This window comes from Bos indicus, chromosome 7 (assembly GCF_029378745.1).
Source record: "Bos indicus isolate NIAB-ARS_2022 breed Sahiwal x Tharparkar chromosome 7, NIAB-ARS_B.indTharparkar_mat_pri_1.0, whole genome shotgun sequence".
Classification (NCBI taxonomy): Eukaryota; Metazoa; Chordata; class Mammalia; order Artiodactyla; family Bovidae; genus Bos; species Bos indicus.
Window position 1 is genome coordinate 26,908,811 of NC_091766.1, and position 72,089 is coordinate 26,980,899.

The following is a 72,089-nucleotide window of genomic DNA, read 5'->3' on the forward strand; positions in this document are numbered from 1 at the left end:
TTTCACAACACAGAATAAGAAGTAGGCAAAAGGCACTCAGGGAACGTTTCAGCTCATTTTTCCAATGCTCAAACTTCCTAACATTGTTTTGTTAGCAAGACAAATACTGAAGAGTAATGGGCACCTGGGGAAATGATTCAGAGGAAAATTCTGGCCCTTGAAAGAGCTTGGGTTTAGTCCTCTTAACACTGGAAGGCAGCATACCAAAGAAGTGGGGAACTGGCCGTGGAGAAGAAGGCTGGGTCACCACCCCAGTTTTGGAAGAGAATAGACCAGCTGACAGGGCCTAGGTCAAAAAGCAGCGCTTGCTAAAGCAGGGGGTGAGCTGGGAGACTGCCTGCCTCACATAGAGAGAAAGGAGGGGAAAAGAGAAGGATGAAGGGAACGAGTACCTGGGTCATGGGATTTGGAAAACAAGACAATGATCTAAGACTGCCACTAAGATCACTCTTGGCCACTAAGCTAGGAAGCCCATTTCTGCCACCCTGAGACCTGCTATCTTGAGACATGTCCCTCTGGTGTGGTCACACAATGGACACTTAGCTTACACTCATGGCTAATTTGTCATAGGACATAGGATTATATGGAGGGGGCTATGGAAATACCCAAGCTTATTTAACAGACCAAATCAGACTGTCTGAAAATAGTTACCCAGATGGAGTCACAAAGCACGGAAGAAAGACAAAGACTAGGGAAGGCACCAGACACTGTTACAGTTGTATGGGGAACCGCCCCAGGCCGGATGTGTGGACAAAGTCAGAAGGCTGGCAGATGCTAGTGGCAAAGAGGATTAGGGCACACGAGTTGCGGGTCAAGTGGGTCATGAAAGAAGGCTTAAAGGCAGGTGAGGATTCTATTTTAAACCAAAGAAGTCAACAGCACTATTTAAGAAAATGGCATACAAAATGCAGAGAATTATTAAGGCACATGGGCTGGGGTACTCATGTAACTAATCCACCTGAATATGTGTTTTATTGCTATAAGTAATCAAGCTACTGAACAGGCTGTCTCCTTAAACTGAGAGGTGCGTTTTGCCTCTTGAGAAACATTAGCAGAAGACAGGATTTACTGCGCTGTTAAAGAGAAGGAAAAATTCGTATGGTGGAAGTGAGGATAGGAGGTAGGGAGTGAGGTGACTCCCTGCTGTCGATGCACGTCTCCAGGGTAAACTGGCTCCCAGGGGATCTCAGTGATTGTCCTCTGCCTACACTCTGACCCTTCAAAACAGCAAAGCAGCACTGGCTCCCAGTCCTGCTCCATCAGTTTACTATTCTTCCCATTCAACACATTAAAGTCAAGCTCCCTCTTGACACTGGAGGGAGCTCCCTCCCTCCAACTTCAAATATGACCTCTGTGAGCTTTACATGTATTTTGCCTATTTTCCTCATTCCCATCAACCTGGTTCTGAAAGCCCTTTTAGTAAGAAGACAAATGGCAAAAACATCGAATGCTAAACATTACCTCTTTCGGTGCCTTTTTTTGGTAGGGAGGAATGGAGTCAGTCTCAATTTCAGAATTCTGGGTTTTGCCAGGTAAGTATCATGGAAATTCCAGAACTCTGCTTCAGGGGTTTGAAAGTTTGATCTTCATCATTCTTCTCTGGTGGTACCCCATAAAATCATATCCATGCTGCTACTTCATGCAATGGAACTAAGAAGATCTGTGCTTTGTTGAGAAGCCAATGACCCAGAAGCAAAGATTAAAGAATCTTTTCAATTTCTCACTTTGTTTTAAACATGTGATTTGGCCAGGAAAAGAAGAGGCATTCAAATAAATTTCTCGGCAATTTACGATTCGGTAAAAGGGATGATGGGTAAGAAACTAAAACTCAAAGGAGCATGATTTAGCATAACTGTATCTCTTCAAAATATACACACATACAAATAAAGTACATTTATTTGTATGGAGAAGGAAATGGGAACCCACTCCGTACTCTTGCCTGGAAAATCCCATGGATGGAGGAGCCTGGTGGGCGGCAGTCCATGGGGTCGCTAAGAGTCGGAGACGACTGAGTGACTTCACTTTCACTTTTCACTTTCATGCATTGGAGAAGGAAATGGCAACCCACTCCAGTGTTCTTGCCTGGAGAATCCCAGGGATGGGGGAGCCTGGTGGGCTGCCGTCTATGGGGTCGCGCAGAGTCGGACACAACTGAACAACTTCACTTACTCACTTGATGGTGGAATGAAGGGATCAAGATGATCCCTTCTTTCCACTATAAAACTGATAATATAGAACTAATTTTTGTTTTAATACAGGGCCAAGCCTAGAAAAACAAGACATGTCCAAGTATAAGGGAGCAAAGAACTCGATCTGAAGAAGCCTCAGGGACTAGAGACTCAAGACGAAACATGTCTTTAAGTCCATTTAAGGAAGAGGGCCTGCTGCACAAAGCACATAACCCTGCCGTGCAGCCCTCAACGCAGGCGACCAGAACACCCACCAGCCCAGAGCAAGAACCACCTCCTGCTGAGGCTGGGGGACCGCATGTGGAAGTCACCTGTGAGAACCAGAGAACACCCTGAAGCAGTGGCCTGGTGGATCTTCACTACCACAAGGGGAGAAAGCAGCAGTGAAGGTCCAAACCACTGTACCTTCTCATCACCAAGGAGACACACGGGAAACTTCCAACCAAATTATTCTGTAGCAAAACGCTGGGACAGGGACCCACTCGCAAAATAAAGAACCCTTGCTGAAGACAAGTTTGTAATCCTAAAAACCCCACGAGGAGACAAATCACCATTCATTTTTCGGTAGCTGAGGAAAAAAAACATGAGCACTGCCAAGAACTCAAGAATATAGAGACTATAAAATAAGTATGATTAAAATGACCTTTTCAAAGGAAGAAAACTATAGTTTTTTTAAAAATTGAATAAGGAACAGCCAAATATGAAAAAATATCAAACACAATTTCAGAAATGAAAAGTACAGTTAAGCAAACTAGAAACTGCAAGTGGGATAAACAGATTAGACAAGGCTGTGGACATAATTAGTGAGGCAAATACTAAGTTACTGAGACTACAGCACAAAGAAACCTAAGACCTGGAAAAGGATAGGTTCAGTCTAAGCCTGAGAGAAATCCCAAAAGGGAAGAACAGCAAAAGGGGATGAACTAATACTCAATGAAATATGAGCATCCAGAATTTTCTTGGTCAAAAACTCTAAGGTGAGAAGAAAATAAATCTGTATCTAAACACAGTAGTGAAACCAGACCACTGAAGACAAGATAAAAGGGGGAAATTCCACCTCGTTATGAAACAGTTCAATAATGCAGCCCTAACCGCCACTGAGGCTAAGTCGCATCTACTGCACAGAGAGGCAGCCCCTGAGTCTCTGTCCCCATGACGCTCTGTGGGAACAGCCGTAGGTGCGGCTCACGTTCAGGAAACTTCTCTTTGGTATAAAGTCTGTCATTTTAAATAGACCCCAAAGTCTCCTGCCACATATTCAGTGGCACCCAACTACGTATTAACTGAGTCCTGGATTTTCAGTCTAAATTTCACGAGCATATATAATACTCCTCTGTATTAAAACTACCCTTCTTAATGCCTATTAAAGTGATTTCTATAACCTAATTTATCCAGCAGTAAAGTACCTAGGTTGGATCCTGATGACGAGAACCCCATCTTGTGGCAACTTTTCACAACCAAGTTGGGCCACACACAGCACTGCCATTCCCGTTCTGAAGACAAATCTGGGTGGAAAAGTTACCATTTTATCTGCTTCACCAGACAGGATTTCTAACCCAGCATTTATCTTGTGTCTGAGACAGCACCAGAGTGTGCAGTAAATCTGCAGAGCACAGAAATTCTGAGACTTCGTGAGTTATTTTCAAGTGTAAGCTGCTAATCTTTGCACAGCTTACTGCAGGAATATTTTAAGAGAAAGGCAAACACTGACTCTGGATTAGCTTCTGAATTGTTATCATCAGCTCAGTCTAGGGAGAATTTGGATATTCTACTTTCTACAAGATGAACTCACTGAGCTAAAGCAATCCCAAGATAAAAATCCCCCAAATGCATAACAAATGACACCCTAGTTATCACCATATAGAACTACCTCACACAGCACACACCTCCCTGCATTCATACCATATTTTAATCAGTGTTGTTCAGTCACTCAGGCGCGCCCAACTCTTTTCGACCTCTTTGTAGCACTCCAGGCTTCCATGTCCTTCACCATCTCCTGGAGCTTGCTCAACTCATGTCCATTGAGTTGGTGATGCCATCCAACCGTCTCATTCTCTGTCGACCACTTCTCCTCCTGCCTTAAATCTTTCTTAGCATCAGGGTCTTTCCCAATGAGTCAGCTCTTCACATCAGGTGGCCAAAGTACTGGAGCTTCAGTTCAGCATCAGTCCTTCCAACGAATATTCAGGGTTGATTTCCTTAAGGATTGACTTATTTGATCTCCATGCAGTCCAAGGTACTCTCAAGAGCCTTCCCCAACACCACAGTTCAAAAGCATCAATTCTTCGGCACTCAGCCTTCTTTATGGTCCAACTCTCATATATATAAATGACTACTGGAAAAATCATAGCTTTGCCTAGATGGACCTTTGTCAGCAAAGTAATGTCTCTGCTTTTTAATATGCTATCTAGGTTTGTCATAGCTCTTCTTCTAAGGAGCAAGCATCTTTTAATTTCATGGCTGAGTCACCATCCACAGTGATTTTGGAGTGCAAGAAAATAAAGTCTTTCACTGTTTCCATTGTTTCCCCATCTATTTGTCATGAATTGATGGGACCAGATGCCATGATTCATTTTTTGAATGTTGAATTTTAAGCCACCCTTTTCACTCTCCTCTTTGCCTTTCATCGAGAGGTTCTTTAGTTCCTGTTTGCTTTCTGCAACAAGGGTGGTGTGTCATCTGTGTATCTGAGGTTATTGATATTTTTCCCAGCTATCTTGATTCCAGCTTGTGATTCCTCCAGCCTGGCATTTTGCATGATGTACTCTGCATATATGTTTAATAAATAGGGTGACAATATACGGCCTTGATGTACTCCTTTCCCAATTTTGAACCGGTCTGTTGTTCCACATTCAGTTCTAATTGTTGCTTCTTGACTTGCATATGGGTTTCTCAGGAGGCAGGTAAGGTGGTCTGTTATTTCCATCTCTTTCAGAATTTTCCAGTTTATTGTGATCCACACAGTCAAAGGCTTTAGCATAGTCAACGAAGCAGATCTTTTTCTAGACTTCTCTAGCTTTTTCTATGATCCAATGGATGTTGGCAATTTGATCTCTGATTCCTGTTTTTTCTAAATCCAGCTTATACATCTGGAAGTTCTTGGTTCATGTACTGTTGAAGCCTAGCTTGGAGGATTTTGAGTATTACCTTGCTAGCATGTGAAATGAGTGCAACTGTGTGATATTTTGAACATTCTTTGGCATTGCCCTTCTTTGGGACTGGAATGAAAACTGACATTTTCCAGTCCTGTGGCCACTGCTGAATATTTCTTCCATATTTTAAGACAGTAAAACTAGATTCTAGAAATATTATCTCCATCTTTTTCCTTTAAAAGGAATATCTTCCCCAATTTCTCCCATAGTCCCTACGTTCCCACATGGCTTTCTTAAAGAGATTTTAAAAGGTCTTACTGTTAATAAGCTAAAAAATATAAATGATAACTGGGCTCCAAAAAAATTAGCTATTATTATTGCTTTTATTTTAAGTGCTATTATTAATGACAGCAGGGTACTGAAAACAGGGGAGACCCCAAAAGAGTCTGTGTGTTTATCTTCCCATTGTCAGAGCCTTAAAGAAAAACCTAGTTCAAACAAGAAGCCAAATTATTTTTATCCCCTCAAAATGTCTTTAAAGTTAAAACAGACAGCAGGTTAATATTAAAACAGCCTTTTATTGTTAATGTCATGTAAGAAATTTAAGCAAGTTACACTACCTTAAAAAACACAACTAATGCGTTTTAGGAGAAACCCTTCCCTTCCCTCTCCTCCCCCTCCCCCCATTCCCCTTGCGAATTAAGAATCTAAGAGAAGAAGTAACCATAAAACAAAGTTTTGTGGAATCCTTCATCCAGAGTGCTTACATGATGATTAGGTTATATTGCCTTCTTACAAAATTTCTCTTTTCTAGTTAAAAAAAATTTTTGTAGCCTTGATTGTTTATTACAAAAAAATTCAGTACAAAAGTTCAATATATTGAAAAATGCCTTTCCCCTCCCTCACAGCACCGTTATATATAGCAGAGGATAATCAAGAGCAGATTGCTAATCTAGATGGAGCAATCTTCAAATTAAACCCAGACACACAGTGGTTTATTTACCCTCCCCCTCCGCCTCCTAAGAACTTAAAAAAAAAACACACACATACAAAAAAATGTCAAAAAATTTGAGGGAACCTTTCCAAACAGTACAGTTAATTCAGTGTCAATAATTCACATCTTGCAACAAAGTGTATGGATATGATTTCTTTTACAAAACTTTCAGTGTCAAAAAAGGAAATTAAGGCCATCAGATTCGCAGCTTAAAAATTCACATAAAGGAATATAAAAATATTCTGTGCTTCTGAGAAGGCTCTGCACTGCATGTAGGTAAGGATTACCATACTTCTTTATTCTGAGGAAGACAGTTGACTTGAGTTTACATAATTGCACAGCTTCTGTTGGAACCTCTTGGGGCTCCCTGGTGAGGAAAACAGAAAGAAAACTCTTAGCGCTAAGACAATGGATCACAGTATTTTAAAATAAGGAAGAGATACTACAAATTCATTATCACTTACCTCCAAATGGACCTTTATTACTTCTCACCCTTTCTAACCTTCTCTTATGGACTGCCCCCTAGGATACTGAAACAAACTCCAAAACACTGATTCTCAACTTTAGCTGCATGTACAAATCCTGAGGAGCTTTTAAAGAAAAAGCTGATCTAGGCCTCTAGATTAAATGAGAATTTCTCACTTACCTGGGGAATAGTATCTATTTATAAGTCATTTTAAAGTTCCTAAAGTAGTTCTAATATGCAGCTGAAGCTGAAAACCACTGTTCAATAACATCCTTTTGTAACTTGGTAAACAAGAAATCAGTGGACAGGATTTCTGAACACAGAGAATACGGCTGGCTGGACCCTCAGCTTTCAGATCCTGAAGCATCTGCACTGTATTGATCTTCAAATGAGAAGTCAAAATGGCTCCATCTACCCATTTCTTTCTCACTCACTAATTCCTTAAAATCTCACAACATGACTGTGACTCACCACTTGACTAAACAGAAACTGGTTTCTTAAAGGTCAAACAAAAAGACTTCAAATCAACTCAAAAGGCCACTGGACTTTCTCTAACGTGAAGTGAAAATAGCTGATCCGTCCTTACATCTTCCTTCTTTTGAACCTCGGTATCATTATTTCTTCTGATCACAGAAGCTAAAAAACCTTGCACATCTTTCTTTTTCCTTCTTGCCCTCAAGTTAGTCACTATGCCTTAATGACATATCCCCTGTGATGAATTAAAAATCCTCATAAATTCACTGCCATTCCTCCCATTATGAGATACCCAGGGTTTACCGCTCCCCCGCCCCTGCCCCGGAACTGGAGATGGCCTATGACTTACTCTGACTGAGAGAATATGGGCTTTTAAGAAATCTAGTGCTCTCTGTTTTTACCTTCTTGGAAACCAGCTGCCATGTTGTAAAGAAGGCTGGGTTAAACCACCAAATGATAAGAAACTGCATGGAAAGAGACATGAAGAGCATTTCAGCCCCAGCCAAGCTTCCAGCTGAATGCAACTGCAAGACTCACTTCATTCTCCATTGTGTTAATCAAAAAAATGCCCAGTTAAGCCCAGTCATAGGAATTAAGAAATCACTGTTTTAACCCACTGAGTTTTAAGGTGGTTTCTTAATGTAGCAACAACAGATAATCTAAACCCCCATAGAACAGCACTGGGTGTGTGTTAGTCACTCAGTTGTGTCTGACTCTTTCTGACCCCATCGACTGTAACTCGTCAGGTTCCTCCGTCCATGGAATTCTCCAGGCAATACTGGAATGGGTTGCCATTCCCTTCTCCAGAAGAGCTTCCCGAGCCAGGGATCAAACCCAGGTCTCCTACATTTCGGGGTAGAGTCTTTACTGTCTGAGCCACCAGGGAAGCCCACAACTCCACTGTCTGACTTTTCATACTCAAATAACTGCCTATCCTTCAAAATACTGGACAGAACCTATTTTCCAGAGATCTTCTCAATTGTTCTGGTGGCTTAAAGAGCCTTCTCCAGCATTTGACCTGCTGTAACTCAAGCTCTGAACCCCTAGTCTCTTATATTATTCTACTACCAGTCATTATAATGCTTCCCATAAGGGCAGGAAATGGATCTCGTGTCTGTTTCTTGTTAAATCTGAGTATAAAATACCTGTTCTTAACACATTACTCACCAGAGATGTATTAATACTATACACCTTAATTTCCACAACCTCCAGACCCCCAGGGCAATAATGTGCTAAATATTCTCCCAAAATGTATGAGGAAGTATCCAGGCCAAAAACCCATCCTACCGTAGCCTAGCTCAAGTGGTTCTCACTCTAGAGAGCAAGCTCCTAACTCCTGACTCTGGAGGCTGAATACATAACAGGATGTTTATTTGGAGCAGGACTGGGGCTAATTAAGGCCAATGAACAGATTTATAAATCTAGAGACATGGTGATAAAGTCTTATAAGGATAAGAGTAGGAATTTTGATTAATGATCAGACTTGAACAGCTTGAGAATATAAACTGAAGGCTTATTACTTATTAATAATTCCAATTTAATTAATTAAAATCAAATTTGGAGTTCCTTTATTTCAAGGGCTCTCAAAAGTCCAAGCATCAGCTAAAATCTAGCTTGCAATTAAATGATTAAAACTTAAGACAGCAAGAATTTTGCTTCACATTGAAATTGAATATTACTCTTTTTTTAAAGTTTATATGTAGATACCTACTCTAACTTAGCCGTCTAAACTCAAAGAACCCTTCAATAAATAATTCTGAGCATGCATTCCAATCCATATATACTTATGCGGCACACATGTCCTGCTATAACATATGACATACATTATAAAACAAAAGACAAAACTGAAATTCAATATAAGAAATAATTTTTTAAAAAGAAGGGCTAACATTTTCTTCCAGTACTCAAACGTACTATATCTTGAACATCCCCTCAGGAAAAACAAACCCCACTTGGTAGATCACTGATTTGGTTCATCAAGTAATAGGGGAAAAGGAAAAAAAAAAAAAACAACAAGCCCCACTATTGGTTTTTGGTCTTCATGTAACTATGTTAATAAAATTTAAAAAGAACTATATTGAAGTAATACCTGCTGGTGGAAAAGTTCCTCCTCGACAGCCACTTCGGCTGCTTCTTCCTCCTCCTCTTCCTCTTCGGGTATGGTTGTTTTGAAGACTGTACTTCTCTGAGCAACCTCCTAAACAAGAGTTTGATTTTAAGTTAAAACACTATACTTAAAACCACCAAGTCTGTGGGAGGACATCCTTTCTTTGCATAAATTTAAGAAACTGTATTCCTACATCAGGGACTTTTTTTTAAGTGGTTCATCAGTACTTCAACTACTAAACAGGAATTTTTGCATAATTAGTAGCAGTTCTTAGATCTTCAATATTCCTTGCAGGGAAGCTACTGGGATCCAATTTGAAATACCCACTGAGAAGTTTCCACGACTTTTTATCCCATTCTGTTACTAAGAATTCTGTAAATGATTTGGCACACTAAATTCTTTATAATACTCAACATGAATTCAGCTTAAAGAGCGTGGCTCCTAGAAAAGAGAGGGTACTAAATAAATGCTGAATAAAATGAAGTCAGAGGCCAACTGCTGTGCTCTCAGGGATCCTGGTAGCAAGAAGACCTCCTGAGACTGAAAAGGACACGCTTTCATCCCTTCAGCAACTAGTTCCTCTTAAAAGAAATGGAATCAAAACACAGGAACAGTATTTATTCATAACATGCTAGTGAAGTCCCAATGAACTCTGCACAAAAAAACTGACTTGTCATTCACTGGTGTAACAGAAAGTAGGCGCAAATACAGATGACTTTCCTATAGAGAATGCTGACTTGCACAAATGCAGCAGCGTTTTTGTTTAAGCACAAGGCTAACCTGATGATCTAGCAGCAAGTAATGGGTCCTAGAGTGCTACAGAGCTTCTAATTTTACTCTGTATTGTGTCTTAAGGTCACTCAAGAAAGGTAAGTCCAGATGAAGATGCAAAAATCATGTGAGTAAAAGCTTATCTGAAACTTAAAACATGGACCAACTAGTTTAAACTGGCAAAGGAAGAAAATCAGAGAACAATGTCAGAAACATGAGACTTCAATTTAAAGTATATCCATGGATATAGTTTATAAATGAAGCTGAGGTAGCACAGTAATGTTTTGTATAGACTTTTGATTTTTGCTGCATGGCCAAGGAAGATAGACCATTTTGAGTCTCAATTAGCCAGAAACTTCTATTCTGTGAGATCAGTCTGTGTCAGATTGCTTAAACCAAATGAGTACTAATAAAAAAGCATGTGAATCCTTAGATCAGTTACAGCTCTTTGAACTAAGATATACACTGAGGTATGGTGGCACACAAAACAGAAAAAGGACTCTCTAAAAGTTTTCAGAGTATCTAGCTTCCCTCAAGTCATCTTAAAATAAGAAAAGTCACACAAAATCAGTTACAGAATTCTCAGACTTCCTGGTTGTCCATCAGTTGAGAATCTGCCTGCCAGTGCAGGGGACACAAGTTCAATCCCTTGTCTGGGAAGATTCCACAGGCCTTGGGGCAACTAAGCCCATGCACCACAGCCACTGAGTCTGTGCGCCCTAGAACCCGTGCTCTGCAACAAAAGGAGCCACTGCCATGAGAAGCCCATGCACAACTAGAGTAGCCCCAGCAAGCTGCAACTAGAGAAAACCCACGCACAGCAACAAAGACCCAACACAGCTGGAAGGAAAGAAGGAAGGTTTTTAAAAAAAAAGATGGTTAAAAAAAAAAGTGTTACAGAATTCTCACATTTCAGCTTCTAGCAGCTCATGACAATGTACACATCCCATATGGAAACACTGGCTCTTAGAGCTTGTGATAAAACACCAGACTATGAGCCTCAAATGAGAAGCTTAGAAAATAGCAATTTGCCAAACTTCATTAATTATGAATTACTTCAGCACAACTGCCTTTAATTTAAGCCTGCTGTTAAGCACTTTTCATTTGACAACATTTAAAAACCAATTAATCTAATGCAGAAAGCCTGTATGGAATATAAGTGAGCTAAATGTCTACAGATTTAAATAAAAAAATAATAAAATTCAGAATCAAAACTTGTTGGGAGGTTTAGGCCCCAAAAGGTACTAAAGATAAATGTCTTTACCAAAAAAATTCCTCTTAGAAGGACACTGAACCGTATCAGTGATCTGAAAGGCACACACAGATGGTTTGCTTCTCTATCAACACGTCACGGGTCTGTCCAGATAAAGCCTGGGTACGTACAGGTACACCATCTACCCAGCAGTGCAGCAGGGCTAGCTCCCATGCTGTCTCTCCAACTCCGCACTCAGTCATGCCATGTGGGTAGCCTGGAATCACCAGTGTGAGTATTCACACCACAGAAACCAGCAATTACCACAAATCAAGGTGGTTTTTATTGATAAAGAGGCTGGCTGTTAAACTATGGGGTCTCAGGACACACAAGTAGTATCTACATGTACAAAAGTTTCAGGGACGCCTGTATTTTAGAGGTACAGAGAGACCGCTTTATTATTTTCCTCATTAAAAAAAAAATAATAATAATCCATGTTTTCTGTGGTGACACTTACTGCTTTTAACCCACCAGCATTCCACCCCACTCATTTCTCATTAAGAATGCAGTTTTACCTGGGTACCCTCTCTCACATGGAGATGTGACGTGTGTGTCACAAGGAGCGGAGTGTGATCTAGCCGTGGAGGTGGAGGAGGGCTCAAGCTCAAATTCTGTCCTCCCAACTCCAGGAACTAGCTAAGAGATGGGCATATGATCCAGGCTGGTAAAACAAGAGTGAAGCCCAGGCGAGGACCTGACCGGGACCATGCTCCTGCCCACAAGAAGTCAATCTGGAATGACGGCACCTCCAGCCAGCAGCTGTCTTGCATCCATGAGGGAGACACTCAGGAAACAGACTGCAGACAGATCCCAGGAAACAGACCGCGGAAAGATCCCAGGAAACAGACCGCGGACAGATCCCAGGAAACAGACCGCGGACAGATCCCAGGAAACAGACCGCGGACAGATCCCAGGAAACAGACCGCGGAAAGATCCCAGGAAACAGACCGCGGACAGATCCCAGGAAACAGACCGCAGAAAGATCCCTGGGGACGCTGGGTGAGCCAGTGGATCAAGTCCACTCTCCCTGGATTGTTGCATTGTGAGCTCACATATCCCCATTACTTTAAAGCCAGTTTAATTGGGTTTCCTGATATCTCCAATGCCTCAGCAAGAAAACATGCATTGAAAAATTAAGTTGACTTAGTAAGTCAGTTACCTACAATGTTATAGAAAAAATGGTCTTTACAGGTGGTAATTATGAATTATGATAAATACAGTCTGGAACCTACTAATGAACATGGCCTTACAGAATGAAATATATAAATGCCAAAAGTACTTGTCTGACAATCACAGAAATAAGAATCGTATTCATACTACTTTGCTCATTTCTGACAGAAGTCACTTTACAGAGTCTAGCAAGCAGAAGACAGAAGTTTGTTAAAAGAACAGGCAAACAAACTCAACAATCTAATATTCAGTGGTTTGGATTATGAAGGGAAACCTAAGCTTCAGTCAGCTATATTGCTACGTCATCAGTAACACTACCTCTAGACATACCCCATGTCATGGTATCTACTTTGTTCACTTGTCCTTGAACCTATTTTGTGGGCTTTTAAACCTCCTGCATCCTGAATTATCTTCCTATAAGATCGTTTCTAAGTTGGAACATGTTTTCACACACAAAAAAGATGGGACTAGATTCCATGGCTCATAAAAACCTATTTCATCTACCATGGCCCCTTATTAACAGCACTTTTCAATCTGTGTGAATCGTCACTCATAACATTTTGAAAAACACATGCGCTCCTCCAGTTTCAGACCTTGCAGAAACTACCAATTTAGAAGCTGCAGTAATTTCAGCACTCGGGCAGCACCAGCTACAGCTGGGAAGAGTTCCAAAGTGCTAAAGGCAATAAGTAAGCAGGGCTCCATGCTGAGAAGAGGAGGAAGATTCGGTTCCTTGAAGTTTGTCAATTACTGAAGGCATTTTTAAACACCCTCCAACCCTGAGAACCTAGGAGGTATTTGGAGGTGAACTGTACTGAGGTCTACAGTGAAAAAAAATCAGATGCCCTTTCATTTTCAGCCTCAGTCTGAGATCAAGGGCATTCTTCTTTCAGCAGACAGTGAGTTCAGTTCCATACGAAGAGAGGTCTAAACACCAGCAGATGTTCACAGTGAAGGACGGGTGGGAAGATGGCTGGGAATAAGGTGCCTCATACGCAAACACCTCAGAACCCATCGTGAATGCAGTTAATAACTTTATTTCTCTGTACTTAAGTGAAGGTCTATGTTTGATTTTTCTAAAATTTTATCTATTAATTCTTACTGAATATGTGCCAGGAAAACTCAGAACAGCTCCTTATCCCTGTGTGCTTATTACTCTAGTGAGACACGACAACCTGACAAGCAAGGCAAGGGCTGTAACCTGGCACTATGGGAGCAGAGAAGAACTCCTGACCTGTAACCATGCCTTCCTTTGCAGACACTCTGATCTCTTAGTATGTGTGTGTGGCTGGGGGAACTTAGAGGCGTCTTTATGTGACAACAGGGGTAGGTTAGGTTCTTTGACAAGAATTCTATGACTGATATGTTAAACATACTCATCAAGCAAAGGTACACTCCTCAATCTTTAAACTCAGTTTCACAGGCATGTGGAAAGCTAGTAACAAGGTTAATAATATAAGCATTTACCAGAGGCCAGATACCATTCTGAGCACTTCCCAAGGACTGTTGCATTTATATTACTCTTATTATATTATCATCTCATTTATCGTACTTTGTTATTACCATCTTCACTTTAAAATGATAAAACTAAGAGAGCTGAAGGAACTCACCTAAAGTCACAAGGTCACTGGGCAGTGGAGACAGAAACTGAAAACAGACTGAATTCTGGAATCTGTGCTAACAATCAAAACTACGACAAACTCGTATTTCATTCCTAAAATCTAAAACCTAAAATCTAAAACTACGACAAACTCATATTTCATTCCTAAAATCTAAAACCTGCACTTAGCTTTACTTTGACTGACTCAGCAGCCTTGGTCTGATTTAAGCAATCAGTTACTTCACATTTGATTTCATCCTTGAAAAGAAATCACATTTGCACGATGAACTCTCAAATGAAATTGACACCGTGGTGGGGACATAGATAACAGACTTTTGGTTGCCAAGGGGGAGGGGTTTGGGGGAGGGATGGAATGGGAGGTTGGGGTTAGCAGAAGTACGCTTTTACAGATTGAATGGATAAATAAGGCCCTACTTTATAATAGCACAGAGAAACAATACATTCAATATCCTATGATAAACCATAACGGAAAATAATATTTTTTTACAAATACACATATGTGTATAACTGAATCACTTTGTTGTACAGCAGTAATTAACACAACACTATAAATCAACTATACTTCAATTAAAAAAAAAATGACACTTTGGTAAAACCGATACATACTTCTCCCTGAGAATTTTTCAATATAACCTTCACATCTTCGCCAGTGCCCCAAGAGTTCTGGTTCTTCCAGATGAGGTCGGTGGGAGGACTGGCTGTGACACCGGCATTCGCAGCCCAGATCTGGGAAAGAGAAAGGAAATCAAATCAGTCTATGCACAGCCCTGCTCTCCCACGTGCCAATAACATAATGATGAGACTTTTTAACATCTTGTAAGAGGAGTGATTCTAGAATTTCCAGGACTATGGCCTAGCTTCAGCCTTGCTATATTAACCAGTTATGCTTCCAAGAGCCACAGAGCTCATCCAGACCTCAGCTTCCCCATCTAATAAGTAAAAATGCTGCTACAAGGACTAGATTCATATCCTAGCTCTCCTAACGTGTCAGCTCACCTTGATCAAGCTACCTTACTTTTACCCTCCAATGGGACAGAAATGGTCCTGTTAATACATGGGACTACTGTGAAGGAAAATGATGACCCAGAAAGAGGAGCTGAAGCTGAAACCCCAATACTTGGGCCACCTGATGCAAAGAGCTGACTCATTTGAAAAGACCCTGATGCTGGGAAAGATTGAGGGCAGGAGGAGAAGGGGACGACAGATGATGAGATGGTTGGATGGCATCACCGACTCAATGGATATGGGTTTGGGTAGACTCCGGGAGTTGGTGATGGACAGGGAGGCCTGGTCTGCTGCGGTTCATGGGGTCGCAAAGAATCACACACGACTGAGCAACTGAACTGATAAAGAGGAGGTGGCTGACTCAATGAATATAAGCTCTCACTGCCAGCACTCTATTATTCTACGGGTCTTATGAGCCATCCTTCCATGTAGAGCCTTCTGCCCTGCTCCAGTGGGATTCTCTAGCTGCCTACAGCAGGAACTGAGGAGATGACTAACTTCTCTAGCAATCTCTGCAGCAGACAGCCTATCTAGAATACGGTAATGGAAAGTGGTACATACCCAACTAGGGACACTGTCATAATATCCCAGAATGTCTGAGACTGAATTCCAAAAAGAAGTCAGGAAACAGAAAATCACTCATTATTCAATGGAAAACATGACTGCTATCGAAACAGACAAAACAAACAAAAGAAATATTTCCCTTTTCCTAAACAAGGAAATTCTGCAATATTTTAATGTATTTACTGGCAGAAGAGTACTGGTAGAATAGAGAAAACTTGAAAGTTAGAAAACCTGGGTTTGAATTATGGACATATATGTGTGATATGTGATGTGATAGTCCCTCAATCATGTCTGACTCTTTGCGACCCCATGGATTGTAGCCTGCCAGGCTCCTCTGTCCATGGAATTCTCCAGGCAAGAATACTGGAGTAGGTAGCCATTGCCTTCTCCATGGGATCTTTTGACCCAGGGATCAAACCCAGGTCTCCTATGTCTCCTGCATTGCAGGCAGATTCTTTACCAGTGAGCATAACACTACACCTCTACAAACCTCTGTAGGGACACTATGACCAGTCCTGATCTTTCCAAAAGACCATATGAAAACAGATAGCAAAGTTTTGTACTCCATACATTGTTTAGGAACATAAAGGGCCATACAATGGCAAAATGAAGACTGGAGATGGTATAAGCTGGTATCTTTTTAAATGGGGAGAAAACTTTATCAACTACTAATTAGGAGAAACCCCTTTCCTCTTTAGCTCCTTTGAAGCTTCCAAATCTTCCATCAGCTTTATAAATGGAAAAGGGCAGAGAGCATTTACTAGGATAAAACTGAAAAAAAGAACTGGATCCAGGCTGACCTTCGGGTTTTGTGGAATATTAATCTAACCTCAAGCTATACTTTTCACTATTCCATATGGAATCATACACTTGATCTAGTGTTAATAATAATAATAACACATCAGTAACCTTACTGGGTAATTTAACCTAAAACTAATATGTCCTAGAGCTGTACTGTTCAACATGGTAGTCATATGAAGCTTTTGAGCACTTGAAACATGGCTAGTAAGTATAAAGATTTAGTAAAAAAAAAAAGTAAAATATCTAGTAATTTTTTCTATTGATTATGATATAATAATGAATTGGTGAAATGATAATATTTTAGACACTGAGTTAAATAAAAGATAGTTCTAAAATTAATTTCACCTTTCTTTTTCACTTGTTTTAAATGTGGCTACATGAAAATTTCAAATTACGTATGTAGTTCCCTTACTTCGGGTCTAGAGTTTTAAACTGATCTTTGCTATTGCCTTGTCTTGTACAATTTTACAGGAAGATTACTTATCACTACCATGTTCCACAGAGCTTAGTAACACATTTAATGCCAGTTAACAAATGAAAAAAAAAGAAGTATTACTTTTTTATGTGAAAACTGATTTCTCCCCTAGATCCACAGAATATATATATATATATATATTTAGTCACTGAGGAACTACATTCAGTGGAAAAAGCAGATGACTGGCCTAACGGTTTTATACTACTTTAAAGAGATAAAGAGCACACTCAAAATCTGAAAATTCTGAATTAAAATGTCAGATTCTTTCCAACACATTATGCAGCTTCCACATGACACACAATAGGACTGAGCAATTTTGTCTCACTATAGTAATCACAGAAGAGAAGAAAAGACAGTGTGGTTAGGGTATGTTCCCATTTTCACCAATTATTACAAAATTAGCATCTGATATTTTCATAATGTGGTGGCAAGTTCTATGAATACATTTTTTAAAAGAGAAGTTCTAACCTATTTGAAGCTTTGATATTCAACACTAAGTAAGGTTTGCATCAATCATAAAATATTAAACATTTAATATTTTTTAAAAAGAACTGATAAAAGGACAGCCACTTCAACATTCTTTACAGATGAAAACAGTGACTTCTTTAAAATCTGTATCAAACTTAACATATTTTGTTTGCTAAGTCTCCTTACTGAGTAAAAACAAAGGAATTGTGTGTTTGCTCAAGGGAAAATATTTCTCTAAAAAGTGAGTCAGTAATACTTAGTAATGATTACATACGTGCAACTGCAGAACACAACCACAAAGCACCATTTAGAATTCAAAGCAGAGTCAGAAGGACACGAAGCCCGTCGCCCTCTAAATCTTGACAGCTTAGATAATCTGAAAGACCACGCTGATCTTGCTAAAATATTATGTCTAGAGAATGATACTTAACAGTACCTATCACCTAGCTGTGTTCAGTCGCTAAGTGGTGTCCAACTCTTTGTGACCCTGTGAACCGCAGCATGCCAAGCTTCCTGTCCTTCACTATCTCCTGGAGTTTGCTCAAACTCATATCCACTGAGTCAGTGATGTTATCCAACCATCTCATCCTCTGTTGCCCCCTTCTCTTGCCCTCAATCTTTCCCAACATCAGAGTCTTTTCCAATGAGTCCACTCTTCTTTGGCGCTGAAGTGCCAAAGTATTGGAGCTTCAGCACCAGACCTTCCAATGAATATTCAGGGTTGATTTCCTTTGGGATTGACTGGTTTGATCTCCTTGGAGTCTCCAAGGGACTCTCAAGAATCTTCTCCAACACCACAGTTTGAAAGCATCAATTCCTTGGCGTTCAGCCTTCTTTATGATCCAACTCTCACATTCATACATGACAATGGAAAAACCATAGCTTTGACTAAACAGACCTTTGTGGGCAAAGTGAAGTCTCTGCTTTTTAATACACTGCCTAGGTTTGACATAGCTATTCTTCCAAGGAGCAGGCACCTTTTAATTTCATGGCTACAGTCACCATCCACACTGATCTTGGAGCCCTAGTAACTTTTGTTAAAACAAGTCCGTACACCAACCTCAGAGATGGTAACTAAGAGTGAGGTAGACACCACCAGTCTAGACACCAAAACACTATCCAGATGATACTGATCCTCACCTAAGGCTAAAGACTGCTGATTTAAGGCATACCTCAGCATTAATAGATCACCTCCTAACAGTTCTTTATGCCAAGTAGTATCTCCTGCATTACACTGGGCTACCAGGTAACACTCAAGAAGCAACAGTTTTTTTTGTTTTGTTTTTCTTTCGTGGGGAGACAAGCAGGGAGGGGTGGGGGGAATCAGCTGGTAATATCTGCTAGAGTAGATAAAACTATTTCAGAGGCCAATTCTTTCACTTTTAACAGTCAATTACCATCTCAAAAACACAGAATTTTTTAAATCTTTGGTAGCACTTGTAATTTCCTAATAATGTCAAAAACGTTTTAATGCCCATATCTAAACTGTCTCTTTAAACCAAAATGGTTTCAATTACTTTAATTATTGGTTAAGATAATGAAATTAAGTGATGACTAAATTAACTTACTGTAACAGTCTGGCCTGCCTTCAGCACATATCTTGAGGTATATTTGTAACTCACTGATGTGTCTCCAATTTTTCTGATCATCTCCCAGCCTCCCATTGGTTGGTCCTATTGAAAAAAAAAAAAACCAAGGTCACCTCAAATATACAAAAAGTTAGGGAATAATCAAATAAATCAATCCATAGGCAGTTAAACTAAGACAACTTTATGACTGTCTTCCCATGGTTCCTATTTTCCCTCCTATAAAAAGAAAACATGGTTTTGTCATTCAGCAAAACAGAAACTTTGACAATGCTGCAATCTTAATTATTAAGGTGTGTGATCTTAAAGAGGGCAAAACTGGAAGAAAAGAGATGTAAACCAAACTAAATGCTCATATTCAATGCTAGATTAGGTGCATAATTTAAATTTACAACATCATCTCGCTGAATAACTACCATTTCACACATCGAATTTTTGACCACCATAAGCTTTTATTTATTTATTTATTTTTAAAAATCACTTATTTATTTGGCTGTGCCGGATGTTAGTTGCATGTAGGATCTTTAGTTGTGGCATGTGAGCTATTAGATGTAGCATATGGGATCTAGTTCCTTGATGAGGGATTGAACCTGGGCCCCCTGCATTGGGAACACAGAGTCTTAGCCACTAGACCACCAGGGAAGTCCCTGCCATAAGTTTTTAAAATATAGACACATAAAGCCTAGAAAGAGAAGGAAGAAAATACACCCTTTTTCTTCCACATCTGTACCACTTGTGCCCATATTTAATACTTATCTTAAAGCATAAGAGGCTCAAAAAGAGTTAATAACATAATGAGCCAGTCCCAAGCGCTGGCTTTCAATGTTAGCCCGTAGGCTGCCCAGAGCTGCCTGACTCCTAAGGAGCAGTCCAGGGTATTAAAGCAATTAGCTGCACTAATTTATTTATATCCATCTCTTACTCAAAGACAGGAATAAACGAGGCTCAGAGCCAGCTCCAGAACAGCTCCAAAAAGGGCGGCGATGCCTCCTGTAACACAGCCAAACTACTACAATGGAGCAGCAGAGGCTCCCCCGTCCTTCAGTTTCTAAAGTCGTGACTGAGAGGGCCTAGAGCCTGTGCTGCTCTGTATCAGAACCACTAAAGCTCCTTTGCCCATCCCAAGTATGTATTCATCCACACACAAGACAGTTTTAATAGCTTTGAGGAGAAAAGAAGTCATTTCACAGACATTTTACAAATCCTGAACGTGCTTCTGAAAGTGCAGTCCATTCCACTGTACCTGCCTCTGGTATCACCTGACAACCCTTCATGGCCCCAGCTCAAAAGTTCAGGATTCCCTGCTATGAATATTTTATGTTTACTTTTAAATAATTTCAAGATTGGGCTTCATACTATTCCTAGTGCATATTAAATCAACAGTGTTCATTCATTTATTTACAGAGAAAAACACTCCTAACATGTGTCAGAGCCTGGGCTCATATTTCCTCCCTTTCATAAAGCTAACAGCTGTGAAAGAATATCAACGCAATCTATCTTCTTCACAATTCTGGCTAGGACAGAGAATATTAATAATTCATCCTTAGGAAGGCCACGGTGACAAAATGACCGGGTAAGAAAAAAATCCCTGGCTCTCTAAAGAAGAGCTAATGAATAAAATTTTTAAACCACCAAGTGCACCATCCCTCTTCCTTTTCCTATTCAAGTTTATGCTACACTTCATGAATTTGGGTTAAAAAGGAGAGGGAAACTCTTATATCATGAAGATGACTGAATACAAATAAAGGCTGAGGAGTTATTACAATTGCGACATACCCCCAATTAGCAAAGCCTCTCTGGACAAAAAGGGGGTCTGTGTTTTCACCTGTTCCGAAGTGTTCTTCAAGCGGATAAATTTTCCATCAACATCTATCTCTTCAATGCAGACATTCCCTGTGGCTGAGGCAGAATGGGAGATGCTGACACTACTGCTGGCCTCGGATTCTTCCACGTCCACTCTCTTCCGCTTTCCTCTGGTGGTACGCACGCTGCGACTCGAGGATGCGCGTGACACTGTTACACGGGAAGAAGGGCTTGGAGAGAGCTTCAATCTACATGGGAGAAATAAAACGTTCCAATTATGAAACACATATGCTCTTCCTATCTTAATGCACATGCATTACTAAAGCACAACATTAATGACGATCTGCAAAAGCCAAAGTACATCTTAACAAAAAGAAACTTATTTGTGCTACAATGTCCACTATCAACATTCTTTTTAAAAATTATTATCTGAATGTTTTAGCTAAGAAAAGACCACAATCATAATGCACAAAGTTTAGAAAACTGGGAGAGGGGTTGGTGAGAGGTTGGGGGGAACAACTCATCCACCATCACCCCACCACAACCACTGTTACATTTAGTATACTTTCCGTAATTTTTTCAAACCTGCATTTTCTGTTTACAAAATTACAATCACAGTGTGTGCAATATTGAAATTAAATGTCTTTTTGTTCTAAGTGAGATACTTGCCCTTTGGAACTTTTTCTCAGAAAAGGTTTAAAAGGATTTATACACTAACCAGATTTGAAAAGTACACAGTCTCTTTCAGCAAATCTGGTATTTTGCAGCATCCCTGCGTGCGTGCTCAGTCATGTCTGACTCTCTGCAACCCCATGGACTGCAGCCCGCCAAGATCCTCTGTCCATGGGATTTCCCAGGCAAGAATCCTGGAGTGAGGTGCCATTTCCTACTCCAGGAGATCCTCCCAACCCAGGGGTTGAACCCATGTCTTCTGCAGCTCCTGCACTGGCAGTGGGATTCTTCACCACTGAGCCACCTGGAAGTCATTTTGCAGCATATTAAATTATCAAAACATTTAAAATCCCAAAAGAGAAATGGTATCCTTTCACAGTTCATCATTTAAAATAATAATAATACTAAGACTGCTTGTACATCTTCTGTTGTTGATGAAGAAGTAAGATCTATTACTACCTATCTCTACACCTAGATATTAAAAAAAAAAAGAGAGAGAGAGAAAATATTTAGAGTTGTCCTAATTGTTTTTTTTTTTTTTAAATCCTATTTACTTTTCTTCAAATAGAAAGGGTGGGGACAAAAAGTAGACTATGAGGCAGAGTGACAAGCAAGTTACATACCTCTCTTCTTCACCTTCTAGGAGTTTCCTATAAGCACTAATTTCCATGTCCAGGGCTAACTTGACATCAAGAAGTTGTTCATAATCGTTCAACTGTTGCTGCATCTGATCACGTATTTCCGCCATCTCTCTCTCTTTGTCAGACAGCATGCGGCGAGAGTTGTCTCTTTCTTTAGCAAGCAAGTCCTCCAACTCTTGAATCCTCTCCAAACATGCTCTAGACTGAAGATTCAAGGGAACACATTTACTTTCTAGGAACATTCCAACATTAGCACAACCCTAGCACAGCTATTTTAAAACATTTCCTGACCTGGAACAAATCCAATCTCTTAACATCAGAATTCAAGAACATTTTTATTTTAAGAAATTAAAAAACAAAATTCCTCCAATACAAAATACAACTCTTAGGAAAGTTTTGTCTTATAAAAAGGCTAGGAAAAGACATTCATCTAATGTGTCATAAATATACATATAATTTTTGTTTGACCAAATGAAACAAAATTTTAAGCTGTAGTTTTAGTAAAACAGTCTGGCTCCCCTACAAAGCATTCGGCTCAAAAGTATAAAGTAACAAAAACAAAGAATTAAAAGAAAACTCATTGACAAAAGAAACTGAGTATCTTAATTCAGAAACTTAACAAAAGAGATTCTAGTTACCACTTCAGAAATGGTGTGCTTTCCCACACTCTATCAGCATGCAAATACCATATGATATAATATAGTCTGTAAATATTATTGTAAACATGGAAACCTCATATTTGGTATTAAAAAAAATGAAAAATTACACCTCCTACACAAGAAGGTTCATCTTAGAAACCTTGTCGTTCACCAGGTAATCACTCATCTGCACATCTCCAAAACAGAATTCATCTCCCTAACCTCAGAAAACGACCACGGTAATCAACTCCAAAAGACTTATGTAGAGCTTAGGCCCTTAAATCACAAGTAGTATGCATCAAAGCAGGAGGGAAAGGGCACATACTGTGCAAAAGTGAAATCTGGAAGGCTAAAGACAAAAAGGATCTCTATTCCTTGCAGAAACATTACACTCTAGCTAGTGAATTTATTTCACACAGGGATATAGGTTAAATAATTTGAAACTGCTTTACATATATACTGAAGCTGGACAAATAAGCAAACGGGATGGCAGAAACCAGGCTTCTTACTCTCAGAGAAAGAAGTTATAGGTAAGCAAGGAAGGACGCCTAAACTGAACCCAGTGGTACAGGGTTAGAGTCCCAGACATCTGTGTAAATGCGTGGTTACCTTAATATAAATACAAGTGGACAGAGATACAATCACAGATAAGCATGTAAACATGGGTTAGCATATACACATTTACCTAGCTCTGCCCACAGCAGGCCTAGAAACAATGACACCCCAATACCAATGAGCATACCCAGGGCCCAGAACTTGCTTTCTAGATACCACTCTCCAGTAAAAAGAACCAGAGCTCCCTAAAGAAACAGCTGATACCAGTGCTGAGATAGGGAAAATACACGATGAGCATGGAGCATATTACAGAACCATAAAAAAAAGAAGTGCTCCAAAAAGTGGGGAACATGGTAACCAATCTGACAAAACTCCTCAAAGCCAAAGCGGAAACAATCTGAGCCAATAATCTAGTATCCACATATAATCCAAATTATAAAAAGATTTCCCTGAGCCCATACTGACAGAAACCAAGGAATGCATAAATAAATACACAAATAGGGGAAGAAGAGATGAATCTTCACAAAAGCATTCCATTTAACAAAGGTGAATACTCTCTTCAGAATGTGACGCATAATTCCTGCTCTTTATCCTTGAAAACAGGCTGGACTTGGTGACTTACTTCCTAAAAGCAGAGTAGGGAAACACAAAAATACTAACTTACAGTTGGGAAACCTGGCAAACGTCTTAGCCAATGATGAAGGTTATCACCATCAATGATGTGTGTATGTCACGTAATCCCTGATATGATGTAACAAGAAGGACACTTAAAATCCGTATCTCCAGGCTAATCATAAGAAAAGCATCAGATAAACTTAAGATTGGGGGACAGCCTACAGGATACCTGGCCAGCTCTTCTTAAGATGTCAAGGTCATGAAAAACAAAAAAAGTCTAAAAAAAAACTGTCACTGACTAGAGGAGACTAGGGAGATCTGTGGTATTCTAAAACAGAAAAAGAACAGTAACAGAAAATCTGGTAAAATCCAAATAGTCTAGAGTCTAGTTGACAATAATGTACCAATGGCAATGTCTCAGTTTTGACAAATGAACCACAGCCATCTAAGATAACTAACAAAGAAGGAAGACTGGGGAGGGAGCTAAGGGAGCTGTGTGCACCAGCTTTCCAACTTCCCTACAAATTTACAATTATGCCAAAATAAAAATGTTATTTAAAAAATAATCAACCAATGAATTCATTAAAATCCAGAGACATTCTATATCAGAAGCTCTCAAGAGAGATGCTAAACAAAATTCTGCCTCAGAGAACTGTATTTGCAAAAAAAAAAGGCTATAAATTGAGAAATCCATTTTTTCCCTTTCTCAGGGTTCTTATATTTTCTTTCCTCCAAAATAAAAAACAGTTAAGTGTAAAATGTATGTTCTTTGGGAATTTCCTGGCACCCCAGTGATTAGGACTCTATGCTTCCATTGCAGGCGGCACAGGTGTGATCCTGGGTCAGGGAACAAAGCTTTCTCATGCAGCGCAGCCTAAAAATAAGCTAAGTAAAATGTCTCCTCTTCAATCAATCTCTTTATTTTTATGTATCAGGTGGGAGAGACAGATGGGCAACAATGTCTAATCTGAAGAGACATAAATCACCCAAGATTCAGAGAAAACTTTCAGCCTCCATCTGTAAAGGCCAAAATGTACTCTATTTGTCCACCTTAGATGTTACAGGGTTCTGTAAGAGGGAAAAATCAAAATCTAGGTATAAATAAGCTTTAAAGTTACTCTGAATCATTTTGTATTTTTAAACAGAAATATTTAAATGTAATTTAAATAGCTGCACTACACCTGCTTCATAGTGAAATACAAAGAATACAACAGGAGAGATAGATCTAGATCCTTCTTCCTGATTCTGCCACTAAATAACACACCTCACTAAACTGGTACCATTAGGAAAACGAAGAGGTCCAACTAGACTATCTGTAAGATTCTGCCTCAAAACTCTAAATCTGTACTACTCAATTCTAATGGTGTCGGGTTCTCTTTGTTTTAAAATACATAATTGTACCAGTTTATTATAATCTAGCTCTGGCAGAAATTTCCAGAATGTGGGTGTTAGAAAAACAAAAAATAAAGGTGCTTTCAAAGTGCCAGTAAATTCTTCTGCAACTCAAACAGACCCTGACCAACTCAATAATTTGGCCAAAGTCAAAAATCTAAATAGAAATGAAAGAAAAGCTGTAAGCAATATATGAAATGCCTAATTACAAAACATAATACTGCTGCTATATTACGTAAAAATATTTTCTAAGTCACCATTTTAAAGGCTATATCAATTGTAAGTAAAACTAAGAACTACTTTATTAACATGAGTCACATAACCAAAGAGGAAATTCTATGGCCTAACATGCAGCATGATGAAATCGATGACTCCACAACAAATACTCTAAAACAAAAATTTAGAGATGTCTTTTTCTTTTTAATGATCTAAGGCTAAAATTCATCAACCAAAGAAGATATCCCTCAAGATATATTATTTATCATAAAATTTGATACCAGAAAGGATCACTCTCCACCCCCCTGACAGAGAAATTTAAAACTATCTGGCTGAAGCAGGCACTCCTCTCCTATTTCCTAAGGAAGGAGCTCTTCAAAACACTGAGGGCCCTGCCTAACACTGTTTAAGAGCTGCTAACCTGATGCGAAGAAATGACTCATTGGAAAAGACCCTGATGTTGGGGAAGATTGAAGGCAGGAGGAGAAGGAAGGGGATGACAGAGGATAAGATGGTTGGATGGCATCACTGACTCAATGGACATGAGTTTGAGCAAGATCTGGGAGTTGGTGATGGACAGGGAAGCCTGGTGTCCTGCAGTCCACGGGGTCACAAAGAGTCAGACATGACTGAACTAAACTGAACTGAACCTGAAGTTAACCAAAAAACTTGCAATGATAGGAACATAACTAACAGGCAAACAGGGAAAGAGCCCTGGACCTGAGTCAGAAGACACAGTTACCAAATTTCAGAGCCTATTGCTATTCACTACAGATGATGACTGCAGCCATGAAATTAAAAGACGCTTACTCCTTGGAAGGAAAGTTATGACCAACCTAGATAGCATATTCAAAAGCAGAGACATTACTTTGCCAACAAAGGTTCGTCTAGTCAAGGCTATGGTTTTTCCTGTGGGCATGTATGGATGTGAGAGTTGGACTGTGAAGAAGGCTGAGCACCGAAGAATTGATGCTTTTGAACTGTGGTGTTGGAGAAGACTCTTGAGAGTCCCTTGGACTGCAAGAAGATCCATCCAGTCCATTCTGAAGGAGATCAGCCCTGGGATTTCTTTGGAAGGAATGATGCTAAAGCTGAAACTCCAGTACTTTGGCCACTTCATGCGAAGAGTTGACTCACTGGAAAAGACTCTGATGCTGGGAGGGACTGGGGGCAGGAGGAGAAGGGGACGACAGAGGATGAGATGGCTGGATGGCATCATTGACTCGATGGACGTGAGTCTGAGTGAACTCCGGGAGTTGGTGATGGACAGGGAGGCCTGGCATGCTGCGATTCTTGGGGTCACAAAGAGTAGGACACGACTGAGCTACTGATCTGATCTGATCTGAAGTGCCATTCACCTCACCTGTAAAACATCCACACCTAGCATAAGTGCATTAAGCATCAGCCCCTGCCCCAACCTCCTAAAAGATAGGGAAATGTAAAACTGAGGGAGAGGGAATAACCAGAATACCATTTATTAAATGGAGAAAAGTAGTAAATATCAACTCAGAGTAAAAACAGACAGGACTATCTTTGGAAAAGTACCTATTAAATGCGGCAATGGAAAAAAGATGATTAATTCTTAAAAGAAAATCTTTGAAGAGAGTAAGGTATAAAAAGAAAAACTACGAACAGTAGAAGAAACCCATTTGTCAGCTTACAGTCTCTGGGCTGGTCATTAAACTCACCCAGGTCTGTGGTCAGACTGAGTGAACTTAAAAGGCCCTTGTCCTTCCAGCTCTTTAACTTTATGTTGTGAATAATGAAGTACATATGATAACAGCAAAGTAAAAACTTCTGTTTTAATCAAGTTCTTTTTACATCACCTCGTTTTACACAATAAGGTGTCTTCTAAATTCCTACAATAAATGTCTTCAATTTTGTAATCAGAAAAGGATACGACTAAAAACAAAATATTAAAAAAGAAGAAAGCTTATTTAATGAATAAAAAAGTTGACTCTTATATGAAAAATTTAAAACAACAAAACTCCCTCCCTTAAGGAAAACAGAAACTGAAGTTACTGCCTAAGTCTTTAAGATGAGTGGTAGATTATCAACATATCCTGCACACTTATATGGCTGTACATGTACTTTGCATGCATATCGGCATCACCCTTGAACCAAAACCCAGATCTCAGGCAGTGTCCACACCTGCTCATGCAGCCCCTCGAGTGCACTACCACGTACTGACAGCACCCATCAACACACCACAACAGTCCTAAGAAGGTGTGCCAAAGAATGAATGAGTCACTAAATTCTTAGCCAAGATACAAACTGATGCTGCTTCCTAAGCTACTAACTACTGAGTATTCTAAGCACCAAGGGAGTTTGTCTAGAAACACAAAGCGTTTACCACCCACAAAGAAAGTCCGCAGGCTTTCCTTCATAACAGTTTCTAAATGTGATGAAAACGAGTATGTTGGGAAGAGCACTGTGTGGAGATCAGACTGCTGGCTGGGTCAGAAAACCAGGCTCCTGGGTTAAGTCCAGAGAATAAGCCGGCAGGTCGTTCCCTCAAAGGCAATTCCCTTAGCTCCAGGTAATCTATTAGGTTAGGAACAACAGTCTCTGCCCAGAGGATGCTTATGCAGTGAGAAATAGAAAAAAACTCTGGGGAGCACTGTGAAACCAGAATTCAAGAAAATACTATCCTCTCTGAAAAGTGATTTCAGGAGGAGCCAAGCAGGTCGACTACTGTGGTGGAGGTAGCCTTCAAGTACAACTCTGAAGCTTAGTTACCTCTTTCTGTAGATTAGAAAGCTGAGACGAGAGGCTCTCAATTCTCATACGACTTTCCATCAGTTCTTCTCTGGCACTATTGACAGTAGAAGTATTCATCTCTGATGACAGTCTGGCATTTTCAAGCTAAGAAAAGAAGCAAACCACAGTCAGTCTTATCTAGTGAATTAGAACAAACAAATGAGGAAGCATGAATCGTCTCAAGATATTTCATTTCAAACCTAAGCCTTGTCAGTAACTAGCTGATGAAACAGGAAAAGCATCATGAAGTTTGCTGATGTGGTATGAATTACCTTAGAAGTTTTTCTGCTTTTTCAGCTCAGTTTCCAATATGGGAGCTTAACAATGCTGATATACGTGGGTTTACCCAAAATTTAGTGCTTCGATATTTCATCCATTATATGTCTAACGTCTCAGATAATGCTGCTAGTAAGCAGACTGAACAGGGGCAATTTAGCCATGGTGGTGTCTGTAGGAAAACAAGCGTCACATATCCCTAACCCACCAAATCTGATACAGAATATAAAGCAATAAACAGAAAGTACTAATTAAGAGATTATCTCAAACCAAATGGAAATACTTCCTTTCAGAAGCAAAAAAAAAGCTCCTCTGGTAGAAACAATAGCCCATTCCTCCAAATGCCCATAGCATTCTGTCCTGCCTGTCTTCAGGAATGTCTTCTATGTGTCTCTTCCCTGACTCCCTCTGAGGCCAGAGTCTATGTGACCAACCCATCCTTAGCTTAGCTTCTTCAGTGCCCAGCACGGTGCCAGCACCAAGTAAGGGCTGAACAACTAAACGTAGGGATTAAAAGATCACCCTCTCATCAGCCAACTACTACTTCATAAAGTGGATTAAAAGCAATATGACCAATTTGAGGCCATGCAATGGAAATTATTTTCAACACCTCTATGACTTATTTTCTAAGTCTTCCACTAACTTTTTAATCAAATCATGTAACATTTAACATATTGGGGTAAAATTATTTACTATGAAAGCCTGTACTCGGTGATTTAATAAATTTTTGCATGGTCTCCTGATATAAGAGAGAAGTTTCTATAGTCTTTTTTAAATGAATAATTAGTGGCCAAGGAAGAAATATCAGAGACTGTCCATTTGGCCTTTGTTCAAAACAGCCCAAAGTGTGGTGGTCACAATCCATCTACAATGATGACATGCATTCAGAATTAGACACAGTCCAACAAGGTTAGTACTTGTCATTGAATGAAAAGTTACTTTTAGGTGGCTGGAGTTTAACTAATATAACTTTGACACAAATGATCACTTGGACAAAGAGGTTAAAGACCATACCTTTGGTAAAAATGGAATAATCCTACTTTCTCTGAATAATTTCTATTACTTTATAAAAAATTGCTTTCTTAAAGAAAAAAATGAATGTTCTTGGAGACCGCAGGAATTCATTTAATAATACTAGAACAAGCCAAACATCAAGCTATGTTCTCAGGGACACTCCGAAACAAACGCATTCAGTGTTTCCCGCCGTCCCGGGCAGCCTGCTCACTTTGGCGTGGTACGTCTGCTCCAGCTCTTCTTTGTACAGCTTGACTTGGGCATCATGTTGCTCTCTCATCTCATGAAGGGCTTGAGCCAGCTTGTACTCGTACTCAATCTGACGCCCAGAATCCACCTCTACCAAGCGAGTTTCATGCTTCCTTCTGGTCTCATTAATCTCCTAGGAAGAAAACAATGACATAAAACCAAGTTACTTACCATGGCGGACATCAAGACCATCTGAAGTTTTACACACCAACCTCCTCATGTCTGTCCTGACAAGTGTGTGAAGAGACACTTTTTTGCCTTCATTTTTATGAGAAGATTTCTGAGACAGAACTAATGACAGAAATGGTAGCATCTCAAACCCTAGGAATTTTATGTTTATTTTCAGTAGCACAGCTTTTTATTTCTCTTAAGGCAAGGAATGGCTGGAAGGCTTTACCATGCAATCATGGATAACTAGGTATACTGAACAGCAGGTAATTATTTTTCTAAATTGTACTGACAGTAGTACTAAGAATAACTCTGAAAAAAAAATTCCACACAAAAAGTTAGAAACTTATCAGTAAAACTTCAACTAGAAGATTAATGCATAAAATAAAACTTGTCTTAGACATACTAAGAGGCAATGGACAGAGCAAACCAATTTACATGACTCACCCTAATAGCTGGTGATGCTAAGGTATCAACATCAATTGATACAGAATCTTACTGACCATATTACTTTTCTATCTCAAATACAAATGACAATTTACTATCAAAGAATAAACATAATAGGCATAATCCTTCACATTAGGTTTTAAGGAATTATCCAAACTAGAATGGCTAGGAACACAAATCCAAGAATAAAATTTCCATTCTAACGTCTAGCTCTGAAAATACAATAGATCTGTCCTTAATGGCAATAATTAAAGAGGCCACAAGAGGGGGATATAAGAACTTCTTGTTCCTGCATCCTCTTGCAGCATGCGGTTTTTCTGTGCATGTCCTCATCTTTCTCTTAACCACAGGAAGATGAGCTGGACAGAATCAGAAAACCAGGGATCAAATTCCAGTTCCGCTACTAGTCTCCTAGGGCTCATATCTATATGAAGTGAATGCTACTTAAATCATAAAAATATGCAAATGAAAGGTTTAGTTCAACCAGTATCAGGTACCTACTAGCCATTTTGCCCTTCATCTGCCTCCCTTCCTCTTCTTGCTGCTTTTCTCCTTCCTCTTACCCCTTAACTGTTCATAATAAGAAACCTAGGTATATTGACTGAATAGAATTTGACCCTCCATGTGAAAAAAAAAGAAATGAGGAATATTTTTTTAATTCATTCTCAAAAAGGCAAAACCCCAAAATTCAAAGTTGCTACCCAAACATTCTAAAAATACTAAATTACTTTTTACTGATGTCGTTTTTCACTTAGTATTTTACATGAAATAAATGACTTGCAAAGAAAAAACTTCTCAACCTCTGTTTTAAAGATGCAGGAATCCACACAGCTTCAAAACTAAGAAATAATAGATCATGGGCAATTTTAACAAAATGAAACAAAAATGTAAGTCAAGGTAGAGACACTTCAATTTATGAACTGTAGTGAATAATTCTATGATAGCAGTCACTAATTTATAAGGAGCTTTCACACATAGTATTTGACTTTGATCCTCACCACTTCTTGGGAAAATAACAGCAAGCACTGATATTTCATTTTTAAATAAGAAACTGACTCAAGAACTGTCCAAAGTCTGGCTGCTTATCCAATGAGTGCGCTTTGTCCCCACAATACCCAGTAAAAATGGTCAATTTCTATTAAATTACTTTTCTCAAACTAAAATTATTTAAGTTCTATAATAAATTCCTATTTTAAAATTGTTAGTCACCATTTTTACATTCAGTTCAGTTCAGTTCAGTCGCTCAGTTGTGTCTGACTCTTTGCGACCCCATGAGTCCCAGCACTCCAGGCCTCCCTGTCCATCTCCAACTCCTGGAGTTCACTCAAACTCATGTCCATTGAGTCGGTGATGCCATCCAGTCATCTCATCCTCTGTCGTCCCCTTCTTCTCCTGCCCCCAATCCCTCCCAGCATCAGGGTCTTTTCCAATGAGTCAACTCTTCGAATGAAGTGGCCAAAGTACTGGAGTTTCAGTTTCAGCATCAGTCCTTCCAATGAACACTCAGGGCTGATCTCCTTCAGAATGGACTGGTTGGATCTCCTTTCAGTCCAAGGGACTCTCAAGAGTCTTCTCCAACACCATAGTTCAAAAGCATCAATTCTTCGGCGCTCAGCCTTCTTCACAGTCCAACTCTCACATCCATACATGACCACTGGAAAAACCATAGCCTTGACTAGACGGACCTTTGTTGGAAAAGTAATATCTCTGCTTTTCAATATGCTATCTAGGTTGGTCATAACTTTCTTTCCAAGGAGTAAGTGTCTTTTAATTTCACGGCTGCAATCACCATCTGCAGTCATTTTGGAGCCCAAAAAAATAAAGTCTGACACTGTTTCCATTGTTTCCCCATCTATTTCCCATGAAGTGATGGGACCAGATGCCATGATCTTTGTTTTCTGAATGTTGAGCTTTAAGCCAACTTTTTCACTCTCCTCTTTCACTTTTATCAAGAGGCTTTTTAGCTCCTCTTCACTTTCTGCCATAAGGGTGGTATTATCTGCATATCTGAGGTTATTGATATTTCTCCCGGCAATCTTGAATCCAGCTTGTGCTTCTTCCAGACCAGCATTTCTCATGATGTACTTTGCATATAAGTTAAAGAAACAGGGTGACAATACACAGCCTTGACGTACTCCTTTTCCTATTTGGAACCAGTCTGTTATTACATGTCCAGTTCTAACTGTTGCTTCCTGATCTGCATATGGGTTTCTCAAGAGGCAGGTCAGGTGGTCTGGTATTCCCATCTCTTTCAGAATTTTCTACAGTTTATTGTGATCCACAGTCAAAGGCTTTGGCATAGTCAATAAAGTAGAAATAGATGTTTTTCTGGAACTCTCTTGCTTTTTCCATGATCCAGCGGATGTTGGCAATTTTATCTCTGGTTCCTCTGCCTTTTCTAAAACCAGCTTGAACATCTGGAAGTTCACGGTTCATGTATTACTGAAGTCTGGCTTGGAGAATTTTGAGCATTACTTTACTAGAGTGTGAGATGAGTGCAATTGTGCAGTAGTTTGAGCATTCTTTGGCATTGCCTTTCTTTGGGATTGGAATGAAAACTGACCTTTTCCAGTCCTGTGGCCACTTCTGAGTTTTCCAAATTTGCTGGCATACTGAGTGCAGCACTTTCACAGCATCATCTTTCAGGATTTGCAATAGCTCAACTGGAATTCCATCACCTCCACTAGCTTTGTTCATAGTGGTGCTTTCTAAGGGCCACTTGACTTCGCATTCCATAATGTCTGGCTCTAGGTGAGTGATCACACCATCGTGATTATCTGGGTCATGAAGCTCTTTTTTGCACAGTCATTTAAGTATTTAACTGCATATTCTTTAACCTGCATGTTCTCAAACTCTCTTCAATTTTGAGAAAATACACATGTGCCTTTCTTCAACTGTATTACACTATACGTCTTTTCTGGTAACAGCTGTTACTTTTACCCCTCAAGGCAGAACCACGGAAGTTATGGCCAATAGATGATATTTTTTAATATACACATATAACTATAAACGCTGTGGGTAGCCAGCCCCCAATGACTGCTGTGTTCACCTCCTATGTGAGCCCCCTTCCATACTGTATTGTGGTCCGTCTGTGTGATGGGGAGTTACAGTATATCACTTAGGGATTTAGTCTCTACAAGACAATATGGCTTGCCTTGCTCTCTCTCTCATTCATCATCCACTCTTCAGGAATCCCATCATAAGCAGCTCTGACAAAAGAGCCTGGTGGGCTACAGTCCATAAGGTTGCAAAGACTGGGCGACTAATATATACACATAAGGAAGCAGATGCTGAACTGGTATCTCCAGACAACAGTTGTGAATGAACTCTGAAGTGTTCCTCCAGACCAGGCTGAAAGCCTGACTGTAACCACATGAGACCCTGAAGACAACCATCTAAGTTAAACAGCTCTTAGATCCCTGACCTTGAGAAACTGTAAGATAGTAAAAGTCTGTGATTTTAAGATACTAAATTTTGAAGTAATATATCACTAACACAAACGCTTAAAGAGGTTGATAATTAATTAACAGCTGTGGCCAGACCTTTTTAAGTTAGATGAAGTAAGTTAAGTTATATTATTGCACAAGCGAAAGTCGCTCAGTCGTGTCCAATCCTTTGTGACCCCATACAGTTTCCATACAGTCCATGGTATTCTCTGGGCCAAAATACTGGAGTGGGTAGCTGTTCCCTCATCCAAGGGATCTTCCCAACCTAGGGATCAAACCCAAGTCTCCCCCATTGCAGGCGGATTGTTTATCAGCTGAGCCACCAGGGAAATCCAAGAATACTGGAGTGGGTAGCCTATCCCTTCTCCAAGCTGATCTTCCCAACCCAGGAATCAAACCAGGGTCTCCTGCGCAGGTGGATTCTTAACCAACTGAGCTATCAGGGAAACCCTAAATGAAGTAAAAGCTTATAAATTTACCATAACACTTTCAATTCTTACATGCAGCCTTTTTAGCAACAGTGCCTTAAATCCTTTGCCTACAGAATTCTTCCCATTTTTTCACGTGTATGGTTTATAACAAAGCCTTTTGGGATCCCTCCATTCCTTAAAGAAGAAAAATTATATATAATTACCTCCTCATACATGTTTTTACGAAACTCCAAGTCCTCAGTAAGGCTCTGACAGCGATTCTCCAAATCCACTTTAAGTAAAGTTTCATCTGCTAACTGTTTCTTCGCAGCAGCTAAAGAGGCTTCCAACTAATAGAAGGAAAAAGAACTAATGAAAATTATACAGCAATCATTTAGTAATGAATTTAATAGATACCGATGGATTGAATCAAGTCAAGTATTACAATTTCTATATATTTGTCAATCTATGAGAGTCCCTCATGATAATCTTTATCACAGAACTGTGGGTTCAACTGCTGGTCCCACCCACAGAGTGTCACATCAAAACACCCCTCAAATCTGGTAAATAGCAACAGGGGATGAAGAGATACCTATGGCTTACGTTTCAAAACTCAAACGAATGATTTTATCTACCAATTTGATTTTTTTCCTGTGTGGAGAGCACCATTAAGACATCTTCTCTCTTTTTACCCTACATTTTGGTACAATAATGAAATAAGCTGTGAGATCGAGAAACGAATGAGCACAAGCACAACAGAGAGGAGGAACAGCAGCAACAAGATCTGCATAGGCCAGACACAGTGACTGAGAGGTGAGGGCGCTTCACATGCCAAATAGCTCAGGTCTATGCAGGGGTAACCACCACTCCCCCGCCCCCGACCAAAATAACTCAATACATTTTTTAAGATAAAAAGCATAAAACAAGTTTTACAATCAAGACAGATGGGGCATTTAACCTGCGAAATACAGCTCAAGAGTAGAGTCTAACTTACCTGGGCGATCTGATCCTTCAGATCTTCCAAATCACTCTCTAAACTTTTCTTATCACCAAGTGCAGTTGCCAAAGCTGCATCTTTCGAATTCAGCGCTGCTTCATATTCTCGAAGCTTGATCTGGGCTCCATTAAGATCAGATTCTTTCTTAGCATAACTGCAAAACATTTGAGAAAGTGCAAGACATCATATTATAGCCCAACTGAACCATTCTCCCTCCCTGTTTAAGGGGGAAACAAAAGAGGAGGCAATTTAAATAAAGGCTGCCATAAGCTACTAAAATCACAGGAATGATTGGGGAACACTCTATCTAGAGTGCTATCTTTGGTGGATAACAACTTCTTCCTTCAACGACCGCCCTTCTCTGATTAGCAATGACTCTAGGTGTAAGATGTCCAGAGGCCCAATGTATCAGAATCTGGTTGTCTCTGAGGGAGAACACAAGCCTTCTTGTTTTATAAAGAGGTGTCTATATGGTTCACTAAAACTTTTCTGAAGAAATGAAAACTTGCTATTTTTAAATACAATGAATATTAAAAATCAAGACATACAGGAGACAAATCAAGATAAATGATGAGATTTTAAATAAATGAAAAGTTACTTCAAAAAGTAATGTTATGACTTGTTAATATATATTGATAGATACTTCTTTGACATTACCTAAGAACTGATCCCAAGCTTGCAAGTAGTTTCCATTTCTTACACAAGAGGTGGTTTTAAAACTTCCTTAACTACAAATAAGGGCCTTCCTAGTATTTTGAAGAAAATAATTTTTTCAGTTTATACTAATAACTATCCAAAATGAAACTAGAATGAAGGTGTATTTTACTTCTAATTATCACTTTTTATTAAATGGAGTTCTACATTATAAAATTAAAATTCCTTTAGGATATAGTTTGTCAAATAATTATATTATAAAGATCAGTATTTTTTAATGCAAATAATTCCATTATCATTAACAGGTCATATTGGAAAAGTCTTAATAATATAAAAACTCTCAATATATATTCTTAATTAAAACTGCTATTATAGAGAAGTACTTCTAATACTGATGTTTGAGAGTGGGCTCAACAGAGGAACCTTTAATTAACAGAAATCCTTAAAATATTATTATATCAATACCATAATAAAATTAAGAAAAAACTATCCAAAGGATAAGCAAAGGTAGTGTAAAGAGAAGATTTAATAGTACTCAGTTTTTACTCATTTTGGTATTATAAAGCAACTACATACACATATAAAATCTCAGCAGTCACATAACAAGAATATTTTTTTCTTAAATTCTGTATTTTTAAAAACCACAAGATGGCAGTCTTTCCCTGAAGACTTTGTTTAGAAAGGCGGGGGAAAAAAATCAACTGTAGGAGAAAAAAAAAATTTCCCATACAGTCATTAATTTGTAACAAAAATGCCTAATTCATAAAAGTGCTGGGTCCTAAAGCTAGGAACACCATAGAAAAGAATCAATACTTGTGGAAGAGCCATTACTTTACCCCACAATATAAATGACCAGAGCTGGAAGGGAGAAATAGTGCAATACATTGGATTTTAAAACACAATCATATTTTATAGCGAATTGCACAATATTTACAAAAGCTACTGACTCAAAATTACTTAACAGTTACAAAATTCTTCTGCATCACTGACTAATATTTAAGTCAGTAAATATTAGGAGGGGCTTCCCTGGTGGCTCAGTAGTAGTAAAGAATTCACCTGCCAATGCAGGAGACATAGGTTTGATCCCTGGTCCGAGAAGATCCCACATGCCACGGAGCCAACAGCCCCTGCGTCACAACTACTAAGCCAGTGCTCTAAAGGCCGGGAACCTCAACTGAAGCCTGCGCCCTAAAGCCCCTGCTCCGCAACAAAGAGAAGTCACTGCAGTGAGAAGCTTGCACATGGCAACTACAGAGAACCCCTCCTCGCCACAACTAGAGAAAAGTCCACACAGCAATGAAGACCCAGCACAGCCGAAAATAAATAAATAAAATTATTTTTAAAGATCATGCAGGAAGTCTTGGTCTAACTACCAGCACACGGTCAAAGTCCAGAAACCTGCAAAACTGACATCATATAATATACACATGTGAGCATGCATCACCTAAGCACAGAATAACATCTGACAATGCTCTTAACAAAGAATAATTTAGACAGGAATCCAAAGCTACGAGGAAGTATCACTTAAGGCATCGGTGGGCATTTTTCTGCAACTATACTTCCTAACTGAATTTCTTCAGTTACTGACCTGCTTATTCAAAGGAGATTTTCTCATACATGCACATGCTGAGTATAAGTCAGAACACACCCATTTACTGGAGGTGTTTACCTAAGAACCAAAACTTTAAATTGCAACAACAAAAAAAAAAGGTTTATAAAACACAGCTAACGCTCTAATTAAGAATCTCCTCCCTTAACAAACAAAATTACTTTCATTTCAAGTAAGCTTGAATTTCAGTCATAGAGAAGGAAATAGCAACCCACTCCAATATTCTTGCCTGGGAAATCCCTTGGACAGAGGAGCCTGACAGGATGCAGTCTGTGGAGTTGCAAAGAGTCAGACACAACTTAGGGACTAAATAAGCTTGAATTTCATTCATAGCAAGTAACCAGGTCTAATCAAATATCTGACCATTAAAAAAATAATCAGCTGGAAAGGCTACATTTACAGTACTGTTATTCCATCTCAGTGGATCAAGAGAAACAGACATAACTTCAATAATGGACTTCCCAATAGAACCTGGTACCTAAATCTGGGACCTGTTCTTATAATCGCCTGAGGCTTGTAGGACTAAATAACCTAAATACAATTCATTACCTGCTACTTTCTGAATTACTCCTGACCACCTCTGCCTACCAAGAAAACCACTGCTTTAATCATCTTGGTTTTTCAACCTGCCAACTCTTTGAACTTGGCTAGTTTTAGGACCAGCATTTCAACCCTGGCTTCGGCACTGAGCTGCCTGGCTCTCGAACTCTGTGTCTGTTTGCTGAGGACTCTGCACTACCTTTTCTCCTCGGATGACAAGTATCCCACTCCCTCAGTAGCCTTCATTTGTTTAAGTGGACTCCATTCCAGACTACTCCCACCAATAAATAAATGGAGATTAGAAAATGCAACCAATTACATAATTGCTGGAAAACGAATGCTTAACTGAGCTCCTAGGGGATATCCATTATTGGCAGGCAATAACTGTAGAGCACATTCTAACTAAAGTCACATCACATACCCACAACACACAGAAAATCACTAGTAAGACCTAGTATGTATATAATAATGACTTAAAAGTCAATTATGAATCACACTGTAGTTGTAAAACCTGAAAAATTAAGTTGACCACTTAAATAGGGAATAAAGAATTAGTCTGAACCAGAAATTAAGCAGAACTAGAGGGACAAATACATACTAGAACGTGATCTGAAACTTGTTACAGAACAGCTTTAATTAGTCAGGTATTGGCAACTTCCCTGGTGGCTCAGACAGTAAAGCGTCTGCCTATAATGTGGGAGACCCAGGTTCAATCCCTGGGTCGGGAAGATCTCCTGGAGAAGGAAATGGCAACCCACTCCAGTATTCTTGCCTGGAAAATCCCATGGACGGAGGAGCCTGGTAGGCTACAGTCCATGGGGTCGCTAAGAGTCGGACGCGACTGAGCGACTTCACTTCACTTGGCAACCTACTGCCGTTTCGTTAACATTTCACCGGTCAGTTTACACATATAGCACAATGCTCAGCTGAATGAATTCTCTAGCTTGACTAGTAACACAACCCCAAAAGTCCCTGAATTCAGGTTCTCTAAATCACCTACTACATACCCATGAATGAAGAATCCATGTTCATTTTCAGGACAGGATTTATACATTTGGGTTTGGCTTCCTTCTTTCACAAGTGCCATTAATTTTCCATTTTTCCACAAATACTTTTGTCCTTATTCATTGATTCTCATATATGGAAATATAAGTAACAAAGTGTTACATTAAGCAATTCAAAATAAGAGACCTAAACGGTAAGATGGTCTCTTAGTTGATAGAATAGTTACATAACTAGAAGAAGGTATACAAAATTACTTTCTGGATATTAAATGGCATTTCCATTAAATTTACCAAAGGTTATTATACTGCAAGTATACAAGAATAGATAAGGGCAAGAAAACTAGGGGATTCCCTAGTGGCTCAGATGGTAAAGAGTCTGCTTGCAATGACAGAGAACTGGGTTTAATCCCTGGGTTGGGAAGATGCCCTGGAGAAGGGAATGGCTACCCACTCCAGTATTCTTACCTGGAAAATCCCATGGACAGAGGAGCCTTGGAGGGCTATAGTCCATGAGGTCGCAAACAATCAGACACGACTGAGCAACTAACGCACACACACACACAAATGTTTGCTAAATTAATAAAATCTGTTGAAGATGTGTATTCTTACGAAAAAATACATCCAAACTGTAATAATTATAGACTTTAGAATAATGATTTTAAAAAGCCACACATCTTGGAGGGGGGCGGAGGTGGCAGGGAACAGGCAAGAAACACTCATGTTTCTAAAGATAAAAACAGAAATACAAGTATTGGGTCTTTTTATTTACTGCCTTCACATGTCAGACAACAGCTTACGGAAACCAGAAAGGAACCACTCTCAGGCATGTTTTAAACCCCACTCATAATATTCCATAGCAAAATACTAGGCAACTCTGGTTGCTCAGATTACTTAGTTGGATTTTGAAAAGCTATTACAGATTGTCAGGTTCATCTTATTTAAGAGTAGCTACTGAACAAATTCAGACTGAATAATGTTCCTGATTTTTAATCTCCTAGATGGAAATGAGACTACGAAGGAAGATGAAAGACCAACAAAAACAAAACACGCCAATGATTTCTCAGCAGGTGTCCAGCTACCTTTCTTAACTCAGCACTCTTCACTAGCATTTACTTCAGGACCACTCTTACTTAGAAAAACAAATTACAGGGAATGAAAGGGAAAAGTCATTTAGTTTTTTACCTTCAATCAGGTAACAAGAACGATTCTTTATAAAATTATTTTTAGTCATATCCACAAAGGCTTTTTAAATCCCTCAAAATAGACCCATTCTACATGGAGAGTCAGGCTGATCAGGCCCAGCTCTTCGAGCTCTGGTGTTAATATACAGTAAGGTTCTTCTTAACGGCTTGTCTGATGGCAGCTGAATACCGCTTAACACTAATGCAATTATTCAATGACTATCAAATAATCCAGCTTCTAAGGCGCTTTTCATCCCAGAGTTCAGAATCAACATGCCCCATATTATGTAGCCATGGTTCAGACTTTTAGTGCAAAAATAAACTTTATTTGGGTCTTCAGTTCAGTTCAGTTGCTCAGTTGTGTTCGACTCTTTGCGACCCCATAGACTGCAGCACGCCAGGCCTCCCTGTCCATCGCCAACTCCCAGAGCTTACTCAAACTCATGTCCATTGAGTGGGTGATGCCACTCAACCATGTCATCCTCTGTCATCCCCTTCTCCTCCTGCCTTCAATCTTTCCCAGCATCAGGGTCTTTTCAAATAAGTTGGTGTGGGAGCAACTGTGAGGAGATACCCCACATCCAAGGGCAGAGAAGGCCCAGCAAGATGGTAGGTGCTGGAGCGGAGGCTCCATGGCGGCTGTGCGGCTGGAGAGTGGCTCTGAGGGGATACCCCACGTCCAAGAACAAAGGAGACGCCCCAGCAAGATGGTAGGAGGGGCAAAATTGCATTTAGAATCAAACCCCATACCCGCCAGAAACGCTCAGAGGGCTCAAACCTTTTGCGCACCAGGGCCCAGAGACCCCACAGAGACTGAGACAGAACTGTGTTTGGGCTTAAGATAAAGGTTATTAATATGCCCAAACAAAAACCTTCTGTCCTGAAACTGAGTAATCTATCTAAAGTAATAGACTCAAACTGCATATTAAATGCATCTGCCCCAACATTCATTCATCAGCCTCAATACTGTCCTCAAAGTATCTTCCCCTCCAAAGGGAGAAGGGATGTGATCCACAATATTTCTACCAAGGAAAATTAATTACAAACTAAGTATAATTTAATATACCATGTCACCAAAGTCATGTGATCACAATTTCCATTAATAAGGGTATCCTCGGACACTAGCAAAAAGACTAAGATGCTTCTGCACAAACCCAAAATGGATAATTTCTGGTGGTAATAAAATTCTGCTTCTCATTCAATAAACTGAGAACCTGGGAATTCTCTGGTGGTCCAGTGGTTAGGACTCCATGCGTCTACCGTAGGGGGCATGGGTTCCATCCCTGGTCAGGGACCTAAGATCCCACAAGCCAAGTGGCGTGGCCAAAAAATAAACATAAATAAATAAACTGAGCAGTCAACAGATTAGCAACAACCCAATCAAAATCAGGTAAACTCTAATTGCAATCAGATTAAAATTAGGAAAAACATTAAGCAAGATCAACACTGGACCACAGAATTTCTCTGAACAAAAGAAATCCACTGACATAAAGAGACACAAGAGAGAGGAATGGACAAATACAGTTTAAGTTCTAACAAAAAAGTGACTTACTGGGGAAAAAACAACCAAAATCACAACTTTGTTATGCTAGGTCACTGATCTGGGTGTGTGGAGACTAGTAATGAACAAAACATATCGAGTCCCTGATCTTAAGGAAGGTACATTATACTGGTGCTAAGTGCTAAGTCGCTTCAGTCGTGTCCTACTGCTCGACCCCATAGACAGCAGCCAGCCAGGCTCCCCCGTCCCTGGGATTCTCCAGGCAAGAACACTGGAGTGGGTTGCCATTTCCTTCTCCAATGCATGAAAGTGAAAAGTGAAAGTGAAGTCGCTCAGTCGTGTCTGACTCTTAGCGACCCCATGGACTTCAGCCTACCAGGCTCTTCCGTCCACGGGATTTTCCAGGCAAGAGTACTAGAGTGGGGTGCCACTGCCTTCTCTGAAAATGGTTATTACTAAGTCAATAATTATTTTGGGGAAGCCTAGAGAGTGCTAGGAAATGTGCTGATACAAGAAGAAGCAAAATCAGACTCCATCCCTGTGCACAAAGAGATTCCAGTCCAGTAGGGGAACCAATGAATCACATAAAATTGTCTTAACAAATCAAACCTATCAGCAACATCCCTAAGAAACAGAAAAAAGTACACAGTGCTGATAGAGTACATAATGTAACTTCCAAGTAAAAATGGCACATTAAACATGGCTCCACTATTACCCCATCCAGAAACACAACAACTGAGTAACAAACTGACAAGGAAAGAACAAAATTTTAGAAGCTAAAATCAGATGAGTGAAAATGAGCTTAGCCAACCCTAGAGGGCCAAATCTCAAGCCAGACGCAGGGCTATGTGAGAAATAACCTAATTTATACTGCAGATACTGTTGATACCCCAGTAACCTGAAGTAGGACTAGATGAAAATCTATTTGAGAGGCTAAGCAGACCATACTCTATGTTCCTGGGCCAATGGCTCCTCATTCACCAGGATGAAAAAGGGAAAGTTTACTCTCTGAGAAGTAAAACAGAACCTCAGACCTGGCGCCACCTGAACAGCCAAAGGCAGCACTATCATACTGAAAAGGCAGAATTCCAGTGGACTTTTACAGACACTGATGTTGCCTCTCAATCTCCCTCAACTTAAAACACACTGTACAGACAAAACCCAAAACAGAAGACTTGAAGACACTGACACTAGTGTTTCCAGCTAAATGACTGCACTGTTACACAATGATGGTTAGTCAAGAAGCCCCATTCATGTATACAGCTTCCCACTTTTAGAGCCCTGCTTCTGAATATGAAGGACATGTAACAGTCATCAGACCTTTGAGAAAAGCTCTCACTGTAAACTGACTCACCCAGTGTCCATTCCACCCTCCTAGTTGTAAACTACATTTGCCAGAATCTCTTGCAGCTAGGATTCTGGATGCAAAGTATATACTCTCGCTGCTGCTGCTGCTGCTGCTGCTAAGTCACTTCAGTCGTGTCTGACTCGGTGCGACCCCATAGATAGCAGCCCACCAGACTCCCCCATCCCTGGGATTCTCCAGGCAAGAACACTGGAGTGGGTTGCCATACATCCATAATATAAAAGAAGGAAGTATCATGGGGCTACCTTCCTAGTATTTGTGGCAATTTCTCTGCTGACAAGCACGGTCAACACCACATACATTACTATAGTAATTTTGAAATCAGGAACTCGTTCCTCCAATTTTGAGACTGTTTTGGCTATTCTGGATACCATGGATTTCCATTTACATTTTAGGCTTAGCATGACAATTTCTACAAAAGAGACAAATGTGATCCTGAGAAGAGATTGCATTGAATCTGTGGGTCAGTTTGGGGAGAATTGCCAGCTTAACAATATTAAAGTCTCCAGAGACAGCTGTGGGCTTAGGAAGCCTTTGGGCAACCTGTCTGCTGATGGGTGGGGCTGTGTGCCCCACTGGTTATTTGCTAGGCCTAAGGAGTCAGAGCTTACAGGCTGCTGAGTGGGGCCAAGCCTTGGTGATGGCGACCCAGGCAAGATGTCCACCTCAAGGAGAGTTTGTGCAGACGGATACTCCTGATATGTTCACCATCAGATTTTATGACTCCAGAGTGAACCACAGGAGGCCCCCATCTCCACAGGAGACCCTTCAAGACCAGCAGCCTCAGATTCAAGATGTCCAGCTCCCCACGGCAGACAGTGGCTGAGATGGTCATCACCTTCCACAAGTACTCCAAAACAAAAGGATATGTCCTATAAACTCTTTAACTTTTCAGTCATTAGTACTTCTTAGTAACAACAAAAGCTAGAAAACTGTACAGCATGCTTTCAAAATCCTGAGGCAATATTCTTTACAACTTAGAATTCTACACCCAAAGTATCAATGCTTATGCAATGCAACTAGACAAGAAAAAAGCACAGATGCCAAATTATATTTCTATAATAAGATAAAACTAATAGAAAGCCTCCTGATTCCTACTGACTCGATGTCTTAACAACTGATATCATCTTTCTTTATAATTAAAACTAAATAAGTTGGGGGGGGGGGGGGGGGGGGCCGGAAAGCAAGGGAATTCCAAAAAAAAATCTACTTCTGCTTCATTGACTATGCTAAAGTCTTTGATTGTGTGGATCACAACAAACTGTGGAATATTCTTAAAGATAAGAATACCAAACCACCTTACCTGCCTCCTGAGAAACTGGTATGCAGGACAAGAAGCAACAGTTAGAACCAGACATGGAACAATGGACTGGTTCCAAATTGGGAAAGGAGTACGTCAGGGCTGTATATTGTCACCCTGCTTATTTAACTTATATACAGAGTACATCATGCAAAATGCCAGGCTAGAGGAATCACAAGCTGGAATCAAGATTGCTGGGAGAAATAGCAACAACCTCAGATATGCAGATGACACCACCCATATGGCAGAAAGAGAAGAGAAACTAAAGAACCTCTTGATGAAGGTGAAAGAGGACAGTGAAAAAGCTGGCTTAAAACTCAAACATTCAAAAAACTAAGTTCATGGCATCTGGTCCTATCACTTCAAAGCAAATAGACTGGGAAAATGCGGAAACAGTGTCAGATTTCATTTTCTTGAGCTCAAAAATCACTGCAGACGGTGACTGCAGCCATGAAATTAAAAGGCGTTTGTTCCTTGAAACAATAGCTATGTCAAACCTAGATGGTGTTTCAAAAAGCAAAGACATCACTTTGCCCACAAAGGTCCGTATGGTCGAAGCTATGTTTTCCCAGTAGTCATGTATGGATGTGAGAGATGAACCATAAAGAAGGCTGAATGCCAAAGAACAGACACTTTTGAACTGTGGTGCTGGAGAAGACTCCTGAGAGACCCTTGGACAGCAAGGAGATCAAACCAGTCAATCCTAAAGGAAATCAACCCTGAATATTCATTGGAAAGGCTGGTGCTGAAGCTGAGGCTCCAATACTTTGGCCACCTGATGTGAAAAGGCTGACTCACTGGAAAAGACCTTGATACTATGAAAAATCAAGGGCAAGAGAAGGGGCCACAGAGGATGAGATGGCTGAATGGTTTCACTGACTCAAGGGACATGAGTTTGAGCAAACTCAGGGAGATAGTGATGCATGGACACAGAAGCCTGGTGTGCTGCAGTTCATGGGTTCAAAAAGAGTCTGATATAACTTAGTGACTGAACAGCAACAACAAGTAAGTGGGGAAAATACTATTTTCATAGGTAATCAAAAGGAAAAGCGGTACAGGAAAGGAAAACTATAGAACACTACTGAGTTCTGTTGAGGATTATGTTCACAGAATATAGGCCTCTCTGCTGTAACACAGTATGTGTTTCTGAAAACTCTTGCACATTAAAAATAAGAGAATGGGGAAAATAAGGTTGGAACCAATCATTCAAAAGTTACACAGCCATGTAACCAACGCACCAGGAGTAACATAATTAGTACCCCAGGAGATAGATGGCTTGGGCAATGCAAACAGTCAGTTTAGTGCGGCCAGAGCTGCCTCAAGAGATCTCAGAGATGCACAACATCAGAGAGGCCTTGCTGATCTGCAGGAACTGAGACATTAGAGACAGAAATAGACTGAAAACAACCAAGGCTATAAGAACAAAGGTAGAGTACCTCTAGGGGAGGGAATCCTGGGTGCAAGATCCTTAACTTTGTTAAAATGGAATTGAAGTCAGAGCATTCTTTTCTTCTGAACGCTACTCTTGATATTCTGACTCTCCTTTACTAGGAAAAGTCACATATAAATCAATACAACCTCCAATTATAATTATACCATTTCTCTATTTACCAGGCTGCTGCTGCTGCTGCTAAGTCGCTTCAGTCATGTCCGACTCTGTGCGACCCCAGAGACGGCAGCCCACCAGGCTTCCCACATACGAGCAAATTGGTGCTCCAGTAGCATTTGCAGCAGAACACCATTCATTAATACTTTATATACCAAAAGCTGACCTAAAGCTAATCTCAACTAAAATATAATGCATGATTATTAGGAGGAAAAGAGGAAGAAAAATTTCTATTATGAAGAACAGAATGAGAAAACTCAATTCTTCATCTTCCATAGACGGGACTGAATAAAAAACTTCATGTTTGGAGGGGAGGAAGCAAAGCCAAGTACGGTATATGCTGAAGCCAGAGAGTCACTCAGGAGCCAGCTCATGAAGGGCAGAACATTTAGGTAGAATGACCATTATGTCCAAGTCTGTCTAGGGCAATTTCCATGGGCACCAGTTGTCCCAGCATAATTATCAATAGCTCTCTCTTTCACACACAGAAAGAAGTATCCCTGTTTGGATGCTAAATTATATGTCAATCTATTAGGTGATACTGAGGAGTTTACTCTTTACTCTAGAAGCCAGTCCTGGAAGCTACTTAAAAGTGTCTTAGACAAAGGCCATGAAACAATCACATTTTTTAGTGCAGAATCTTAGAGGGATAAGTGTTCTGGTACCCTATCCAATGTTTCACTACATAAACATCAAGTAAAAATCTACTTTAAATCGACCTCTAAGAACGTCTTCTTCCTTTCACATCAAGCAGCTTTTGTGACCTATATGTTTATTCCCATTTCTTCCTTAATAATGGTCAGTGGCCTTTGACTAGCATTAGATGCTTCTCAGTCAACAATACGCTCCCATGAACGAAAGTCAATGGATACTTTTTAGGCCTTATCAAACCAGCACTGCACTAACATTCCTTTGTAAATCTCCTTGTTCCATGACTCAAGTCTGGGCCTAATTCTCTTGCTATTACTTATTATCTTAGCTGTAGGTTTTCCATCCTCTACCTCATCCTCACATGTAGACGTTTTCCATGTCTGACTTTGTCCTTCTCTCTCTTTACCCCTCACTATCAGGCTCCAAAAACCGTATCTCCAATCAAGTCTCTCCTCAGAGCTCCAGAGAAGTCCTCCAAATTGCTGGCATCTCCACCTAGCAATCTAGCAAAAACTAACTGACTAACACCATTAACTTCTCATTAATTCTGAGTAGGACGCTTCACATCTGGTCCTTTCCTGCCAGCCTCTGTTAAGAGCAACTCCATCACACCAAGCGCCCATGCATGGAAGCCATCACCCAAGACTCCAATTTCCCTAACCTCGCACACTCAGTACCTCTTCAATCCACCTCTGCCCTTTCCCACTTCCTACCTCAGTTCAGGAGCCATGACCCCACATGCTCATACTCGTATTTCTACCTCTACTCTTTTTTTCCTCCACACAAAAGGCAGACTGATCATGTCAGTCTTCTGCCTGAAATTCTTGAGGCTCTTCACTACCTGAAGTCAAACCCTCCCTCACCTTGTTTTTATATACATCTATACAGCTCGAGTTTGCCCTTCTAAAGTCTTCCATTTAGAAGTCAATTCTACTCAGATCTCAACATTCAGCTCAGATTTCCCTGCCTCCCCCAATTCTACTTAGATCTCAAAATTCAGCTCAGATTTCCCTGCCTCCCCCAATTCTCCTCAGCAGCAGCTTTACAAGCTCCTACTCTGCCCTGGGTGGTTGGCAGCCCCATCCCCCACAGCATGAGGATACTGCTATCACAGCACTGATTACATCGTATTAGCACACGCTTATGTGCTCAGTCGCTAAGTCATGTCCGAATCTTTTGTGACCCCATGGACTGTGGCCCACCAAGTTCCTCTGTCCATGGGATTTCTCAGACAAGAATACTAGAGTGGGTTGCAATTTCCTCCTCCAGGGGATCTTCCCACCCCAGGGATCCAACCTGTGTCTCCTACATTGGCAGGCACATTCTTTACAACTGAGCCGCCAGGGAAGCCTGGATATGGTATTAGCATATCGCCTTAGTATGTCAAACAGCTGCCTCAGTTACTTCACCAGTTTCCTCATCCTTTGAACAAGGTTATCGTAAGGCTTAAAAGACAGTATTTGTAAAGCATCTAGCACAGTATCTGGCAAACACAAGAAGCACAAAATAAACATTAGCTCTTTTCGTCCTGCATCTTGCACATGTATTCTAATCTCTCTAGGTCTCAATTTCCGAACCCACCAAGTGGGCTGGATAAACCTGATGATCCAAGTCTCCTCCTAGCAGTAAAAATGCTGTAATTCTATAAATGCAATAAATGCAAATGCAGTAAAGGGAAAATTTTATTTTAAAAGGACCAAGTAAACATACTAGCTAGGGATAGTCTCACTTTCATTCAGGTCTACAGCAAAGACATTAGCAAAAACCTAAGACTGTGACCCAAATGTGAATCTTTACTCCTTTATGCTTGCAACATGACCATAATAATAAAAATGATCAAGAACTAAAAGAAACCCCCAGAAACTAAAAATAAATTCTCTGAAACAAGAAAAGTACACCCATATACTGTCAGCGGAATCAAAAATTGGCAAAGTTGTAATTACTTTATGCAGTGGTTAACATTTAACCAATAAATTAGTTAACATTTAACCATTTTTAGGTTAACCAGGAGGAAAAAAAATCTTACACTGTCAGCAAGTGAGAAGATAAATCATGGCCCTCTATGACCTCTCAAAAATTAGGTAGATATAGCCACTGCAAACCCTACATCCTTGGTCACAGTAAACTAATCCTACCCTAAAGGCTGTTGATGTATCTTTAAAATGATGATACAGCACATGTACTGACATGTAAAGAAGTTCACAAAGCAGTGTAGCATGAAAGAAGGTTATGCATCAATATTTATCATGAACCCATTTTTTTAATTATATGGATATAAACAGGAAAATTTATTTTCCAGAGTACATATAATTTTTGTGTAGCAAAATATATATACATATATATATATAAATTCCCCAACAATAACTGCCAAAGCACAAACCATTTTATCAGAAAGATATACTGGGGGAGGTAGAGAGTTAAAAACTCCGATTAGGAAACCCTGGACCCCAGAAATAACTGGCAACTTCAGTTAAAGGGGGTCCTGTCACACAATTGATACTTAGGGCTCATTCTTACTGTGCGTGCAAGAAATACATCTTCAGTGATGATATAAAAGTCTGCTGCTGCTGCTGCTAAGTCGCTTCAGTCGTGTCCGACTCTGTGCGACCCCATAGACGGCAGCCCACCAGGCTCCCCCGTCCCTGGGATTCTCCAGGCAAGAACACTGGAGTGGATTGCCCTTTCCTTCTCCAATGCTTGAAAGTGAAAAGTTAAAGTGAAGTCGCTCAGTCGTGTCTGACTCCTAGCGACCCCATGGACGGCAGCCCACCAGGCTCCTCCATCCATGGGATTTTCCAGGCAACAGTACTGGAGTGGGGTGCCATTGCCTTCTCTGATAAAAGTCTAAAGATACCTAATTCAAAAATACCTGCGGTGACGTCATCTGGACAAATGAAAAGAACAAGCATATGGAGCGTATAGAGGGGAAAAACACGGAGCACGTTTTTATAGAGCTTCATCTTTCATTCCGTGTGTTTACTTCCTTGAATCTGGGTACACCAAAAGAATACCTAGTCCATCCTCCTAGTTTAAATAAACAACTCCAAAAGTTATCTTGCTTTACCAAACATCCTTTGAAAGCATGGGAAGGAAGCATCATGATGGTTTCATTACTTAGAACCTGCCGCCTAGACTTTAATACCAATTCTAGGCAGCAATCCTTCCCATTCTTCCCTTGAAAATTAAAGTGATATTTACCATGAAGTTGTATACCTCTCATATTAAGGCTAGGGAGTTACTGGCAACTTGTTTCTACCAGGGCAAAATCAGGACATAAACAGAAGACCAAGTAATACATGAGATCAAGGTTTTTGGAGTTTTTTTTTTTTCAATTAACTATACTACATACAAAGAAAAGTTCCTAGAGCAGATTAGCATTTATTATTTTAGATTTGAAAACTAGAAAATATGAATTTTAAAACAACCCGCAAGATTGTTTAGTCTATGCACCTAAATTTTATTCTGTGACCAAAATATGTATAACGTCAACAGAATGAATACATACAGTAAGTCCAATATACAGTAAGTTCCTTTTCCCCTGAGAAAAGTAAGAGAAAAATAAATAGCTTATGTGATTTACATTGAATTTCAGTATGCTTCCTAATTTCTTCAAATTGCCAATCCTGCTAAAAACCCACCCATTAATATAAGACAAGTAAATGAAATACTAGAAAAAGGTCTGAGTTTCTTCATTCTTCCTGAGATTCAGAAAACGACTACTTACATCTTATCCCAATTATTCAGATGAGGAAATGAAGGTTCAAAGAACTGAAGTTATCTGTCCCAAATCACAAAAAGTAAGAAGTACTACTATATCTCAGGCTATCATGAGACACATGATTGACAAGTGTCCCAATCATACTTGTAAGTAGCACATCAGCACCTGTACACAATTTTTAATGAAGACACACAAATCCAAATTTTCCAACAGAAGTTTCCTTACTAATGTACTGACAAAGCAAAAGTCAGAGGAATGTCATTTTCCTGAAGGAATATACTATGTAGGCTTGATCCCCTCAACCTGAAACCTATCCCACTCAAAATTTGCTTGGGGATGGAAGTAGGAAGCCTACATATTTTCAGATGCATATGCAGCATGAAAAAATACAATCAACATTAAACTTTATTCTGTTTGGAGAAAAGACATTCTTTTCACAAAATTATATTTAAAAAGCACCAACTTTTGAAAAGATATGAAATTCCACTTTAACAAAACATTTGTCCAGTACCTCAAAGATTAATATGAAAACACGCTGGCTTTGAAGCCTAATATCTATAATATACTAAACTAAGTTTCCTGGGATATCCTTTTAAATTTTTTTTTTAAATGAAGAAATGTAAGTTGACTTGCTCAGCATCTCAAACAATCCTACAGCATCCATTGTATTAGTTACATTCCAGTGAGAAAGCTGAGCGCAGAAGAATTGATGCTTTTGAACTGTGGTGTTGGAAAACTCTTGAGAGTCCCTTGGACTGCAAGGAGATCCAACCAGTCCATCCTAAAGGAAATCAGTCCTCGGTGTTCACTGGAAGGACTGATGTTGAAGCGAAACTCCAATATTTTGGCCACCTGATGTGACAAGCTGACTCATTTGAAAAGACCCTGATGTTGGGAAAGACCGAAGGCAGGAGAAGGGGATGACAGAGGATGAGATGGTTAGATGGCATCACTGACTCAATGGACATGAGTCTGGGTGAACTCCGGGAGTTAGTGATGGACAGGGAGGCCTGGCGTGCTGCTACTCATGGGGTCGCAAAGACTCAGATATGACTGAGCGACTGAACTGAGCTCGCATTTCCACTTTCCTAATTATTCATAATTCTCAAAAAAGAGAAAATCACTATAGAGTTAATTTTGCATTGTTTGAATATCTACTATGAATCAATCAATCAAATTTGTGTTTGATGAATAGAGTACAACTTCTAGAACCTGATAAGCCAAGTGAAGTTACTAAGCAGTCAATTAAAAAACATAAATCATTCCTTTCCTATAACTAAGTCCAGAGCTCTAATGCTTATGTTTTCATTAATTCATTTGGTGACAAAATTTGACCTGAATGGATATGAGGCTATTTTTAGACATTTTTCTCCACTTACTGTGACTATTAATATCTTTCCTTGCAGAAATATCTATTTCACAGAGTGCTACCCCAGACCCCACTGGGGGTGTCATATACAGTACATGCCTATTACCTTCTTACATTTGGAATTGCTTTTAATTCCAAACTCATGTGGCCATGTGAGTTTTACATGAAAGACTGTGGACTTATACCACTGAAGGAAAAAAAAGTATGTATCCATGTAATTAGTTACTAAACAATCATTCAACATTATTATCTCTTATATTTAGTTTTTCTGCATAATTAGCTAATACTGAAATTCTCAATTAAATCCATTTTTTATTTTTTGTTTAAAGTGTTGATTGATGGTATGCATCATCATTTTTTGCAAGTGTTCCCCAAAAACCTTCCAATGAAACATACTAAATAATTAGGCTTTAAGTTCAGTTTGGTAGCTCAGTCGTGTCCGACTCTTTGCAACTCCATGGACTGCAGCACACCAGGCTTCCCTGTCCATCACCAACTCCCGGAGCCTACTCAAACTCATGTCCATCGTGTCAGTGATGCCATCCAACCATCTTATCCTCTTGTCGTTCCCTTCTCCTCCCGCCTTCAATCTTTCCCAGCATCAGGGTCTTTTCCAATGCATCAGTTCTTCACATCAGGTGGCCAATCACTCCTTCCAATGAATATTCAGGACTGATTTCCTTTAAGATGGACTGGTTGGATCTCTTTGTAGTCCAAGGGATTCTTGGAGTGAATCAAAGTAGCTGTATCTGAGATATGAGATCAGTTTCCATGCAAGAGACCACCTGCACAGAAACTGTTGTCAAATTCTTTCTAACAGGACAAGCGTCTCCAAGAATTCTTCTGTCTTTGGACTTCCTTGGCAGTCCAGTGGTCAAGACTCCATGTTTCCACTGCAGGGCACATGGGTTCATCCCTGGTTGGGGACCCACACATGGAGAGGTGAGACTAAAACAAAGAATGCTAAAAATCAAAAAGGAACTAAGTAATTTTTGAATGTATAATTCTCTTGAGAGTTGTTTTCCTAACCTAAATACACCCAAATGATAAGACTAATTACAAAGACTTTGACTCCAAATAAGTTAGAGAAAATTATTCATAAATAAAAGAGTTCAATGGACCCAGATAATAAAACATTACTTCTTTGTCATCCTACAAATTATACTTCAATTACATTGCTCAAAATTAAATGATTTCCAAGACTTCCATGCATTGATCTCCCCACTATACTCTTGACCAAAAAAGCAGTTAACAACAAATAAACCCACAGGATCAAACTGAACAGAAAAGGGCTCATTAGCAAACATTTCAACAAATTTCTAGTAGATGAAATGTAGACAAATGTACCTATCACAGACCATGCACACAAAGGCTACAAGAGAAAGTGAAGCAGAATTAAAATGATGATTAACCCATGAAACAGCTTTGCACCTCACCCTCTTGGGCACACCTTAACATAAATGCAGGCTTTCCAACAAGTGGGCCAAGAGTACATTCCATTCATATATAAAGAAGTCCTAATTTGCTCTTTCACTCAGAAAAGTACGAAGGAGCTACCTAAACAATCCAACATTCATTTTAAAGCATTACCTAGTCCTTCACTTGAAAATGTAGACTACCAGGGATCAGCAATTGACAAAAATTAGTAGGGGAAAAAAAAAAACCAACCAAAACAAAAGAACAAGTAACCAGGGAAGAAAAACAGATAATCCAATGAGCAGAAGAGAATTTTAAAAAGAAAACTAAATATTACCCTCAGACAGATAAAAGAAAATAATACATCTTTAAACAGATACAAGTTGAATACAGAGAAATATCTGTATAAAGATTTCTTGGAATTAAAAGTATGACTCTGCCTTTAAAATGTCACTACCGAGCTAGAGAAAAGCAAAGTGATCTCCAGAACAAAAAAATGATTATGAGAAAACAAGATACCCAAGACTTCAACATTCTAACAAGAGAGAACTAAGAAAATAGAACTCAAAAAACATATGGAACAAAGGTCCCAGAGCTAAATAAAGATCAAGCCTTGAAATAGAAAAGATGCATAACAACTACAATGCAAAAGAGGATATCCATATCTAAGACCTATCACCATGCAATCCCAGAAAACCAGGATAAAAGAAAATCCCAAAGCTTTCAGAGAGGAAAAGAAAATCAAAAGCAATTACCAAAAAAAAAAAAAATACTGTGACTGGCATTAGATAGACAATAACAACTGGGGGCTAGAAGACAATGGGTCAGTATGATACCTTCCAAGCTGTGAGGAAAAATTCTGAAGTGCAATTTTATACCTAGCCCAACTATCAATCACGCATGAGACAAAAATTAGTTATTTTCAGATGTACAAGACTTGGAAAGTTTAACTCTTGCCATCTTTTCTGAATAAGTAACTTAAAGCTTCTCCCAACAAAATGCATGAAGGAACCAAGGAACCAAAAATATGTGACACAGGAGGAAACTGGATCTAAATCAGGTATATTAGTCTGTTAGTTGCACACCATGTCTTAGGAGCAGGGAAAGGAAGTAGCCTCGAATAATAAATATTATAACTGCCGCTGCTGCTAAGTCGCTTCAGTCATGTCCGACTCTGTGTGACCCCATAGACAGCAGCCCACCAGGCTCCCCCATCCCTGGGATTCTCCAGGCAAGAACACTGCAGTGGGTTGCCATTTCCTTCTCCAATGCATGAAAGTGAAAAGTGAAAGTGAAGTCGCTCAGTCGTGTCCGACTCTTAGGGACCCCATGGACTGCAGACTACCAGGCTCCTCCATCCATGGGATTTTCCAGGCAAGAGTACTGGAGTGGGGTGCCATTGCCTTCTCCAGATATCATAACTAGGTATCTTCAAAACATCTGAAGATACACTAAAGGAAAATTTCTCTTTAATCAGCAAGAAAGATGGAAGGCTATTTATTTAAGAACAAAAGGATTGAAATATCAAAGTAAAATGTGGCATGTTTTGAGTTGATACTTACTAAAAAAGAAAATATATCTGGCTCTGACAAAAAAAATATATGCATAGGCTCTACATATATAAATATACAATAGATATATATCAAGCAATTTTTCTACCAAATCCCAGTAGACATCTAAAATACTGTTTTCAGTTGTCAAGTCCTCAGCGGAGAAGGCAATGGCACCCCACTCCAGTACCCTTGCTTGGAAAATCCTATGGACAGAGGGGCCTGGTGGGCTGCAGTCCATGAGGTTGCTAGGAGTCAGACACGACTGAGCGACTTCACTTTCACTTTTCACTTTCATGCATTGGAGAAAGAAATGGCAACCCACTCCAGTGTTCTTGCCTGGAGAATCCCAGGGACGGGGGAGCCTGGTGGGCTGCCGTCTATGGAGTCGCACAGAGTCGGACACAACTAAAGCGACTTAGCAGCAGCAGCAGCAGCAGTATCTGTTTGGCCACCTCATGCGAAGAGTTGACTCATTGGAAAAGACTCTGATGCTGGGAGGGATTGGGGGCAGGAGGAGAAGGGGATGACAGAGGATGAGATGGCTGGATGGCATCACCCATTCAATGGATGCGAGTTTGAGTGAACTCTGAGAGTTGGTGATGGACAGGGAGGCCTGGCGTGCTGCGATTCATGGGGTCTCGAAGAGTTGGACACGACTGAGCAACTGAACTGAACTGAACTGAGTATCTGTTACCCTAGCATTATATCACATACACTGATTTCATTGATTCTACTAATAATACACATATTCTTCACTTTCTCATCTTGCTGAAACCAGCATGCATTTTACAATCCATGCAGAGCCTTCTACCACTACAGTCAGCCAGGTGGCAGTCTTGTTACTACGTAAAAAAAACCCTTCCAGGTGGATGCCTTCTGGAAAGATAATAAAAGCACCAAAAATGTTTCAGATTATATGAAACACAATTCTTACTTACTTGCTGAGTATCTCCCCTACATTAACATAAGAGCAGTAACTTTTTTTTTTTAATCCCTGTATCCTCCACATAAAACAGTGACTGGCACATAACAGATACTTGATCTGTGTCACAGTTAACATCCCTGAAACCAGGATGGGTACAACAGGATATGTCCTACATATTTGGCCCTGAAATTTCTTTTTTCTTAGTGGTACATATGATACTGGTGAATCACATAAGCAATAGCATCCAAGATAAGAAATTCAGTAACAACAAATTTGGAGGAAGAGGGGGGCAGCAGTGAGATTACTGACCCATTTCAAAAGCTGACTCCAAAGGATGAAAAATCCAGGAAACAGAAATACAAGTTTTTTTTTTTTTTTGGCTGAGAGGCAAGCGGGGATAATAGTTACCAGACCATCTCCCACCGAGGATGGAACCCATGTGTGCCCCATGCATTCTGCCATATTCAGCAGGATCTTAACCCCTGGACTGCCCAGGAAGTCCCAGCTTATTATTTTTATTTTGTGGAACTAAATATTCAAAGAAATAAAAACAAAAAGAGCTAAATGTGATTTGTCTCCTGAAAAGAGTCAGGAGACATCATTTATCACTATAAGCCAATCTATATAGGATTTTAGTTTTACCAAGTGTACATACTCTTTCTGAACCGTTTTTCAAATATCTAACATAGGGGAAGTTGAAATTCACATATACAAAAACACAGGGACCCAGACAGGGATATTTACATGGATGGAGACAGAAAGACACTCAGGGGAACACAAAGTAAAAGTCAGAACCAGGTATCTCCAGAAATTTCAATTGGCAAGAGGGGATGGAGACCAACGGAATTCTGGTGGCAAACAGTAATACTCTAAAGCGTGACATCAACACTAACTGCCTACTGGTGATAATTATGCCATTATTTTTTGCCTCACAAAGGCAAGGTAGGATCGGCAAAGTTTATCTCTGTGCCCTGGACTGATAATTCACACTCTCTTACGAGAATTAATTACAAGCTTTCCTTCGTTCGATCCCTGGATTGAGAAGATCCCCTGGAGAAAGAAACAGCAACCCACTCCAGTATTCTTGCCCCTGGGAAATCCCATGGACAGAGGAGCCCGACGGGCTACAGTCCACCGGCTCGCAGAAGAGTCCGACACGAGTTAGCGATTAAACAGCAACAACTACAAACTCCCTCACCACAACTCTCCACATTTATACAACACCCCTTTCACCTCTCTGGCCTGTCAACACGACAGTTGAGGGGACTGTGCTAGGTCTATCTTACATTCGAAAAATCAAGTGACTATTGCTTGGCGATGCAAAAGTTAGGCGAGAGGACTGTCGCCGGGGGGCGAGTAGGTGGTCCGGCGATCGGAGAGCAGTAGCCACACAGACAAGAACCCAGTTTGCGAAGTCCTGTGCAAAGCATCCAAGGACCCGCTTCTGTCTCCACAGAAAGGACACCTTTCCCCAAAGCTAACCAGCTTGAAAAACCCAACTTGCCAGGAGCAGACAGTGGCGCGCGGTTCAGACTCCTCCCCTCCCTCCGTGCGCAAGGCAGGCGCAGAACGAGAGCAAAATGTCACAGGGCCAAGACTAAGCGCGCCAAAGCGGGTCCCACCCCCGGGAGACCGGGACGCCGGAGGCAGGTCCCTCCCCTTCCTCTCTCTCGGCCCGCGCAGAGCTCATTCATTCTCCAAGCGGGCAGCGGGATCTCCCCAGACAGCCATTCCTGCACCGCAAACCCACCAGACGCTTTGTCTCCGGCCTGGCCGGAAACCGGGGCGCGCATTCAAGCGCGCGCCCTGACGCCACCTCCCCGCACCTGGCGCCCGCCGAGTCCCGGGGCGGAAAAGCCTTCTGGATCTTACGGTCCAAATCCCCAAGCCGGGCGCTCGTCGTTGGCGGGCCCACGCACGCACTTCGCCGGGTCCTACTAGGAATCCAAGATCGGGAAATGTGCATCCCCGTCCCACTATCACTACTGCTTGAGGGCTCTGCACTTTTGCCCAGAATGAAAAACACTAGATTCTTTCTTCTTGGAGACCGAGACCCTGCCCGTTCCGAGCGGCGTGGGCATGCCGGCCCTCGCCTCCCGCCCGAGCTGCACCCCCCGGTCCGTGTGTGAGGTACAGCGGCCGCCAGGAGAGCACTCACTTGAGGAGCAGCTGGTCGTGCTCGGCCTTAAACTTGCCCAGCTCGATCTGCAGCTTCGCGCGCTCGCGGGCCGTGTCGTCGAGCGCGCGTCGCGCGTCGGCCAGCTCGGTCTCGTAGAGCGCCTTGAGGCCGGTGAGCTCGCGGCCGCGCACCTCCTCACGCTCCGTCACCTGCAGCTGCAGCGCGCTGTTCTCCGTCTCCAGACTGCGCACCTTGTCGATGTACACGGCCAGCCGATCGTTGAGCTCGCGCAGCTCTTCCTTCTCTTGGAGTCGCGACAGCCGCGTGGGGCTCAGCGGCGTGGCGGGGCCGCCGGCGCGACTGCCGCTCCGCGGCGGCACGGGGGTCGCTGTCGCCATGGCGATCGGCGGGGAGAGCGGAGCGCGGAGGCCGCGGGCAGCGCCGGGACACGGAGGGGGCTGCAGAAGGCGAAGCGGGAAGGAAGGCACGAACCGGCGACCCGCGCTCGCGGAGAGGCCGCCGTGGGGAGGAAAGACGGAGGACTCGGGGGTGGCGGGAGACGGGTTACAACACAAAGGGCAAAGGGGGAGGACCGCGAATCAATCAAACATAAAACGCCCTTTATAAAAAAAAAAACAATCACACACACACACGCGCGCACACACACACACACGCTCGGGAAATACGGGACGAGGGTGCCCGAAAGGGCCGAGCAGAGTCCGCGCGCCGCCGCCACCGCCGAGTCTCCCGCCCGCAGCACTTTGTTTCCTCTCAGGCGGCGCAGAGCCGCGGGCGGGGGGAGGAGGGCGGAGGAGCGGGCTGGCTGCGAGCCGCTGGGGGCGGAGGTGGCGGGGGCGGCGGCGCCGCGCTCCCTCCCCAAGATGGCCGGCGCGCTCCGGCATCGCCACGTGACCGTTGCTGGCCAACGAGGAGTCCGCAGCTCGGGGGCCGGGCCTGTAAATTCAAAATCGGGCCCTCAGGCAACCGTCGGCTCCGCGCGCCTGGCTGGGCGTGGCTGGGGAAAGGGCCGAGGGCGGCAGGGAGGGGCAACGGGGACTGCTCGCGCCGCGGCCCTGGGCCCAGCGCTGGCCGGGCCTTCCCACCACCCCGCGGGGACCCCCTGGCGGGGCAGGGCCAGCGGATGGCGGGAAGGGGCCTAGAGGTTTCCGGGGCGGGTCCGTGCCACCACCCACACCCGGCAGTTCAGGGAAATTCAAAAGTAAACGTTTCTAATAGCCACACACAGAACTCGCAGAGGCTGGGATGACCGCGGGCGTTGTAACCTTATCCCGCCCCGCGAAGAAGGTTCGGAAAACGGTCTTGAGGCCGGACCGCGGTGGAGTTACGTAATGGGCGCTGACGACTCGCGTGCGGGTTCCAAGTGCAAACCTGTGCTTTTCTCAGTGGAAAACGTATCTGAACACCTTCCCATCAAATTGACACACGTGCGTCTTGAAGACAAGATAAAAACCGAAGAAGTGCTGACAGGCGGTCCCTGTTCCGTTTCATTTCTTAACAACTTAGGGCCTTATAAAATCAAAACCTCACGTGATATGATTAACACGTTACTAAGTATTTGAGTGAGTCTGAGTGAACTCCTGGAGTTGGTGATGGACAGGGAGGCCTGGCGTGCTGCGATTCATGAGGTCGCAAAGAGTCGGACACGACTGAGCGACTGATCTGATCTGAAGTATTTAACACAAGCTGTTCATGCTCACGCTTCAGTAAAATCCAATGCATCGAAATCTAAACTTGTGAAAATATAAGTACTTTTTGCCTTAAAAGGGGAGCCCCTAAACTGTTGACCACAGTTCTAACAGAACGTCCATTAATCCCTTTGAGAGTTTTAAACTTTCATGTTTAACGTTTATTGAAATTTACTATGTCCCCTGTCCTGGGCTTTTCGTGGATTATCGGTCCAGACATTATGTGGTACAGAAACTAGATTCTTTGCATTTGAAAATGTCTCCACTTAATACTTGAATTTCCCTACAATCTCCTGGCAGGCGACTATATAGTATTTGAACCCAGGCGGTTCCGCTATAACCTAGAAGGCCATCTCATAACCCTTTAGAGACGTATCTGTAGAGTAATTACAGGTTGTGCGAAGTCGCTCAATCGTGTCAGACTCTTTGCGACCCCATGGACTGCAGTCCGCCAGGCTCCTCTGTCCGTGGAATTTTCCAGGCAAGAATACTGGAGGACTTTCCCATTTTCTACTCCAGGGGATCTTTCCCACCCAGAGATCAAACTCTTGTCTCCTGCATTAGCAGGCGGATTCTTTACCACTGTGCCTGCCACGTGGGAAGCCCCCCAAATTACTGGTTAGTTACCTTAATAATGGCAGGAATGAAGACTAGAATGTTCTTTAAGTATTAATCAAGTCATATACATAAGAATTAGTCAAGGGCACCAGGCTGAGTATCATCTGTCAATTTCCTGGCACTCTGAGTGACAACACTCTCCTTATTAGTGGTTCTGTTTCCTGCCCTGTTATCTAAAATACTTCCTTACTTAACCTCCTTGATAATTAAAAAAATTGAAAAGGTTCTAGTTTAAAGTTGGTGTTAGGAGTTTATAAATGAGTATTAAAATAATTTTAATAAAAGGATCTTGAAAGTCTAGGTTATTTATAAGAAATGAGGCCTACAGAAGGTGAATACTGGGCCCAAGATGGTAGAATCTGGATTGCAATGTAAATCCATTCTCCTTGGGGCCCTTTCCCACTGATGACTTGACTTTCACTCCATACCTTCCTTTAACACCTCAGCCGTTAAAAAAAAAATGGAAATTTTAAAAAATTATTTTCTTCCCATTTTTGAAGTTTCAAGATTGAATGTGATTTCAGGCATGGTCTTTACTGCTCTCAATGCTTTTAAGCTGTCTCTTGAAAATTTGGGAATTCCTCAGTCTCATTGGCTTAGGAAACAGATTATATCCTATTAGCTGAAATAATACATACCCTGGAGTCAGACAGTTAAGGTTTTGCTGTTGCTAGCAGTGTTAACTGTATGGAAATTATTCCTTGGTTTCCTCATAGGAAAATGTAGATGATTCCTACCTAGCAGGGGTTTGCAATAATTAAAGTAACATTAAGTAATATGTGTAGTGTTTAGACATAATATGGGATGGCTAAATAGTAATCCTTACTAATAGTTATCCTGTGTCTCCAATCAAAAGCAATGAAAACAATGAAATTTTAGCTTTAGAATTAGTTAATTGTGCAAACATTTGATCAGGCACTTTACCAAATGTACACATTCCTTACTTATTCTCTTGGCTTTTCCCATGCCTACTCCATACTTGGAGTAAGAGTTGTTTCTTCCCTGATCTTTCATACTAAATGTGTCCAGCCCTCTTCTTTTAAGCATTTCCTGCAATCCCATTACCTCCAACGTTTTTCCCAGTAAATGAGAAGTAAATACTATATGGTGACAAGAACAGCCATGATTTCAAATATTCTGCCTGATTTTTTTCTGTGAACCTTTACTTGTTAGTGCACATGTTCTGACTCAGATCAGTCGCTCAGTCGTGTCTGACTCTTTGCAACCCCATGAATCGCAGCACGCCAGGCCTCCCTGTCCATCACCAACTCCCGGAGTTCACTCAGACTCACGTCCATCGAGTCAGTGACGTCATCCAGCCATCTCATCCTCTGTCGTCCCCTTCTCCTCCTGCCCCCAATCCCTCCCAGCATCAGAGTCTTTTCCAATGAATCAACTCTTCGCATGAGGTGGCCAAAGTACTGGAGTTTCAGCTTTAGCATCATTCCTTCCAAAGAAACCCCAGGGCTGATCTCCTTCAGAATGGACTGGTTGGATCTCCTTGCAGTCCAAGGGACTCTCAAGAGTCTTCTCCAACACCACAGTTTAAAAGCATCAATTCTTCGGCGCTCAGCCTTCTTCACAGTCCAACTCTCACATCCATACATGCCCACTGGAAAAACCATAGCCTTGACTAGACAGACTTTTGTTGGCAAAGTAATGTCTCTGCTTTTCAATATGCTGTCTAGGTTGGTCATAACTTTTCTTCCAAGGAGTAAGCGTCTTTAGTGGTTAGCCATATACATCGCCACCAAACTTCAACTTCTCAGGGCATCCTTTATCTCTGTAAAACCCCTGCCACAGCACACAGCTACCTCACCACATACAGAGACCTTTGCCTTCCTTTTTTTGTATGTTATGTGGATCTGGGACAGATAAATATAGGATACCTATCATAGCTGGGCAGAAGGGACCCAGACTAGGATGAGGGTGGGAAGGAAGGGAGAAGAAAAGGAGAGACTGAAAGCTAGCAGTAATCCAATTTTGTCCCAGGAGAGGGTGGTGACAGCTGGCAGATAGCTGAGTATACAGTGTAAACACATGGGGTAGCTAGGGATTCAATACAAAATGAAAGTATTGCTAAGAGGTGTCTCTCTTTTTAACTGATGTATGTTTTCTGAATATTTGAATGGTGAAAAAATTAATATATGATCTTACATTAAACTAGATTGTTTCTATTTAATATAGAAAAGAAATTGCAAAAAACAAATTGCAAAAAATGTATATAATTGCAAAGTTAATACTTTTCCAATTATCGTAGAAACATAATAAATCATGTTTCAGAAGATTGTTACAGAATGTTACAGAATCCCTTCCAACTCTGATAATAATATTTGTGTTTTTAAAACCACCTAAGGGTTTTGTAGTTGTTGTTTTGTTTCTTTTTTGTGTGTTGTTTGGTGGTTTTTTTGGCCATATCACCTGTGGATCTTAATTCCCAGAGCAGGATTTGAACTTGTGCCCCTTGCAGTGGGAGTGCAGAGTCTAGCAGGTTTACTAATGGTTACCCTGTATCTCCACAGCCTAAGAGTTTTAGAGGGTATTTATCACCTTCAGTAGAATTGTTCTCTTAGCATAGCCCCTTGAAGTTTATATACTGCTGAAAATTGTCTTCCAAATTGCTTGTTAAAATCTGGACACAGGGCAAAGTAGAAGTGACAGGATTATTTTAACTCTGCTTCCATCCGAGAGCTTGTGATTTAGTCAAAAAGAAAAACCAATTTGCAGTTTTGTATTTTAGTTTTATTTTATGCCAAAATATGTTCATGATACAGCGTTGTTGTTTTTTTAATTATTTTTAAAAGTTATCTTTAAACCATTTGTTAAACTGATACCTGGCTTTTAACAGCTTCTTTTTTTTTTTTTTTTTACTCTTACAAAAGTATCCCCCTTCACCCTATATTCTGCATCTTTGCCTTTAAATGGTAAAAATAGCAAAAGACTAGAGTCCAAGTGTAGGATTTACAAGTAATTTAGCTGTTTCTGCTCTGATTGGAACTGACCCCACTCAGTTTTTCATGATCAGTCTTTAGTCCCTTTATCTTGATGTATGGTTTATCCTTCCCAATTATACTTTAATTTACTCATTTAGTTCTTAGTCTATTGAGCTGAGACTTTCCTTGCCTAGACTTTCCCCGCCAGTCTGCCTCTTTCGTTTTGCCTGAGATTTCCCCATAAAACTTAATCTTTCAGGTCAGTCTAGAAAAGTTAGGGCACTGTTTCCAGACCCCACAGCTGAGTTCAGGAAAGCAGAGGAAAAAGGAAGACACAGTATCTGCATAGCTGAAACAGGAAAATAGAAGAATGAAGCTTCAACCAGGTATCAGTGTGTTCTTTTCTTCTTCCTCATTACCACAATTTTGGGGTGCTGTTCTTCCCAGAATGGCACAGTAAACCAGAATTAAAGATAATTACACCATTCTCAGCTTCTACATTCAGTAGCTTTGACATTGGTATAAGAAAAGATTTGAAAAAAAATGTAATATGGCTGGACCTCCACCCCATTTCTCATCCTTACCGTCTCAACCCCAATAAATGCCTCCTGGCTAGGAAAGGAAGGAGAATTTGAAGCCAGATACACTGTGAGAGTCATGGTCCCTTGTCCCATCCCTGAGCTGAGTTCAGGATAGGGGTGGAGGATATCCAAGAGTGAAGATGGTTTGTGCCTCACAACAAAGTCTCCTGTTTGCTTCTATCTCAAGGCAACAGAACAGAAGCCAAGAGCAGCCTTCCTTAAAACCACTCTAGTGAGCAGCCTCAAAAAAAAAAAAAAAAAAATGGCCAAAGGGGTGGGAGAGGCAAGAAAGCAAGTGCAGAACAGCCAGGAAAGCTAGCCTAAAATTCTCTAGAGATTTGCACATTAAATATATATATATAATATATATAAATATATATATATATTTAAGTAGAAACAAAGGTTCAGGATACCTAAAGAGTTATGCTCATTTGCTCATTCATTAATCCATGCATTTATTCATCAGACATTTGTGGAGGACTTTAACTATGTGCAGAGCAGGGATGACTAAAGTCCAGGCATGATCCCTGCTGGAGCTCCGCAGTCCAGTGGGGAGAAGGCAATGGCACCCCACTCCAGTACTCTTGCCTGGAAAATCCCATGGACCGAGGTGCCTGGTGGGCTGCATGCAGTCCATGGTGTCGCTAAGAGTCGGACACAACTGAGCAACTTCACTTTCACTTTTCACTTTCATGCATTGGAGAAGGAAATGGCAACCCACTCCAGTGTTCTTGCCTGGAGAATCCCAGGGACAGTGGAGCCTGATGGGCTGCCGTCTATGGGGTCGCACAGAGTCGGACACAACTGAAGCGACTTAGCAGCAGCAGCAGCAGTCCAGTGGTGGACAGGCAAGCATTTGTGCAAATAAATCCCACCCCACAGTGCCCCGTGCTAAAACTGAGGCATGAACAAGGTAATGTAGGTTCATTAAGGACCAAACAGGCCTCTGTGTTGGGAGGAGGAAAACACTTGGAGCCACATGATCTTTGAGCTGGGCTGGGAAGAATGTCAGCCTCCAGGGACTGCAAAATATATCGGGGACTTAGTAGAGACCGGTAAATGGCAACCCACACCTCCAGGGAGAATTAGGGGGAAACCCTAGATGGAATCCTAACCTCCTTATGTTGCGCTTTTTATTTCAAACCACACTGCATATGGTAAGGGAAGCAGATGTTGGTCAACAATCTTAACTTCAGGCACAGCTTACATTGTCAGGAAAAATTGGAAATTGAGGAAATTACGGAAAAATTAAAACAATTACATTACTTAAGCTGAGTTGTAAAAGAACAGTTATGTAAAACAAAAATAGATAATCAACTAAGCAGGAAAGTTTGAGTAACTCCTTTGTGCAAAGCACAGCACCACGTGCTTTCAAAGAAATGTTTTAAAGTATGATACGTGGTTCATTCCCTCCATAAAGGTATCGTCTTGTGTTTGTGGAAATAAAATGTATACATGCAAATAAATAGGTTAGGCAACTAAATCGTGAGTGACAAAGGCCTCAAAGAATGACATCATTGACAAGTGTTAAATCTCTACTAAAACATAGAGAATGAAGAAATTAGAGAATTAGAGGACGGTGTGAAAAAAAGATTTAACTAGACATTGAAGTAGAGAAAATCTTATTTAGTAAGAGATTTGATTTATAAAAAAATTATCTTGACACACAATTTTTCAGGAGTAAAACTGTTCCATAAAGTGAGATGATTCTATATTTTTGATTGTATGAAACATTTGTATTTGTCTATGTTTAGCATGTATATTAGAAACTGGGCAAGAAGTATCCAGAATTTGGATCCCCACATGCTTGAGTTTTAACAATACCAAAAATATTCTATTAAAGTCACTGAAAGGAAGTGACATTCAAAAGTAAATAGCAGCCTCTCTGATTTACATGTATATTGTGAAAAGTAGGAAGTGAAACGTTCATAGATTGCTGATGGGAGTGTAAATAGTACCACCACTTCAGAAAACTGTTTGCTCCTTATGAAGTTAAAAATGCTCCTATGCTGCATTCCAACAATTCTATTTCCAAAACAAAGGAAAGCACATGTCTACGGAATGACTTACACAATAAGTTCATAGTAGCTTTATTCACACTAGCCCAAACTGGAGACAATCCAAATGCCAGTCAACAGAATAGGCAAATAAATCATGGTAAAGTACTGTTGAGCAATAAAGAGGAATAAGCTACAGATACATGTAACAAGGTGATGAATCTCACAAGCAATAGTTTATGTGATTCATTTATATGAAATTCAAAAACAAATTAAGTGTAATCTATGTGAAAGGAGTCAGAACACTGGTTGTGTACTGTGGTGAGAAGTGATTAGAAAGGGACATGAAGGAACTTTCTGGAATGACAGGAGCATAGGCACATGCATAAATACAGTAATCTGATCTCATTAAATTGTACATTTCAGATCTGTGCATTTTGCTATATGTAAATTTTACAAGGATGAAAACATAACCCAGTCTCCTTTAGATTAAATTGAAAAATTCGTGAGGTATACCTGGAAGGTTTTTTTTTTTTTTTTTTGGTAAGTGAATACCATTCCCATCTTATTTGTTGCTTGAATTCTAAATTTTTTGTGAACTGTTCATGTTTACACCTGTGCTATAAATCTCCGTGATTTCTTCAGGAGTCAAAAAATTGTATAAATCCTTTTTTAAAAAAAAGTCTATTACTTAATCAAATTTAAACGATGTGTTTGAGTAATGAAGCCAGATGTTAAGGGTAAAACTGGTGACTTGAAGAGAGCTACTGCCAACTTTTGTCTTAAAAAGTTTGGAATACAGACACTAAAAAACTGAGGATTTAATAAAGGAAGTTCTAAATAAAGAAACCTAAAACGGTAGTTTCTACCTATGAAATTCTGTTTTTCACTCCTATATTGGTTTAATTTTATAAGATGACATATTTGGACACTGATCATTCTGTTGATCAGACACAAATACTGAACTCTAGTAATCCAAGGTCCTAAATTCTTCTATTAATGTACCAACTTTCTAAACACTAAAGACACACTACCATTTAATTAATAAGGATAGAGAAGAAATTTTCAAAGGGGATGGGGATCAGGAAGAAGGGAAGAAAAGGGGGTTATCAAAATCTAGGACAGCAAAAAAAATTATCTGTTGTTTTAATAAAAGTATTTAAAAGTCTGACTAAATCTTTTTGGCCAGACAGGTTTTGAAAGAGCTGTGATGCTTAACTGAGTGTTGGGGGGAAGGACAGAAGGCACCCTGTTTATAAGGGGCTTTCTCAATTTGGTTGGGCAGATGAGATTTTTATGCTTATCAAAAGAGATTGTTGGAGAAGGAAATGGCAACCTACTCCAGTATTCTTGCCTGGGAAATCCCATGGACAGAGGACTGAAGGGCTGCAGTCCATGGGGTCACAAAAGAGTCAGACACGACTTAGCAACTAAACAACAATGACGTCTTCACAAGCTTGTTTAACTCTTCCTGATATGAGTTTTGGGGTTTCCAAATACTTTCTTAATTTTTTCACCAGGCAAAACATAGCAGAGGCCCCTTTGGAGAGAAACAGCATTTTGAGAGAATGCTTAGGGAAAACACTTTTGGGGGAGTCCACAAGGGGGACTTTACTCACAGTGGGAGCCAACCGCTATACCTAAGGCTTGATTCCCACTGGGAGATAGATGTTTCTAATGATCTGGTTCATCACGGTACGTGTCCTTTCCAGCGACCTTGGGTCGGCATTGCAGAGGAATTTTGCTGGTGCCTGAGCTCTAAGCTAAAAAGCAAGGAAATCTGCCCCCCACCCCACCGCCAACCCAAGTGAAATAAAGGCAAACTGAACATTGGGAAAAAAAAAAAGAGATTGTGGGATGATAAAGTTATGAGACACTGCGGTGGAGAATGCAGAGGATGTATACCGCATAGTTCCTGCCCTTGCTCTGGCTGGGGCTCTTGAGTCATATCCAGAACCACGCACACCTGTATACCATTACAAACTAAGTCAGACACCCCACCATGACGACCATGACTGCAGACAAGTTCTTTCCCTGTGACATTCACTTGAAAAAAATCACCCTGTGGTAACTTGAATCAACCTTTTCACAAGGTTTTCAGAAATGTGTTGTCATTTAAAAGAAGTTGGTTTCATTTCTCTAAACTTCTTAGTTCTTTTCATTTACTACACACTTCCCTTAAGGGAGTTAAGTTGGGTTGATCTCAAAATGAGGGATGCAGAAACAAAATCTCAACTGTCATTGGAAAAACAGAAGTTACAGGGGTGAGCCCAGCACCGTTATTTTTAAAAGTGAAGTGAATCTAAAAGATCTGCTGCACCCCAAAATAATTAAGATGGCATTCCTCCATGAACCCCCCTGGCATGATCACCTCCAGCAGTCACTTGGAACCAAGCATACTGCTTTTCGGTTTATCATTTTGACCAAATCATAAAACTCTTCACCAGTGGAGTAATTCCCTGAGGGACAGTGCAAATGATGAAATGTTGTCCCCTTTCTTTCCACAACACCCAACTGGGAGTGGAGCAATACACAACAGTGGATAATCTAAGCCCCCTGGTGTCAGGAAGCATTTAACAGGAGGCTTCCAGTGTGCTGTTCTGGATCTGTCAGGAATCCTCTGTTCCTTATTAATTCCTGAATATTCAGGAATTAAGAGGAGAGGCAAGCCTCTCCTAGGCTGAGGGATCCGGGCATTTCCTTCGTTAGTTTTTCAATATGGTGATAAGTACCCTCTTCCTTCTTGGGAACCATATGGTAAAAGTGATTGTTTACAACTCTTTATCTATTTAATATGAATTGCCTATGTTTTGTAAGTCTGGAATTTTAACCTTTATCTGAGAATAACTACCTTGTAAAACAGTATATATGCCCACACCATGTTGATTAAAACACCTTTGCTCCATCAGAGCTTGGGTTCCCGTGTCTTTCTTTCTTTCTCTCTCTCTCTATTTCTGGCTGATTTCCTGGAACGTGAAAGCCGGCTATGTAACGCAGGAAATATTAGCCTCTCTCCTTCTTTCACTTTCTTATCGTCAACTCTGGACCACCAGGTTCCGGTCCATTAAAGGACCTCAACACCCTGGCCTTTCATCAATCTCTCATTTCTCATAATAAGTCTACCTCATCTAAGAAGTGAGCAAAAACCCTAATAGGCATGAGTCAAGAGATTTTTATTTCAAGATTTTTCCAGTAGTCATGTATGGATGTGAGAGTTGGACCATAAAGAAGGCTGAACAGTGAAGAATTGATGCTTTCGAACTGTGGTGTTGGAGAAGACTCTTGAAAGTCCCTTGGACTACAAGGAGATCCAACCAGTCAATCCTAAAGGAGATCAACTCTGAATATTCTTTGGAAGGCCTGGTGCTTCAGTACTTTGGCCACCTGATGTGAAGAGCCAACTTATTGGAGAAGACCCTGATGCTGGGAAAGATTGAGGGCAAGAGGAAAAAGGGGGCGACAGAAAATGAGATGGTTGGATGGTATCACTGACTCAAAGGACATGAGTTTGAGCAAACTCCAGGAGATAGTGATGGACAGGAAAGCCTGGCATGCTGCGGTTCATGGGGTTGTGGAGAGTAGGACATGACTTAATGATGAACAACAACAAAAATCCTTTTACAGTCTTTATTGAATTTTGCTACAACATCCGTTCTGTTTCTGTGGTTGGGTTTCTTCAGATCAGATCAGTCGCTCAGTTGTGTCCGACTCTTTGCGACCCCATGAATCACAGCACGCCAGGCCTCCCTGTCCATCACTAACTCCCAGAGTTCACTGAGACTCACATCCATCAAGTCAGTGATGCCATCCAACCATCTCATCCTCTGTCGTCCCCTTCTCCTCCTGCCCCCAATCCCTCCCAGCATCAGAGTCTTTTCCAATGAGTCAACTCTTCGCATCAGGTGGCCAAAGTACTGGAGTTTCAGCTTTAGCATCATTCCTTCCAAAGAAATCCCAGGGCTGATCTCCTTCAGAATGGACTGGTTGGATCTCCTTGCAGTCCAAGGGACTCTCAAGAGTCTTCTCCAACACCACAGTTCAAAGGCAGCAATTCTTCGGCGCTCAGCCCTTCTTCACAGTCCAACTCTCACATCCATACATGACCACAGGAAAAACCATAGCCTTGACTAGACGGACCTTTGTTGGCAAAGTAATGTCTCTGCTTTTGAATATGCTATCTAGGTTGGTCATAACTTTCCTTCCAAGGAGTAAGCGTCTTTTAATTTCATGGCTTCAGTCACCATCTGCAGTGATTTTGGACACCAGAAAAATAAAGTCTGACACTGTTTCCACTGTTTCCCCATCTATTTCCCATGAAGTGGTGGGACCGGATGCCATGATCTTCATTTTCTGAATGTTGAGCTTTAAGCCAACTTTTTCACTCTCCACTTCACTTTCATCAAGAGGCTTTTGAGTTCCTCTTCACTTTCTTCCGTAAGAGTGGTGTCATCTGCATATCTGAGGTTATTGATATTTCTCCCGGCAATCTTGATTCCAGCTTGTGTTTCTTCCAGTCCAGCGTTTCTCATGATGTACTCTGCATATAAGTTAAATAAACAGGGTGACAATATACAGCCTTGATGGACTCCTTTTCCTATTTGGAACCAGTCTGTTGTTCCATGTCCAGTTCTGTCTGTTGCTTCCTGACCTGCATACAAATTTCTCAAGAGGCAGATCAGGTGGTCTGCTATTCCCATCTCTTTCAGAATTTTCCACAGTTTATTGTGGTCCACACAGTCAAAGGCTTTGGCATAGTCAATAAAGCAGAAATAGACATTTTTCTGGAACTCTCTTGCTTTTTCTATGATCCAGCGGATGTTGGCAATTTGATCTCTGGTTCCTCTGCCTTTTCTAAAACCAGCTTGGGTTTCTTGGTCCCATCTAAAAAACATCTTGGCTTCCCAACAAGGAATCAAAACCTGAACCCTCACCTGCATTGGGAGGTAAAGTCTTAACCACCAAACCACCAGGAAAGTCCCAAGAGACACTCTTAAAACTTCAAAAAACAATTACTTAAAAACTTAGTAAGAATTCCATTTGGAAAATTTCTTATTTTCTATAACTTTTGCCTGAAAATGAATCTGATTTGTAATGTGTATTTCATAACTATCTACCTATTATTGATAAAATAGTACCAAATATAGTAAATGACAATATATAAGGTAAGACTTTTTTTCCTTAAATACCAGCAGCCTATCTCAGTTTCAGATTTACTATGTAATCTCAAATGCTTCCAGTAAACTTCATTATGAAGAAATTGGAGGAAATCAACCACTTGATTTAAAATGCATATGTATATATTTATTTATATTTAAATATAAATTTATTTAATTTATATTTAAATAAATATATGTTTATTTAAATATTAATATATTATTTATATTAGGAGGGAGGTTCAAAAGGGAGGGGCTATATGTATACCTATGGCTGATTCATGTTGAGGTTTGACAGAAAACACAATTTTGTAAAGCAGTTCAGTTCAGTCACTCAGTCGTGTCCAACTTTGTGATTCCATGGATTGCACCATGCCAGGCCGCCCTGTCCATCACCAACTCCTGGAGCTTACCCAAACTCATGTCCATTGAGTTGGTGATGCCATCCAACCATCTCATCCTCTGTCATCCCCTTCTCCTCCCACCTTCAATCTTTCCCAGCATCAGGGTCTTTTCCAATGAGTCAGTTCTTCACATCAGGTGGCCAAAGTATTGGAGTTTCAGCTTGAGCATCACCCCTTCCAATGAATATTCAGGACTGATTTCCTTTAAGATGGACTGGTTGGATCTCTTTGCAGTCCAAGGGACTCTAAAGAGTCTTCTCCAACACCACAGTTCAAAAGCATCAATTCTTTGGTGCTCAGCTTTCTTTATAGTCCAACTCTCATATCCATACATGACTACTGGAAAAACCATAGCTTTGACTAGATGGACCTTGGTTTGCAAAGTAATGTCTCTTCTTTTTAATATGCTGTCTAGGTTGGTCACAGTGTTTCTTCCAAGGAGCAAGTGTCTTTTAATTTCATGGCTGTAATCACCATCAGTGGTGATTTTGGAGCCCCCCAAAATAAAGTCTGCCACTGTTTCCCCATCTATTTGCCATGAAGTGATGGGACCAGATGCCATGATCTTAGTTTTCTGAATGTTGAGCTTTAAGCCAACTTCACTTTCCTCTTCCACTTTCATCAAGAGGCTCTTTAGTTCTTGGCTATCTGCCATAAGGGAGGTGTCATCTGCATATCTGAGATTATTGATATTTCGCCTGGCACTTGATTCCAACTTGGGGTTTATCCAGTCCAGCATTTCTCATGTACTCTGTATATAAGTTAAATAAGCAGGATGAGAATATACAGCCTTGACATACTCCTTTTCGTATCTGGAACCAGTCTGTTGTTCCATGTCCAGTTCTAACTGT

The 72,089-nt window shown here is 40.7% G+C and overlaps 1 protein-coding gene across 2 annotated transcripts; it reads right to left on the reverse strand.

Moving 5' to 3' along the window:
• Positions 1–5,839: 5,839 nt before the first annotated feature.
• Positions 5,840–58,680, reverse strand: LMNB1 (lamin B1). 2 transcript variants are annotated; one of them, XM_070793229.1, is made up of 11 exons: positions 57,886–58,674; positions 35,332–35,488; positions 34,562–34,687; positions 29,829–29,999; positions 28,307–28,432; positions 22,134–22,354; positions 20,861–21,086; positions 19,018–19,122; positions 14,743–14,862; positions 9,305–9,412; positions 5,840–6,642 (listed from the first exon to the last, which is right to left on the reverse strand). In XM_070793229.1, exons 1-11 carry the CDS (start codon positions 58,242–58,244, stop codon positions 6,601–6,603), a joined length of 1,761 nt encoding a protein of 586 aa, XP_070649330.1. In that variant the 5' UTR covers positions 58,245–58,674; the 3' UTR covers positions 5,840–6,600. The 2 variants fall into 2 exon arrangements, with proteins under 2 accessions (XP_070649330.1, XP_070649329.1); XM_070793228.1 differs by lacking the exon at positions 5,840–6,642 and adding an exon at positions 6,690–7,679 and having other exon boundaries at positions 57,886–58,680.
• Between the last annotated feature and the right edge of the window lie 13,409 nt (positions 58,681–72,089).

Excerpts from the sequence above, each read along its gene's own strand:
- LMNB1 (XM_070793228.1), bottom strand. The coding sequence starts at position 58,244 with ATGGCGACAGCGACCCCCGTGCCGCCGCGGAGCGGCAGTCGCGCCGGC. Across the intron at positions 28,433-29,828 it reads AGCAGACGTACCACGCCAAA|CTTGAAAATGCCAGACTGTC; the intron begins GTGAGCAGGCTG and ends TTCTTTTCTTAG. Across the intron at positions 22,355-28,306 it reads TTTCTAATCTACAGAAAGAG|TCTAGAGCATGTTTGGAGAG; the intron begins GTAACTAAGCTT and ends TTGAATCTTCAG.